The sequence below is a fragment of the Plecotus auritus genome (genome assembly GCF_963455305.1).
Source record: "Plecotus auritus genome assembly, chromosome: 2".
NCBI classification, from domain to species: domain Eukaryota; kingdom Metazoa; phylum Chordata; class Mammalia; order Chiroptera; family Vespertilionidae; genus Plecotus; species Plecotus auritus.
Genome location: NC_137771.1, coordinates 175841044 through 175913132, shown reverse-complemented (window position 1 = coordinate 175913132; position 72089 = coordinate 175841044).

Below are 72089 nucleotides of genomic sequence, written 5' to 3'. Positions count from 1 at the left end.
ATTATTTAAGACTCACCTCACATGCCATGTCCTACAAGAAGCCCTTCCTGATCCATCCTCCAGATGGGACATGCTTCCTCCCCTCAGTACAGGGTGCCTCTTTATGACACTTTCATTTAATCCTGCATTGTGATAACTTGTCTGCTTGTCTGAGGTCCAACCTCCACCCCTCCTTAGAGAAAGTCAAGGGCAGTGACCCGATCGATCGCTTTCATCTATATATTCAAAGCACCAGGAGCAGGAATTGGTGTGCCACAAATGTTCCATTACAGCCAGTGCAAACCTGTGACAAAGCTTCTGTGATCCTTTAGAGGTTGTATCAGACAGCTCAGGAGACCCATGGCAACTTACTTCATCTCTGGGCCTCAGTTTTCACATATGAAAAATGAGCATAATAGGACCTACCTCAAAGGGACTTCATGGTGGTCTACATAAAGTCCCTAGAATACAGTCTGAATACACTGAATGCTCAATGAGTTTAGGGAATTATTAGAAATATGGACTAGTAGGGATATAATCTTCTTTTGATTTCCAAGAGTGCTCTAACTCATTTGTGCTACATTTGCACCTAGAAGGCTTTGTCTTCTTTAAAGCATGTATTTGCACATAGCAGATGTCCAACATTTCAGTGCTGTTAGATATCTGGCTGCATATGCACAGGAATGCTAGTAGGCAATTAACAAAGATTCAGAATAACCAAGTCCAAGAGATTTTCCTCAAAGCAATTTACCAATTCATCCATCCATTATAGCCACTGTGGAAGTCCTGCAAGGCCTACAAAAATGAAAATGAAAATGGGCAAGATGAAATCTTACTGTCATGTTATCACAATCTCCCAGGGCAAACCTAGTCATTGCCCAGACAGAGCTGCCAAGAAGGGCTGAGGGTCCAGAGTGAAAGTGACTGCCGCTGTGCATAGTGAGCAGAGTGAGGGATCAGGAACTGTGGCAGACTCACAGAGGAGGTGACAATCGAGCTGGACCCGACCAGGTCAGTAAGAAGAAATTTATCAGAAGGAGGAGATAGGAGCTACTCCAGGTACAGCGAGCAGCATGTGCAAAGGAACACAGTCCTAACAGTCCACATTCAGAAAATGATGAGGTCAGAGAGTCCAAAGGGCCCTGAAAGTCAACCCACTTTATTCTAATACTCATGTGGATTTTACTTAAAATGGACATATTTCCACCAAATTAGTGATGCATACCAGAAAAGCTCATTTTACTGCCAAAATAAATGTGCTTTTCTTATTTCTTCCCAAATAATTTGATGGATATTTTTGCAAAATCTAATACTGATTTCTGTTGGAAAACAAGTACTTTTAGAAAGTCCACATGGGCCTAGGAGATAAAACTTGGACAACATAGGATCAGAACTACTCAGCCCGTCCTAGGAGAAACCTCTTCATATTCTGTGTGCCACCCCAACATATGGACTGATTTCAGCTTTTCAGAGCCAGTAAAAAGAAAACTTAGGGCTTCTAAATGCAAGATGGATGGGCACAGAACTCACTACACCCTGTTTCATTTCTTCCTTGAGTAGTTCTCTGAGAATAATGGAAGGTGAATGCAGCTAGGGGCTTCTTGGATAAGTGCATTAGTGGGGAGGAAATTTTGTTCATAACTTTGGTGGGAGCCTGTTTAACCAAATGCAGTGACCAGAGGTCAGAAAATACTACTTTTTCTTCCTTGTGCAGAGAGGAGGGGAGACAAAGACTTGGGCCCAGAAGAAAGAAACACACACACACACTCACTCACACACACACACACACACACACACACACACACATTTCATGTCAAATTAGTGTTAATTGCCACCTCCTGAGGTGGGATGCAACCTTACTGAAATTGCAGAGGCAAAGCCAAGGTCCCATTACCCTGTGTTGCATCTGTCAACGATGTTTGGCTTCTTGGGAATGAACTGTGTAAGCAGCCTTTGCAATCCAGAATTTATGATCTCAGCAGCTTTCTTCCTCAAGAGGCATGGCCTGCTGGGATTAAGACTGTTGTTTACATTTGAGTGTTTTCCTTTTGGTCTCAGGGTCTGGGTGGAGCTGGGGACCCAGTGTTGCATGCTGACACAGAGAGCCAGCCCTTCCTTCCTATGCTCAGCTACAAGCCAATACATTCTCTGTGATTGATTTTTATGTGTTTTAAAAAAAGAGAGAACCAGACTGTGTCTGAGTGATCTTGAATCAATCACTTCTTTTCTTTCCTACACCTCAACTGTCTCATCTGTTAACAGGAGTTGGGGTCGGGTGGGTGGAAGTGGGGAACCAGGAAAACCCCGAGATTCTTAAAATTTTTCTGATGTAACTGATCTGGAAAGGAGACTCTACCGTTTTGGTTTGGGGATATTTTGTAGGGACCAGGGGAATTGTGGTTCCTTGAGTTCCTTAGTGAGGGACCACAGTGATCACAGGGTGGGGGGTAATCTGGCAGCAATCAAGAACTGCTGTGCAGAGACCGCAGCCTGCTCTCCAGACCAGAGGCTTCCCAGATGCTAAGCTTGCATTACAGAGGCATGCTGCAGTGGACCGAGCACACACGGAATAGAAGTCCTAGATGAGACTCCAGCCACTAAACTAACTCACCGCGACTATGACCAGGGCACACCCTTATTTTAGGGCCTCAGTTCACTTGAGGGTGGAATGAATGTGATAGACAGACGCTAAGGAGACCCCCATGGTTTATATTTCCTGATATCCATACTCTGTGGAATTCCCACCCCTAAAGTGTGGGGAGGACCTGTGATTTGTTTCAAACCAATAGAATATGGCAAAGGTGGTGGCATGCCACTCCCATGATTACATTACCTAAGACTGTAACACTCATCTGACCAGCACACTCTCTCTATTGACAGTCCCCCTAGCTGGCTTTGATGCAGTAAGCTGCCACATAGAGAGGTCCACATGGCAAGGAACCAAGGGTGACCTCTGGCTGATAGCATACCAGGAGCTGAGGCCTTCAATCCAACAGTCTTCAAGGAACTGAATCCTGTCAACAACCACGTGAGCTTGGCAGTAGATCCTTCCCCAGTCAAGCTGCAGATGAGACCCAGCCCTGGCTGACACCTGGATGAGAAGAGCCTGTGAGACCCTGGAACACAGGACCCAGCAACATTGTGTGTAGACTCCTGACCAACAGAAACTGTAAGATAATAAATGTACGTTGGGTGAAGCCACTAAGTTTGTGGAAATTTGTTATGCAGTAATAGATAACTAATACAATGAAGCAGTTGGAACCTTCTATACCTGACATGCTATGAGTATGATAATTATATTCTTACTAAGGACCCAGTGTACAAATTCATGCACCTTAAATGGAACTGTGGGCCGCAAGGCTGTGGTGGGCACAGGGGCAGGTCTCGACCCATCCTCTGTGCCCCCCACTCCCACTGCTGCCGCCACTCCCACACACTGAAGTTGCGGAGCAATTGGGGCTGGCACCAGCAGCAGGTGCAAGTGGGGCCGGCACCAGCAGTGGGTGCAAGCAGCGGCTCCAATGCTGGCAGCGGGTGTGAGCAGGGCTGTCGCGGGCAGCAAGTGTAAGAGGCAGCTGCCAGCCCCAATCAGCCCTCAGGAGCAGGGGGAGGTGGAGAAGCCCTGAGGGGCAATCAGAGCTGGCAGCTGCCACTGGCACCCACTGATAGCGCTGAGTGGTTGTGGCCGGTGCAGGGCGCCAACAGCAGGACCAAGCAGGGCCGGCGCCTGCAGCAGGTGCGAGTGCTGGGTGGGACCAAGGAGCATGGGAGCAAAGAATTTTCCGTAACCACCAAAGGCTCTCCGGGATGACAGCGATTGGCGCCTCGCCTTGGTCTGGTGCCCCGCTCACCTGCTCTACCATGCTGTTGCGGCCAACACCCGCCATGTTCCACGCGCCCCCTGGTGGTCAGCGCACATCATAGTGACTGGTTGTTGGATGGTTCGGTCTATTTTATATTAACCTTGTATTATATAGGATGCTATCAGCATTACTCATGTAAATGAAACCATTCCATTACGACACAAACACATTGCAAGCTGCTGTCACTGTGCTGGGTGGAGAATAAGGTATCTTTTTAAAACTCCTAGGGTACTTGTTCTATATTTAAATTCTCCTTTAATCAGGCCTCATTTCCAGGCTTCTTACTGCTGATTGCAAACACCATACTCACACAGGTCCCCCTTTACACTGAATTTAATTAAGATCAACTTGAAATAAAATGGCTCCAGCAAAAAAGAAAACTCCTGTAAGACAGAGTCTTAAGGACGCTCATCAAGAGACTTCGGTATAATTTGGCAGTATTGGTCCTGAGAGAAACGATTAAGCAGAAGAATCTGACGAAATGAAACAAGTCTGAGGAAGAATTAATCTAGCAGAGGATCCCCATTCCTGCAATAAAAATTATGTCCACTTGTATTTTAAATATTTACCAGCTAAAGATATTGGGCTTCATTTTATGTACAGATTTGCTCAGAATGTGAAAGAGCCTTAGTAAGCTGTATGCTATTCAACACATTTTATTCCTTTTCAAACCTCTTTTCTGGGATCCTGACATTGTCTACAAATAAAATCGACTTTATAGACTGCCTGATTTTGGACATGAAAGAAATGAAACCAAGGTTGGCTAGTGTCCGAGTTGGTGGCTGTCAGAATGTTTCAGGAAGGTGTGGAGGAAACATGGCCCGCACACATCTTCGAGTGTGAGGAGGAGCATGTCTGTGATTCTAAGGCAAGGCCTCTAGACTGCGGGGAGCCTGGCACTGTCCGCTTCAGGTGACCTTCCAAATCCCAGCAAAGGCTGGACTAGGCAAGGAGTTTGTGGACCTTCCTCCCTCCCTCCCTTCCTCCCTTTCTTCCTCCCTCCCTCCCTCCCTCCTTCCTTCCTTCCTTCCTTCCCCCTTCCTTCCTTCCTTCCTCCCTTCCCTCCTTCCTTCCTCCCTCCCTTTCTTCCTTCCTTCCCTCTTTCCTTCCTTCCTTCCCCCTTCCTTCCTTCCTTCCTTCCCCCTTCCTTCCTTCCTTCCTTCCCTTCTTCCTTCCTTCCTTCCTTCCTTCCTTCCTTCCTTCCTCCCTCCCTTCCTTCCTCCCTCCCTTCCTTCCTTCCCCCTTCCTTCCTTCCTCCTTCCCTCCTTCCTTCCTTCCCTCCTTCCTTCCTTCCTCCTTCCCTTCCTTCCCTCCTTCCTTCCCTCCTTCCTTCCCTCCTTCCTTCCTTCCTCCTTCCCTTCCTTCCCTCCTTCCTTCCCTCCTTCCTTCCCTCCCTCCCTTCCTTCCTCCCTTCCTTTCTTCCTTCCTTCCCTCCCTCCCTCCCTCCTTCCTTCCTTCCTTCCTTCCTTCCTTCCTTCCTTCCTTCCTTCCTTTCTTCCTTCCTTCCTCCCTCCCTCCCTCCCTTCCCCCTTCCTTCCTTCCTCCCTCCCTCCCTTCCTTCCTTCCCCCTTCCTTCCTTCCCCCTTCCTCCCTCCCTCCCTCCCTTCCTCCCTTCTTCCTTCCTTCCTTCCTTCCTTCTTTCTTTCTTTCTTTCTTTCTTTCTTTCTTCCTCTCTTTCTAATGTAGCATGACATTTTGAGTTTAATTTAAATTTCTCTACTGTCTAATGATATAGAACAAATTTTCATTTGCTTATTTGCCATCAATATGCTCACTTTGCTGAAATGTTAATAGATGTCTTTAGCCCGTTTTTAAAATTGGCTGGCTTGTTTTCTAATATTTGAGTATTGGGATCGCTCTCTCTCTCTCTAAAATATATATATCCTCACCCAAGGATATGTTCGTTGATTTCAGAGAGAGGAAGAGAGAAAGAGAAACATGGATGTGAGAGAGAAACATCCATTGGTTGCCTCTGGAATGCTCCCCAACTGGGGACCAAACCAGAAACCTAGGTATGTGCCCTGCCTGAGAATCAAACCCACGACCTTGTCATTGCACGGGAAGATGCTTCAACCAACCGAACCACAGCAGCCAGGGCAAGACCTCTACATATGCTTGATATAAGTCCTTTGATGGATACATGACTTTAAAATATTTTGTTCCATACGGACATTTCTTGATGAATTGATTTAAGCTTGAGAAGTCTCCACCTGCTTGTGGGCCCAGCAGAAGGCCCTTGAGTTGGACGTTTAAGATGTGTAAGGTGTCCCTTCTGCTTCCCCAGGTGTCCCTGCGCTCAGCCCCTGCGCAGCCTGGGAGGGCCGCTGACCCAGGTGGGAAGCAGCTGCGGGGCTCACAGGGCCCAGCCTGGGACTCCGCGCAGGGCCGGCTCTGCCCCGCACCGCCCAGGCTGCGGGCCCCTGGACGCGGGGGCGGGGGCGGGGGCGGGGGCGCAGAGCGGCCGGGCCATTGTGGCGCTGGGGACACCGCCTTTGTGTCCGGCCGCGCCCCGCCGGGCGGCCGCCTTCTGCAAAGATCACCCCCGCCGCGGCGCCATACCTGGCCCTTTGTCACCAGCTGCCAAAGAATTCAGAAAATCAAATTTATTTCCCGATTTCGGCGGCGCGCCCTTTGTGCAGCGAGCTCTCTTTAACTGTTGTAACTCCAGCGGACAATGTGAAGGCCTTTATGGCGCAAAGAAAAGCCGGCGCTGGGCCGCCCTGGCCCCCGCCGCCCGCCCGCTCCTCCGACTTCCCAGCCGCTGTGGGAACTCGCCAGGGAAGTTCTTCTCTCAATAAAAATCGCTAACGAACCCCGAGACGTTGGATTCTCAAGTGTCTTGCCTGTTAAAGGGGATAAATCAATAGGCATCTTGAGTTCGGTGGGGGTGTTTCCTTTTCCCGCCTCGGGGATGAATAGATGAATGATAACTCCATTTCTTTCCCGCCCAGCACTGCCCTCAACTCTACCCAGCAAGTCCCATTTCATCCCCAGTTTTCAGCACTAACAGCTCCCCTGGAGCCAGCCTTCCTGGAGCCGCAGGCTGATTGGAAGAGCCTCAGAGGCCGAGTTCTCAAGTCCAAGGCACCTGCAGATAAAGCGAAGTTACCATGATTTTCCTTGATTGGGTTGATATTTCCTGAAGTGAATCCAAAACATTGCCTTGTGAAGTTTTTGTGTGTTTTTTAGTGATTGTTTGGGGCAAAGTGTCCTTTTTATAAAGAAACCAATAAGAGAGAAAAAAACCCACAATCTAGAGGTGGCACAGGCTTACAATGCATCTGGCCTATACTCTTGTGTCCACTCATAAAGTAATGTATAGGAGAGATGAATATGCACGCATCTCCCACACATCACATCAGCCCATACTACTCTCCTGTGCAAACACAAAGACCATCATAATTCGTACTCTCATTATAAAATAGTATATAGCACTATAATTTGAATTATATAGTCACAAAGCAAAGAAATCCATAATAGGAGAATTTGGTCCATTGGTTGTAAATTATGCGTGTTCTAAAGCTTTTGCAAACACCAAAAAAATAATGATATATAGCACTTAGTCAAGGATCTTTTTTCCTCTTTTTTAATATCGTGAGAATTTGGAGATGCCACTCAGTTGTTCTGTGACTAAAGGAAACCAATATAAATCAACGCCACATTTGCTAACAAACGGCATTCCTCTCTTTATGCACATCTGTGTGTCCCCTCACACATACACTCTCGCGCGCACACACTCACACACACACACACACACACACACACACACACACATCACAGCCCACTCAGCTTCCCCATAATTTAACAAAAGAGTAACTCTAATGTTTCCTGCCTTGCAGGGAGCCAATGGGCACGGCAGTGAATTGGATACCTACACAGAGAAGGCCTGAGAGGCGTAATCAAATAAGGGAGCCTCTTGAACTGAACTCCCAGCAGGAGCAGGAGGGAGGCCTGAAGAGGTTACAGGTACTTTTCATCCAGCCTAGCAGGAGAGCACCAACTTCCTGCTGCTAGAAATTTGTCTGCAAATTTTTCCCTCATTCAGCCCGAGAGCTGGGGTCCAGGAGACACTGGGTTGATATGATAACTTGATTAAGGCTGGGACAGATGACATGGAGCACCAAGTCGGCTCAAAGGAATCGGTGCTCTCCTCTTTAACCTCTCCTCAGGAGCCTACAAATTATATCTATTAATGCATCAGCCCCCTGGCATGGCACAAATACGTTGTCTGCTTAAATGCCCGTCAATCATCCGCGGGGGCCTTTGTAGAATACCTACCACATTTTCATTTCTCTTCCCTCTTAAAAAAAAAACTTCAACCTGTTGAGGCATTCAGATGGTGGCTCACAGCCTGCCTCCTCCTGCTGCAACCACTGCGGAGGGAGAAGTGGAGCTCGTCTGCCAAAGTGCTCAGAGAACCATTTGAATGGGCCCTGGGCAGCTGGAATGTATCCAGGGCAGGGACACGAGACGAGGAGGAGGCGTTTGGAAATCACGTTCAGTGAAGCATGCATGGCAGACCTGGGGATTAGCCTGAGGAAGAGAAAGCGCAGAGAACTTGACAGCTGAAGAAGTGCTAAGGGGAAGAAGGGTGAGTGTCTTCCATGAGCCCCAAGAGAGCCCCGGGAGAGACAGGCGTTCACGTGCCAGCAAAGTGCCTGGATGAGAAATGGGCCACGTGCTGGGGCCGCCCCAGGTGGATGTGAGGAAATTGCAGCATGGCCACAGCTGCAGGAATCACAACTGGCACTCCCGGGGTCTGAGCCGAGAGACAACCAGCCATTGTGGGGGTTTAATTGAGGGTTAATTTAGCAAACAGTACGACGCACAGATTTGTAAGTGTACAGTTCAGTGAGTTTGGACACATGTAACCACCACCCCAGTCAATATATAGAACATTTCCATCACCCCAGAAATTCCCTTGTGTCCTCATACCAGTCATACCACCTTCACTCTCCCCCAGGCAATCACTGTTCTGCCGTCTATCACTCTGAATCAGTTTTGCCTGTTTTAGAACTGCATTTACATGGAAGCATTCAGTATGTACTCTTTTGTGTCTGGCTTCTTTCACTTGGCATGCTTTTAAGGTTCATGTATGTAGTTTGCGCCTTTTTTTTTTTTTTTTTTTTTTTTTTTGCCGAGTAGTATTTCCTAGTAAGTTTATAATGCATTTTGTTTGCCCATTCTCCTGCTGACGGATATTGAGTTGTTTCCAGCTTGAGGCTGTTATGAATGCAGCTGCTATGAATGGCCTTGAACAATTTCTTATTGCTGGGTTATAGGGTATATCCAAATGCCATTTCAAACAAGACTGTAAAGCAGTGGTTCTCAACCTTCCTAATGCCGCAACCCTTTAATACAGTTCCTCATATTGTGGTGACCCCCAACCATAAAATTATTTTCATTGCTACTTCATAACTGTAATTTTGTTATGAATCGTTATGTAAATATCTGATATGCAGGATGTCTTAGGCGACCCCTGTGAAAGGGTCATTCGACCCCCAAAGGGGTCGCAACCCACAGGTTGAGAACCGCTGCTGTAAAGCAAGGAAAGACAGGGAAGCGTTTCTGGGATGTGACAGTTTCTGGCTGTCCACATCCTCCCCAGAAAGCAGAAATTACATCTTTATTCCTCTCCCTGGTAGGCAGGAGGCATACACCAGGACTGATCTAGGGCAGCCAAGTCATTTCATGAGCAGGAATATCTATCTCAGAAAAATAGGTGTTTGCCATCATTCAGGTCCACTCAAAACATTTGCTGAGCTCCTACTCATGTGCTAGGCCCCATGGGTGCACTGGGGGCTATGGCAAGAGAGAGATGAATTTGATGAGCCTATGTCTTTGAAGCGTTTGTAGTCTAAAGGGGAAAATATAATGAGTAATAAATTATGAAACCAAAACTCAGTGTTCAACAAATACTTGAGAGTCACCTGCTTTGTTGGTGTGCTGCGGAGATGGCCAGACAAGCTGCAGCGAGAAGGCGGAACCCACTCCTCGGAGCTCTGGGAGAAGAGCCTCCCACCCTGGGAGAATGAGTCCCATCCAGAGAAGAGCAGATCGGGCTGAGGGACAGGTGGGATTTGGACTTGGAACAGATATTCCAGAGTCCAGTTCCCCTGTGTCACCTTGGCACACAGAACCTCTCTCTGCCAAGTGCCCCCATATATACTCGTCGCCTCACTTCAGATGGCCCTGAGAGTGACATTGGCACTAAGACTTTGAAGGTCACATCAAAGCCCTCAAAACAAAGAAAGTTCTTAGTCCTGGATAGCCCAGCCCTTTAGAGCGCATGCTCTACTCCACCTCAAGGACAGATGGCGAAGCTGAGGCCCTTGCCAAGAGAAGTTCCTTTTCCAATGTCACGGGGCAAAAATGTTTTCCTTCCTGGTACTATCATTATTCCACTGTATTAATCTGCCATTTTTTATTTTTAAAAACATGTTTATTGATTTCAGAGAGGAAGCGGGGGGGAGGGAGAGAGAAAGAGAGAGAGAGAGAGAGAGAGAGAGAGAGAGAGAGAGAGAGAGAGAGAGAGAAACATCAATGATGAGAGAGAACCATCCGTTGGCCACCTCCCACACACCCCACACTGGGGATCAAGCCCATAACCCAGGCATGTGCCCTGACCAGGAATCAAACCGTGGCCTCCTGGTTCACAGGTCGACGTTCAACCACTGAGCAATGCAGGCAAGGCAATCTGCCATTTTTACAATAAATTTCCTACTAGATGGCAGAGACCTTTTTCTAATGCTGGTATTGGAGGGATAAGATTAGCACATTCTCTGTAGCCTCAGCAGGTTAATCAATCAGACTTTGCCTGTGAGCAGCTGTTACGTTTAGAGAAACATGTTTTAATCCAGAAGTTATCTAAACTGTATGATAAAAACAGTACACCATGCTATGACAGGGCCAGTGTGATTATGGCTCATCTGTCTTCTCTACCAAGCTGTTTAGTTTTCTAACTGTTAGGCTTTTGGTTTATTTCCTTCTCGTTTTCCTCTACACAGGTTTGACAACTGTGTAATCATAGAATACTCTATAAACTACTTTACATTTTTCTTTTTGGCTTTTTCCGTAGAGTAAAACTTTCTTTCTTTGGCCAAACTACTCTGGCCTTTAAAAACATTATTGTGTATCGTATTACTACAAGAGGGGGAAAAAAGTTGTGAATATACTGAAGTTCCATACTATTTTCCAAATGGTTATTAACATATTTTGTTTAAAAGGAAAAAAAGAGATGAATTTGGATTTATTCAAATTTGATAGGAATTCATTCAAAATTAATTTGCAAGTCAGAGGGAACGAAGACAGCAATGTCCACAATTCCTGTTTGGTGGCTTTTAAATAATACTAAAAATCATAAAGTACTTTATACATATACAACACTTCAACTTTTACAAAACATCTTCATATCCATTCTTGTCTTGGAGCCACTGACAAATGGGCAAAGCCTGTGTTATCTCCACTGTGCAGATTAAGAAAACAGAGGCCTGGAGATAAGGGAGTTAGCCACGTTCACACAGGTTGCACGTCCACGTGGCTTCCACCACACCACCCTTTGCCCACAGAGTGAGGCAGCACCAGGCGCCAGCCCTTCACAACACCCAAGTAGAACACTAGGAAGGCACCTTTGACAGAGCAGTTCTTTTTTAGTTCATTATGAGGTCTGTGATCACAGAAGATTTTTTTAAACGCATACTACTCATTTCTCTCTGTCTTCTGCCAGAAACAGGACTGACTACGTAATCTGCAGGACCCAGTACAAAAGGAGAGTGTGGGACTCCTTGTTCAAAAAGCAGGAAAATGAGTGCCATTGAAGGTTCTAAAACCAAACTTTTTCTTTTTTCTCTGGTTACTCTCTTGACTGGACACAGTGGTTTTCATTTGCTACATAATATCATCCTAAGTTTTAATTTTTTTAAATTTTAATTATTAACATAAATGTTACCATTCATCTTTAGATTGTACAATGCCGGTTTTAAATGCAAATATAAGACCATTTAACTCCTACACAGAATCATCAAAGTTACAGAATTTTGCTTGTGTAGCCGTACATGCATATGTCTTGTTTTTATCAGAATAGTAGAAGGACTGCTCATAACTAATGCAACTGTTTTTATATCACTTTGTAACACACACTCATTCTCCCAGTGCTCCCTACTTTGACAAGGCCCTAGTTGGTTTGGCTCAGTGGATAGAGCATTGGCCCAAGGACTGAAGGGTCCCAGGTTTGATTCCGGTCAAGGGCACCTACCTGTTGCAGGCTCAATCCCCAACCTTGGTGGAGGGGGTTCGGGAGGCAACCAATTGATGTGTTTCTCTCACATAAATGTTTCTCTCTCTCTCTCTCTCTCTCTCTCTCTCTCCACCCCCCCCACCCCCCCCCCCCCGTCCCCCTTCCACTGTCTCTAAAAACCAATGGAAAAATATCCTCAGGTGAGAGGATTAACAAACAAGAAAGATATGATAGGGTTCTTTGGCCAGTCATGTTTCTCAGAACGCCATTGCCTGATTTTTGCATTCTTCCATTCTGGTTTGAACAGAAAGCATGGGCTCCTGGAGCCATCAGCTCCCGCTTACTCTGTTGCAGACACAGCACACTCATCTTGCTTTGAGTCTCACTGAATCCCCATGCTTGGTGGCCCACCGGAACCCTGTGCTCCTGGGGCACGGAGAATGCACTCTGCGAATGGGGGAGCAAGGAATTGCGGCAGAAAGCATATTGCATATAACTCCCTTGCTCCTCTGTCTCATTGGACTTCACTTACATAATGGAAGTTCAGGATGAAATCACTTAGAATGTCAAGACAGTGACAGCATAGTTTCAACCCACACACAGGGCTCTTTCGAGCACAGAGTCCTGGGAAACTGCCTAGATCGCTTGCCCATGAAGCCGGCCCGGGTTAGAAATCAAAGTCAACTTTCATTATGACTAGTTTGGAGGCTTTGAGGGTGTTAACATGCCTCTCAGGCCTGTAGCCAAACTTCTAGATGAATTCTAGGGTGGACCCCCTTCCTCTCAATACACCTGGAACTGATAAATCTCAGAGAAATGCCATCTTGTAGGGAGAAGGAATACCCAGTACTGCTCCACTCAATAGCCATGGGCCTGTAGCTGAGTGATTTGAGGGCAGGGAATGACTCACCCAGTGGGCACAGCTAGTGTACATTGAAAGGAGAAGTCTTGTCAAGGAAATGTATCATGACCAGAAATTAAGGGGGAAATCCAAAAAGTCACTATAACCTACTGATGCCCTTCTTTCTCAAAATAATAATAATAATAATAATAATGTTTTCAAGCAACTCATCACGACAATACCTCTCTGCACACACATATACATGACCCACAGTCCCTGGGACAACTGTGATCGAGTGAGAAAAGTCTGGGCCAGCTAAGATCTACTCACAGCTCTGACTCTTATTTGATGTCTGACTTTGGGCAGCTCAGCTAACCCCTCTGCACCTCAGTTCTCTTATCTGTAAAATGAGAATGATGATTCCTAATCCAGAGGCGGGTGCTTGTGAGAATCCCACTGAAGAGCGGGGTGTAAGCTGAAAACGACTGTACATACGTGAAGGCTTGTGTGTTGCAGTGGCATGTTGGTATCCTGTGCATCAATGGTGTATATCACATACAGACCCCATGAGGAAATTTCACTCTGGGCAGAGTGATTTACAAAGCCTGCTCAGAAGTGGAGTCAATTAAGGTCAGCTTTCTATGTTGCTAAACAACAGGGGATTCTGGGTTCAGTAACGTTGAAAGGCAGGCCCAACACACCCCTTGAAACTGGGCTTTTGAGAGGGTTCAAAGGAACGGGAAACAAAAGCCTCTCTTTGTGATGTTTTCACTCTTCCTTCATTGTCCTCTTTCACCCTCCAAGGGCCTTCATGTAAAGAAAAGGGCTGCTAATGTGGCGAGTGGGAGTTTAAAATTGTCCTGGGCCAACAATGTTGGCACATTCTGCAGGGCCTCATTACAGAATCATCTGAAATGCTTGAGAAGTGTTTCCCACTCATTAGCATAAATAGCAGAAAAACTCTTTCACAAACAAAGCAGGTTCCATCTGCCCCCAGTATGTCCTCACCTTGACTTCAAATGGCCAGTCCCTCCCCCAGGACAATACCGGGGGCACCGGCCTCCGAGGCCCCAAGCACCCCACTTCAGAACGGCATTCAGTGAAATATCAACACGGTAACCTGCATGTTTATTCATTGGCCAGCCCCCTCCTTTTAATGGAGTCCCTTCCCCATTGTGGCCACTTGATTCTTTCACAGACCTAAAGGGAGAGGCAGGGAGAGGCTTCCTTTCCAAGCTGTTGGGACCCTTAGCAACCCACACCTTGTGAGTGGGTCGACCAGGCTAATTAGGTTTGTTCTGCCTTTTGGGCCCAAGCATATTTTGTCAGGTATTCTGCTGAGGGATTCAAGAGTCATTAATCACCCAGCCTGCGGCTGACAAGGTAGCTTTTACAATGAAGTCCACTTCCCTGGTGTTGGCTAGAGCCAAGGCCAGGTCTGCTTTGCATTATGTTGCAGAAGAATCCAACAGCTTCTTCTCCCCGGTCAACCTCAGGACATCTAATTGGCGGGAGGGGGGGGAGGAGGTGCAGGTTTAGTAGAAGCCTGGTGCCAGAGGCAGAGATAGCATCTATCTTGCAAGCAAACTGTGCTCACAGCAGCGGGGTGCAGTCTGTTCTGGGAAGGGCATTTCATAGAACAAGATTATAGCCTGACAGAGTTGGGGTGGGGGCAGGCGATCTTAGTCACCATCCATGCAGCCCCACATTTTACGAAAGGAAGCAGTAAGGCTCAGAAATGGGACAGACTTGCCTGAGGAGACACAGCGAATCACTGTGAAAACCAAGAATAGAACTGGCATCTCTCTGCTATCCTTGCCGTGACATCTGAATCCAAACCTAAGTTTATTGTAACTGTTTTAAACCAAATTGATATTGTTGTGTTTGACAATTTAGTGTGCCCTGAATTCTTAAGATAAGTAAGGAGGGGCCATGGCCGGTTTGCTCAGTGGATAGAGCATTACCCTTGTACTAAAGTGTCCTGGGTTCGGTTTCAGTCAAAGGCATGTACCTTGGTTGCAGGGGGCATGTACAGGAGGCAACTAATTGATATGTCTCTCTCACATCGACGTATCTTTCTCTGTCTTACTTCCACTCTCTTTGTAAAAATCAATGGGAAAATATCCTTGGGTAAGGGTTAACAAAGATAGAGATAGAGACAGAGAGAGAGAGAGAGAGAGAGAGAGAGAGAGAGAGAGAGAAGAAAGAAGGAAGAAGGGAAGTCATTTTCAGATACCAAGTGCTACAAAGGGCTAGGCATTGAGCTAAGTATTTTTCATAAAAATGATTAAATTTAATTTAAATGTCAACTTATTGGTTTGACAGGTAAAAGTGCTCAACAACTATTAGTCTCATTCAGTAAAACAGTTTTCCTAGGTAGGCATTATCATCCCTGTTTTTGATGAACAAAGAAACCAAGACACAGAAAGTTTAAGTAACTCATTCATATCCTATATTCTTTCCCAGGTGTCAGACTGCCTTTTGAAAAGATGAGAAGAGTTCCCTAAATCCAGGTGTTCTTGTGAACTTTTATTATTACTTATGTAAATCATAGTTTAAAAGTTTTGGTCATCTAAGCATCAGCTTATCAAGATTTATGATTGCCCTTTTATCTCTTAGGTTTGCGGTAATTTTTTCTCTGCTGATGTTCTTTTGTCTTTTTTCCTAATACTTTTATTAATTTAATAAACATTTATTGAGCACATATGATACAAAGCACTAAGGATGCTGAGATTAAAAATGCATGCCCCTTTCCTCATGAAGTTACTGGAAAATGAGCTTCTCACATATAAGAGAGTAAACTGTTATAAATATAATTTATATTTTTATACTCTTGTTAAGATCAAGACAGCAGATCCAAAATGAAGTCACTTGTGCTAAGCTCCATATTACCAGACCAATACTAGGTTACCATTTCCTGCTACCCCAGAAATGGAATCTTTTAAAATATATATATGTTTTCATTGATTTTTAGACAGACAGGAAGGGAGAGGGATAGAGAGATAGAAACATCAATGAAAGAGGGACATCTTCGATTGACTGCCTCCTGCACAACCCCCACTGGGAAGAAATGGAATCTTAAACCAGTCAATCAGGAATCACCTGGTCAGCCCTAGTGGTCTGGCTGATAGACCCTGCCATCTCGGAAGGTAATCTTCCTACTATAACTTCCTTGTTCTCATTCCCTTCTGCCTAAAAGTTTTCTATTTTGTATCGCTCCTCCCAGATCCTTTCTATCTGCTAGATTGGATACTGCCTGATTCATGAATCATTGCAGAAAGCCCATAAGGTCTTTAAAATTTACCCAGTTGAATTTTGTTTCTTAATAATGTAAACACAGGATTTTAAATAAATACATTAGTATATAACAATATTGGAGCATATGGGATAGGAAAGGAGTGTGTATATAAGGGATGGCAGGGGTTGAAAGAGCTAAACTCATCTCTCATAGTGGGAACTCAAGAGTTAATACTTAAAACTGAAAAATCAGAACAGAAACACAAGCATGTAAAAGACAGCCCTGGTAGAACTACTTGACTCTCCAAATTATGTGCATGTGAAACTTTGATGAATATAAAAATTAAATTTAACTTTAAATATTAAACATTGCTTTGTTGTTAAAGGGTTAACAACACAATTGGGAGACTGTCAGGTAAAGAAATATTCCAAGTATACCAGGGATGCGCTGATGATTCTGGGCTGTTCAGAGGTGGAGGGAGGATGCAGGAAGCTTACAGTGGAGGGTGGGGGAAGGGCAGGCCAATGGCTTGAGTGGATGCAGCTGGGAAAGGGAAAAACCCTGGGGAACCAGTTCCATGAAAGTTTGAAGGCAGGAGGAGGAGGTAGAGCGTTGGAGAGATCATCCTCAGGCCCTGTCTGATAAGGTGGACTGGCCTGGAAAGCAAGCCTCAGTCAGACCCAGTTCGAATCCCAGGTTCTGTACTTAGAGGTCACATGACTAGACAAGCTATTTAAGCTCACTGAGCTTCACTTTCTACATCATTAAAAAAAGAAAAATACCCCTCCCCCCGCCAATACTTTTTGTTTGTCTAAGAACCCCCAATGGGTTTTAATTCTCAGTTAAAAAACAGAATCAGAACCGAAGTGTAATATCCATTCCAAGAAACATTCGTTGAGTACTGCCTATGTTTCAGCGAGGACACTATATTGCTAGAGTTGATTTTGTTTTTCATAACTATACAGTTTTGAAATTATTACTGTTAAACTTCCTTTGACCATCTATTTATCCAAGTCACTTTGAATTTTTTTTTCATTTCAAACATCAATATCTTTTTTCAACTTAATTTTAACTACAAACCAAATAACATTCTTGCCATTTCACTATTTCATTTCAGTTCGAGAGAGAGAGAGAGAGAGAGAGAGAGAGAGAGAGAGAGAGAGAGAGAGAGAAGAGGAGAGGAGAGGAGAGGAGAGGAGAGGAGAGGAGAGGAGAGGAGAGGAGAGGAGAGGAGAGGAGAGGAGAGGAGAGGAGAGGAGTAAAGAAAAAAGGAAAAGAAACAAGAAAAAAAACAACATCTCTCACACAGGATTGTTTTGAGAGTTGATTCAGAAACATTTATAAGCCTCTACCAAATAACATACCAGGCACTAAATGAAATCTTGTCTTCAAAAACATTATCAGCAAAACTCATAAGGTCAGGTTTTTGTTTTATTTTTCTTGTTTCTTGCAAGTGTAGACAATACACACAGAGAGAATCTATTAAAATCTACAGGATGACTCAAAGTCAGAAAGAAATTGCCCTAGCTGGTTTGGCTCAGTGGATAGAACCTGAAAGGTCCCAGAATCGATTCTGATTAAGGGCACATGCCTGGGTTGCAGGCTCGATCCCCAGTAGGGGACGTGCAGAAGGCAGCCAATTAATGATTCTCTCTCATCATTGATGTTTCTATCTCTCTCTCCCTCTCCCTTCCTCTCTGAAATCAATAAAAAATATATTTTTTAAAAAAGAAAGAAATTACTTGTACCCAGTTTATCAGCCCTACTATGTGTTTAATTGCTAAATGAAATTTCCTGGCTCTGGTTTTCAATTTTGAAAGACACAGTCAAATCATTCATTAAAGCCATTTTTCTTACACACACTTTTTTCTCATGTTAAATATTTTCTTAGTTTGAACTCTCCCAAAACTACACAGGCAATCTGCCCTTGTTTTATTTTTTCCCCAGGTCCTCATCCCATGTATCTCTGTCTCTCCCTGTCTCTCTCAGTTTCTCTGCCCCTCAGGCCCAGAGACACCCATTCTCATCCTTTCTTTCCCTCTTTGAGGCTTCACCCTTGGCCTGTGCTCAATAGAAGCCTTGACATTCTCCTGGCTTCGCCCTCCTGTCATCAGCACGTGCACTCAGGTAGAGTCAATACTGATCCCAAAGACTTGAGGCTGTTTTTAAAAAAGATTTAATATTTCCATAACAAATAAAAAATTGACTTACCCTTAGGAAAAATATAATCAAGAGCTGGCCTCCCAGACTTTCAGGGGGGATGGAAATGGGTTCCCCAGAGGGTAGGTTTAAAAGAAACTCAATGTAAATGCTATTTACTTGTAGTATTTTGCAGGGGAAGGAGGGGTAAAGGGAAGAAAAAATCTGTCTGAACAAGAAAGGTATAATTCAAAAGCTGCCACACAGTAAGTGGGAACCTCTGAGGAGGATAGATCATCACTCTTTATGGCTTTGACAAGAAAGTTGATGGAAGAAGTCAGGATCAGACTTGCACCTGCTCTTCAGGGAACATGAAAAACACTGCTGGCCTTGCCCCTTCACAGTCTGGGGAAGGTGGGGAGGGCTCAGCAGCACCAAGAAAACCAACCTCCACAAAACCTTTCTATGTATACATATTCTCTAAGCTGGGAGATACTGCCATGTACCAGACACTGTGCTACCGTAGGTATTGTGCATGCAATCCACATTTAATTCTCATAACAGTTCCACAAAGGAGTCTCTACTATGGTTTCCCTTAATTCACTGATGAGACAAATGAGGTTTGAAAAGGTAGTGATTTGCTCAGGGACCGTGAGGATACCGATAAACGCAGATTTTTTACTAATTGCAGAGCCCCAGCTTTATGGCAGGATCATTTTTAAGTATTAATTTGTTTGCATTTTTCATGAATTTTCACAAGCCTTCCAGATAGTCCTGCCTCAGGGGTTTCTGTAAATGGTAAGCAAAAAAGCCTGAAAATCAAGTCCTCTGCTGTCTTTCGTAGAAGCCAAAATGCAGAGATGTCATGTGTCCCAGAGGGATCTTTCAAAGTAGCCCAGAAGAGAAGAGTGATGAGAAATTCCTTCCAGCCTTGGAGAGGGGACCGTGGCATCCTGCCCAGTCTTGGCCCTTCAGGAGGTGGCAGAACCATGGCTCCACCATGCACCGGGAAGGCCCCTGGGAGGGCCCAGGACTTTTCAGCCTCCCCTGGGGCCTCTTGGGGAGAGTGGAAGAGAGAGCCTCAGTAATGACTGCAGTTGATTTCCTCCCCCTAAAAGGATGGGGCATAGAGAAGGACTTAACTCTAAACAAAAGAAAGTATTATTTCTTGCACAAATGAAGGTAGGTACTAAGATTCACACTCACCACAAAATCACTCACTGAGTAGGAGCTCGACCAGCAGTCTTTCCATCTCAAACTTCCATTTGCTGCCTGTTAGTAGGAGTTTGGCCAGGCAGGGCCAGGGGCTTGGCATACAAAGTTGAAAACACCAAGTTTCACCCTCATCTACTGCACAGAAGAAAGCCATTCTTCAAACTTCAGAGAACCTTCTCCTCCCCATCCCACCCCCAGGCCAGGAATCACCCACTGAGCCCCGCCTCTGGCTCCAGGAGCACCCAACATGTCACGTGCAAGGACCAATGGGATCCATCGCCGTGATGGAGAAGCCAGAAACCCACCTCATCCCCTGCCCCCAAAGCTTGAAACTTTTGTGGGGAGCAGGTTTACCTCAGCTTACACTCCCCGCAAAGGGCTCATTTGTAAACTTTCATTGCACCTTCTACTTCCCCTTCCCAACACAATTTGTAATGACATATTTATTTGTAGAACTCTTTGTCTAATGTCTGTCTTCTATGTTAGATGTTCCATGAGGAAAGGTGTTGTGCCTTGTCCTTTGTTGTATGTTCCACACATAGCACAGTTTTTTGGAACACAGTGAATGAATATGAAACAATCATACTTGGCCCAAACCTTAGTGATCGTCCAACACAATGCCCTGAGGGGCTGAGGCCTAGAGGGGCTGAACAACAAAGCCAAGCACTCCAGGCGGAACTTTGAGTGACTCTCTTCTCCTTGATTCTAACATCTTCGTCTCTAAACTTGTCAGGGATAAACCAAGACCAAATCCTGGACCACCTATCCATGCACCCCTTCTTTGTCCTTCCTTTATGTTCTTAATTCTACCCATCACAATATATTATCTACCTATATTTTTGGTGCCCTCTGTCCCATACAGGTTCTCAGTCTTCCCAACACCTAAAAATAAATGTCATTGCTTTCTTTCTTCTTGCAAAGAGTTTTGTATTTTAATGAGATTCAAAGGCTTTAAAATGTGTCCTTGTTCAGCAGATATTCACTGAGTACTTACATATATGGCCACTCTTCTAGTACAGGGGGTGCAGATATAACCAATATAAGCCCTCCTGGAGCATCTAGAGCATATATTCTTCTGTTAAAGACAGATAATTAAGGCAAACCAATGAACAAAATAAGTTCAGATAGTGACCAGTGCTATGAAAGAAAGAAAACATAGTAATGTGTGGGCTATTTTGGATCAGGAGTTAGAAAAGATTTCTCTGAGAAGGGCATGTATAAGTCAAGGCCAAATAGAGAAAAGAGGCCAGCCTGCAGAATTCTTGGGGAAAGCATGTCAGGTGGAGGAAGTTACTGCTGTGAGAGTCCTGAGGACCTGGCCAGTGGCCAGAGCACAGTGACCAGAGCTTATGAGCAGTCAGAGGGTGGACAAAAGGCAGGTTACATAGAATCCTGTAGGCCTCCTGTAGGCCATGGAGGAAGATTGAATTTCAGTCTACAGGCATCAGGAAGCCACTGGAAGTTTGTTGGGGAGTGATATGATCTTTTCACATTCCAATATGACCAAAAAGGCTTCGCTGCCCAGAGAGCAGCAGCAGGGAGGCAAACTAAGAGGCTACTGCCGTGGTCCAGACAAGAGAGGCGTGTTCTGGGACTAGGCCAAGAGCAGTGGAAACTGTGAGAAGTGACTGGACATGGGGAATATTTTGGAGGTAGAACTGGCATGAATTAGCGATGGATTGTATGTGGGCAATAAGGGAAAGAGATGAATCAAATATGACTCCTAGATTTTGTCTTGAGGGTAGGTGAATGGTGGCACATTTCCTAATATGGAGAAGATTTGGAAAGAAGCAAAGTTGTAAGGTGGGGGACATCCAGTTCAAGAGGTCTATTAGGCCAGTGGAGTTGCCAAGTAAGTAGGTGGATATACAACCCAAGGAATAGACAATAATTGAGGAAACTCTGAAGTCTAACAGGAAGACTTGGGCCAAGGCTGGGGGTAGGGATGGAGAAGGAGAGGTCTCTGGTTCTTCTCAAGTCTCAACACACAGCCACTGGGTAAGTGACACTCCGTAGTGGTTTCAACATAGGGACCTCTTTAGCCTTCCAAGAAAAAGGCCCTGGTCTAATTTCTCAGCTGCATGGACATGAGGCTAATTCCATAGCAGATGTCTAATGAATTACAGCATTCTGAACTGTGAAGGGTACCATTACATCAATGAATCAAAAAACAATTACAACCCAAACTTTTTTTTTAATTAGTAAAAAGGTATATTCTTTCTTAATCCTACTGTCTACAAGTCCAGCCTCCAACTGTGGGCCTCCAGGGGCTACACTAGGAAGTGCCGTGGACACAGCTGTTTCCCAACCTCCCGCCTGTCCTCACCCCGCCCCCAATTTCTTGTTTGCTGGTAAAGCCCACTGATGAAATTAGGGAGTCCTTGTGCCATTCTTGGAAGTGCCACTGTGAGGCTCCTTGTTAGGTGCTACAATAAATGTCCTTATTTTTAAAGCTGCTTAGAATTGGGTCTTCTCTTCTTTCCATGTGCTTAGATTTCCCATGGAAATTTCCTCACCACTTCGAGCACAAAAACGCCTTTACTCTAATCACTCTTACTTGCCCATCCATCCTGCCATGTGCTAGGCATTCAGTAAAATGTGGTCAAGATACAGACCCATCTTGGTGGTGCCCATCTTCGTGGGTCTAATGATCTGATGTGGCAACAGATGCTACACAAGGAAATGACTAACTGTGTCATCACACACTGTGATTAGCGTACTCTGCAGGGGAAGGGTGGTGTGCTGTGAGAGCAGACTCTGGATCTGATCGTCTGCGGGGGCATCTCTGAGGAGGTGGCATTTAAACTAAGACCTAAAAGATGAGAAAGTTCCAGATGAGGAAGAGAGGGCAGAGGAGCATTTCAACAAGAGGGAACAACCCAAACTTTGATATGTGCTTCCATCTCCTTTTTAAACAGAAGCTCTGGGCATCGTGTAGCCTTTTATATGTGACATAGTGTTCTTACTCTGAATCCGAATTATCTTAGGACCTGGGAGATGGAGAAAACATTTCTGCCCCTTCACTAAGCACCTCTGTGTCAGTACCAGCTCTGGCCACACAGACACCATTACTGTGGTCATTAAAAGCTTGTGAGCAACCCTGTCCTTGCCCTCAGGCAAATAAAACCAAGAACAGTAAAGCCCCTTCCCTTCTGAGTTTGTCCAAAGAAGCATTTTTTTCTCTGTCTTTTTTATTTTTTAGAGACACCTTTAGATTCCCTTTGCTGGAGATGGGGTTGGGGAGGCTGGGAATTAATACTGGGAAATAGTACTCAAGGTTTCTCTCACAGTTTCTACTTCCCTCCCTGGTGGTTGATCCTAGTCGGCCTTAAGAAAGCAGTGTCAACCCCAAAGATCCAGAGTGAGTCAGGCCATGACTGCCTTGTCTAAAACTCAACCAGAGAACGATTTCAACTTGTTTTGGGAAGATATAAACATGGCATGATGGAAACCTAAACAGGCAGACAGACCTGGGTTTGAATCCTGATTTAGTTCTCTGACTTGGCATGTTATTTAATCTCTCCGAGCCTCAATTTCCTCATCTCTAAAATAAGAATAGTTTCTACCTTTCCAGAATTAACTGCGATCATCCTGTGAAAAGCACCCATTCTGACAGGTGGTCAATGCTCAGGAAATGTTGGGTCTCCTCCTTTCAAGGTCTGGCTCTTCAATTGGCTAATTATATCTTTTGAGACATTCAAATGTGGTTCTAGCCAGTGCACCTCAGAGCGCATTTCAATTATAGGTGCCTAAGTGCTGCTCTCTCCATTGAAAATCTGTAATTAAAGCAGCAATGGCTGCAGGCTGCTCAGGTGTGTCGGAAGAGCTCCCACCCAGCTCATCTTCCTCTTACCTGCCCCATCAAGCCATGTGGAAAGTCAAGGGGAGCTAAAGGACTAAAAATCCTTTCACAGGCATAGTATTGAGCAGTTTGCAAAGTGCTCTTACCCTCAAGGCAACGTGGGAGCTGGCAGAATTACTGTCCCATTACAATGGGAACAGGGAAGTTGAGGTCCTGAGAGGGGAAATGATGTACTCAGAGTCTTAGGTAAAAGTTGCAATGTGGATCTTTGACTAAAGCTCCAGTGTTCCTGTCACATCAGTACATCCTGACAAGGACAATTTTATCCTTTGGTGGGAAAGTTTACCTCCAGCAACTGTCCTGACTCGTTATCAGTAGTGGAGAATTCACCCCTAAATTGCCCTGCCTGCCTCATGCCCTCCCCTGCTCCTGTTCTGCCTACTTTTCCAGACCAATGTCAGTGGCTTGCTCTCTGGTCTCAGGATAGTGGACTTTATTCTGAGGCTCTGACTGGCATTTCTCACCTCTGGCAATGTGGATTCGCAGGCCATTTTGGAAGCCCCTCACCAAACTTGTGATCTGTCCTCTAAGGCAGGTGTGGGAGGAATCAGTCTGACATGATAGGGGTTTGGTTCTGGCCATGGCTCAACAATAATGGGCCCTGGGTGGCATGGCCCACAGTTTATCCAAGGTTCAAGAAGGTAAATGAAGGACCATTCTGCTCTACCTTAAGAAAAGGACCAGTCAGAAGAGATGGAAAATAGGACTTTCTCCTCAAAAAGTCAGAATGGAATGCAAGCAAAGCTTTAATAATTGCATTAATTTCTCCAAAATAGAAACACAGTGTCAGAGGGTCAGAGATTTTCTGATCCAACAACTTCATTCCTCACCGTGAGAGACTGGGGAGCTGAGAGGAAAAGTAGCGCACTCAAGGCCACAGCTGGTAGAGACAGAGATAGACCCCCAGTTCATTTTTCTTACTAAATCATGCAGTTATCTCAAGAGCCCTACACATGTTTTATTTGGATGATCCAGGTGATCTCTATCCACCACTTTCTCCACTCCACCCACCACTCCCAGAAGGGTTACACTGTAATGACTGGATGTCATGAACGTGGATGATATGGACCTATATCTACCAGATACTGATCCAGGGAGAGCTGCTTCCAACAACGGCTATCCAAACAGGCCTCGCCTGGAAATAATCACCACTAAAGCCTGCCCAGGACTCAGGAGAGAAGGATTTTCACACCCCTGGGTGACACTGGGGATTCCTGGGATAAGCTTTGATTCTTCCCAGCTTGTGGGATCTACAGGACAGAGTGAAGGAAGCACGGAACAGCAGCTTGTTCTTGTTTTTAGTAACTCTGCTCACACTTCATCTCTCCCTCCACCACCGTTACTTCCCCATCTTCTCTACCCCCTTCTTTAGTTCCTCTTCCACATCCTCCTCCACCACCATCACTTCCAACACCACCATCCCCTCCATCTTATCCTCTACTTCCTCCTCCTCTACCATGACTACCCCTCTACCACTTCCACCACCACTACCTCTACCATCACCACCACCACCCACTGCTCCTCCACTTCTTTCACCACCACAATCTCCACTACCACCACGGCCTCATTCTTTACCTCTTCCTCCACCCTCTCTATTGCCTTTACCACCACCACTACCACATTACCTGTCCCCTCTATTACCTCCTCTATTTCTTCCTTTACTACCTCTCCCACTACCACTACTTCTTCCATTGCTTCTACACCATCACCATTACTACCTCTCCCTTTCCTCACCCCCCTCCACCTACTAGTCTACCCTCATCTCCTCTACACCGACACCAACACCCTACCCACCACCCCCACTCCCCAGAGTCATTAAGATTTATCACATATTTGAAATAAACCAGGATTATTAACTCCCTCCCTTCCTGCTCATTTTTGAAACTGCTTATTCTAAACACACACTCACACACAGGTTCACAATCGCTCTCACCGGAAGACCCTAGGTATTCTGAAAAGAAGCAGACAATGGTGGCCTTGTTGCAGCAGCCTGATATTAATAGACTATTCCTTTTGATTTCAGCCTGGAAACATTGGCAGCAAACCAATAGAGAAAAGAGGGACTGTGTAGCAAAAGTTTAAAAGAAAAATGAAGAAAAAGAAGAAACCTAACCCAGCTTTGATCAGAGGGGTCTGAAGATGAATTGTTGTCATTTCACAGGTCTCTGGATGGAGGTTAATGTCATCTTGAGACAAGGAAACTGAGGTTTTGTTTTGTTTTGTTTTTGTTTTGTTTTAAAAAAGAAACTGAGAAGGGATGCACTTCTGATGGAACAGGGCCACCGTGCGCCCAGAGGATCAAAGCTGCTCGCCATGCAGAAAATGAAGGATTATTCACTTTCTATTTTTTCACGCCTGCAGCACACATGGGGATCTAATTGGTCAGGATGCGAAATACAGACAGGCAGCCCCAGCAGCAGGGCAGAGCCCGAAGGGGAGGCAGTGCTTTCTGCAGCTGCAAACCATTAAAGGCAAGCTCACCACCATGCGCCCGCTTTAATTGCTCTTCTGTGTGTTTCCTCAGCTCACGACCACTAATGTCTACTTTCCAGCCTTTCTGATCTCAGAGGTGATGAGCTTGACAGCTGTCAAGCCTGCCGGGGTCAGGGAAAGCAGGAGACAAGTCTCAGAGGATGGGGAGGGCACCCCTATGTCGGGAGGGGCTGCTGGGCTAGGAGAGGCGTGAGTTCTGTGCAGGAACTCTGCAAGCTCTGGTCCAGCCTCCCCATCATTCTTATTCCTTGAGCTTTCAGTTATAAAGCCAAGGGTCTCTCCTGGGAAGGCATTGTCTGAGTTCTAAGCCATTACACCAGGGGAGATAGAGGACAAAATGAAAACCCAAGACACTGTGTAGTGTCTGACCTTAGACACACCACTCAGCTTCTCTGACCCTTGATTTCCTTGCCTTTGAGATGGGGTGCTGTGCCCAACCCACAGCATTGCGCTGAGGATCACATGACGTCATGAAATGCTAAACCGGGAAGGAGAGTTCCTGTTGGTTGCTGTCATGGACCACACACCTCCTTGAACCCTCTCTGCCAGCTTCCTGATCTCCTTGCATCCAAGTGCCCCCAGTCTTCCTCCCAGCCCCTCCCAATGCCCCTTCCCTGGTGAAACGACCCTGACCACGCCGGTCTGCAGGATCACAGAACCCTCATCATGATAAATCCCTCTCTCACTCATTTCAGGCTCCCATCTTCTCTCCTTAGATGTCATCCTTAGCCACATACTCCTGGCTTGCATTGCTGCCTCCAGTCCTCCCACCAACACTCTATCCCCTGGCCTCCATGTCAACCTCCAGTTATCTCCATATGTGAAGCCATAAAATGCAAAGCCAGCCATTCACTTCTCTGATGAAACTCTACAGCATCTCACTGTCCTCTCCCCTTAGTAAGGAATGCTTGGTCTGACTCATCCTTTAAGACAACTGAGACATTTTCTTTTCTAGGAAGCCTCCTCAGGAGGGACGATAGCCTCTGCTAAGCATATTTGTGCTTTCATGTTGCCCTGCATTGACCACATTTGACTAAAATTATTTCTTTTTCCTTCACTTGAAGGTGAGCTTTGGGAGAATAGGACTGCATTTTATTTATTTTTATTTTTTTTAATCCTCACCTGTGGATATTTTTTCCATTGATTTCTAGAGAGAGTGGAAGGGAAGGAGGAGGGGAGAGAGAGAGAGAGAGAGAGAGAGAGAGAGAGAGAGAGAGAGAGAGAGAGAGAAACATGGACATGAGAGAGAACCACAACAATAGGTTGCTTCCTGCAGGTGCCCCAACCATGGCTGAAGAACCTGCAACCAAGGTACATGCCCTTGACTAGGAATCCAATCCATGACCCTTCTGTTCATTGGCTGATGCTCTAACCACCGAACAAACCAGCCAGGGCAGGACTGCATTTTAATTCATCTTTGTACTCCCTGCACTTAGTATGGTTAGCATAGTTCTTAGAATATAGCAGGTATGCAATAAATGCATTTTGAATTATTTTATAGCTATCAATTCTTATTTGTCTCTCTGTCTAAACTACCCTCTTAAGTTGAAAGAAGTTGGCAAGTTGGGCATGTGTCTGACTCATTCTGCATTCTGCACAATGCCCAGCACATAGCAGAGCCTCAGTAAAGAGTTGCTAGTTCTGAAGTCTGGCACTGTTGGCCATAACAGCCCTGCTGTGTCTGAGTTGTTCAGTGCTGTTTCCTCAGCATCTAGAACAGAGCTTTGCACACAGGTGCTCAATAAATATATTTTAAATGGATGAGTAATGTGGTATTGTAGGAAAAACAACTGTCCTGATTAGAAGGCCTGGGTTCTAGTCAGAAGTAGCAAAGTTGATGAGATCAAAAGAGAATTTCTCATTTTCTCCAAAACTCTACTCCTCACCCCAAAGCCCCAGTAAACATTTTCCATCTTGAGAAGAGGTACCACCATCAGTCCAACTGTTCAGGCCAAAATCTCAGACTAATATTTGATTCATCTGTTATCTTCTCATCTCACATTCAGTGCACTAACGAGTTCTACAGGCTCAACTTCCAAAATACTTCCAACCTCTGGCAATCACCTTTACAGCCTCCACCCTAATTCAAGCTGCCATCATCTTGACCTTGCAGCTGGCCTCCTTCCCTCAACACACACACACACACACACACACACACACACACACACACACACCACCTACGCTTTTCATTTCATCATCTTCATCTTTCTGATATCACTCCAATGCCTTCCCACTCTGCTTAGAATAAAATCTCAACTCTTAATCATAGTCTACAAGCCTTACACAATCTGGTCCTTCCCTCATCTCCAGCTTCCTTTCCTCCTGATCATCTCCTTGCTCATCTCCTTGCAACCACACTGGTCTTTTTGCTATTTTTGACATACCTGAGATTGTTCTCTCTCTACCTCAAAAGCTCTTCTTCAAATATTCACACTCTGTCCAAATGTCACTGCCTTAGTGAGGTCTTCATCAGACCTAGGTATGATGGTTAATATTATGTGTCAACTTGACTAGGCCATAGGGTGCCTAGATATTTAGTTAAACATTATTCTGGGTATGTTTGTAAAAGTGTTTTGGGATGAGATTAGCATTTGAACTGGTAGAGCGAGTAAAGCAGATTGCCTACCCTAATGTAAGTGGACCTCATCTGACCAGTTGAAGGTCTGAATAGAACAAAAAGTCTGCCCTACCTCCAGCAAGAGGGAATTTCCTCCTGCCTGACTGAACTAGGATATCAGTCTTTTCCAGCCTCTGGACTCAAACCAAAAGACTGGCTTACCTTGGATTTTGAGCCTGCCAGCTTTCCAGCAGGAACATACATTATCATCTCTCCTAGTTCTAAAGCCTCCAAACACTAATTGGAACTACACCATCAGTTCTGTGGGTCTCCAGTTTGCAGATTGCAGATCTTGGGACTTCTCAGCCTCCATAATCACATGAGCCAATTTCTTATAACATATCATTTCACACTCACTAGTATGGCTATTAAAAAACAAACAACAAAAAATAAGCACACAGAAAATAACAAGTGTTGACATGGATGTAAAGAAATTGGAATCCTCTTACATTGATGAGAAAACTGTAAAATGGTAAAGCCACTTTTGGAAAACAGTTTGGCAATTCCTCAAAACTTAAATATAGAGTTTTTATATAACCCAGCAATTCCGCTCCTAGGTATATCTCCAAGAAAATTGAAAATATACGCCCACGTAAAAATTTGTTCACGAATGTTTATAACAGCATTATTCATAATAGCCAAAAAAGTGAACATAGCTCAAATGTCCACCAACTGAGGGATGGATAAACAAAATATGGTATATCTATACAGTAGAATATGATTTGGTCATAAAAAGGGATGAAGTTCTCATATATGCTACAATGTAAATGAACCTTGAAAAGTATTATGCTAAGTGAAAGAAGGCATGTATTGTATGTTTCTGTTTATGTGAACTGTTCAGAATAAGTAAGCCCATAGATTGAAAATAGATTAGTGGTTTTCCAGGGCTAAAGGGAGGGAGGGTTGGGTATGGATTTCTTTGCGGGGAGACAGGGGGGCAGGTAATAAAGATGTTCTAGAATTAGATAGTGTGATAGTTATACAATGTGAATATGTTAAAAAGAACTCAATTATACACTTTAAAAAGTAAATTTTATGGTACTTGAATTGTATCTCAATAAAGCATTTATTTAATAACCGTTTATTGTAGCATTATTTATACTTGCATAAAAGGAAATATTAAAAAAGTCCTTTTATAAAAGAACTAGAGGCCCAGTGCACAAAATTGCCCACCCTAATGTAAGTGGACCTCATCTGACCAGTTAAAGGTCTGAATAGAACAAAAAGTCTGCCCTATCTCCAGCAAGAGGGAATTTCCTCCTGCCTGACTGAACTAGGATATCAGTCTTTTAGCCCCGGTAGGACCGGGCCTAAACGGGCAGTCAAACATCCCTCTCACAATCCAGGACTGCTGGCTCCCAACTGCTTGCCTGCCTGCCTTCCTGATTGCCCCTAACCGCTTCTGCCTGCCAGCCTGATCACCCCCTAACCACTCCCCTGCCAGCCTGATTGATGCCTAACTGCTCCCCTGCCAGCCTGTTTACCCCTAACTGCCCTCCCCTGCAGGCCTGGGTCCCCCCAACTGCCCTTCTCTGCAGGCCTGGGTCCCCCCCAACTGCCCTTCTCTGCAGGCCTGGTACCCCCCCAACTGCTTTCCCCTGCAGGCCTGGGTCCCCCCACCCAACTGCCCTTCCCTGCAGGCCTGGGTCCCTCCCAACTGCCTTTCCCTGCAGGCCTGGTCGCCCCCAACTTCCCTCCTCTGCCGGCTTGGTCACCTCTAACTGCCCTCCCCTGCAGGCTTGATCGCCCCCAACTGCCCTCCCCTGCTGGCCTGATCACCCACAACTGCCCTCCCTTGCAGGCCTGGTCCCTCCCAACTGCCCTCCTCTGCTGGCCATCTTGTGGTGGCCATCTTGTATCCACATGGGGGCAGTATCTTTGACCACATGGGGGCAGCCATCTTGAGTGTTGGAGTGATGGTCAATCTGCATATTACTCTTTTATTAGATAGGATAAAGGCCTGGTGCATGGGTAAGGGCCAGCTGGTTTGCCCTGAAGTGTGTCCTGGATCAGGGTGGGGGTTCCCTTGGGGCATGGGGCAGCCTGGGTGAGGAGCCATGGTGGTTTGCAGGCCGGCCACGCCCCCTGGCGACCCAAGTGGAGGCCCTGGTATCTGGGATTTATTTATATTCTACAATTGAAACTTTGTAGCCTGGAGCGGAGCCAAGCCTGCTCGCTCTGTGGCGGCAGCCATTTCTGTTGGGATTTATTTATCTTCTATAATTGAAACTTTGTTGCCTGGAGTGGAGGCCTGGGCCGGCAAGGGCAGGCAGAAAGCTTGGCTTCGTCCATTGCTGGGGAAACCCAAGCCTCCCTCCTCCTCTCTGTGGCTGCAGCCATCTTGGTTTGGTTTATTTGTATATTTGCTCCTGATTGGCTGGTGGGCGTGGCTTGTGGGTGTAGTGGAGGTATGGTCAATTTGCATATTACTCTTTTATTAGATAGGGTTTTAATTTATAATAAATCTACTGATAGAATATTATACACCCATTCAATTAGATCTATAAAAATGTATAATTCAAGGAAGAATGATTATGAAATATTAAGTAAGATATAATAACAACTAAATTTTTTAAATCATATCACTCTGACTTTTATTTTTATAGTCTGGAAGAAAACATACCAAACTTTTAACAAAGTTGGCTATAGGTAGTTAGATTTGAAGAATTTACTCTTTAGTTTTCTATTTTCCCTAAGCTTTCTTCAAATGACATGTATTGTTATTTTTTAAATTTCATAACTGTGGTAGATAGTTAAGGTGTCAGAGTTTTAGCTGCATAAAGATGCGTTCACCTCCCTCAGTGAGGAGCCTGGTGCTCTCTTTGCGCAGCTTCCCATGGTGGGGGGGCAGGGGGGGCAGCAGGGGGACGGGAGTGGAGGTGGAGTGAGGGGGAGGGGGAGGGGCAGAGGCCAGGGGACCAGGTGGGCCATGCACAGCTCCAACACTGATGAGTCCAGATCTATGGCCCCAGGGCCAGGACATCATCTTCACAAGCAGGGAGCCTCTTCTTCTCCTGTTCTAAGTTGTGCTAGGCCTTAAAAAAAACAAAACCTATTGTCATTTCAAAAGTGGCATGAAGCGAGTCAGTCCCCAGGCCTGCCGTCTTTCCTTTGTCTGTCCTCCCCCACGACTATTTATTTCCTTTTCCATTGCAGTGGCTGCCCTTCGGGCAGTGACACAACGTTGTTGTTACAGGTGTTGGCTCGCTCTGGTCTCATTTGCTCTGGAAAGAATTCTGGTCGGATCAAATGCCCCCGTGGAAACTCAAGCTGAATTGTCTTCATTTTCTATCATTTCATTTTAACATCCCAGCCGTCCCTGCTGCCAGGGTCTCCACCAGCAATGCAGCCATTCATCAACTTAAAGCATGGCCATCAGCTTCTGGAAAGCGTCCAACTCCACAGAAGAAATCAGTTCTTTGCTTTTCATTTTTCTTTCAAAGCCAGAAAAATCTGCTCATCTGGATCCAAGGGATAGTGACTTTTGAGTCAAAGGGGAAGCAGCTTTTAGGTGGTAATACTCAACATTTCAGTCACAGACCAAAAATTACCCTCACACAAGGTAGCAGTGCCACTGAGAAACCAGTGAGGTGATCTTTTTGGTTTAATAATAATTGTATACATTTACTTAATTAATCATGTTTCTCATTTAATAATAATAAAACTTATCACATGACAAAAGGACTTTTCTTGATATTAACCCATATAATTCTCTCAAAAACCCATAGTATCATCCCCATTTTACAGATGAGAAGATTGAGGCACAGAAAGGTTAAGTGAGATGCTGAAGTTTACACCTCTAATATTGGCAGAGGTAGGATTTGAACTCCAGGAGTTTGGCTGCAGGTTCTATGCTCTCACTCACTGTAATCCTCAACTGTTCATCTACAATCATAGTGAACTACCATGGAGCCAGGGAGAAAAAACCAACAACACCAGACTAGAGAAATAAATGAGCATTAGAACTATAATAAGTAACTTTTCAATTTGACCAAGTTTTGTTTTCTGGAGTTGAAGTGATTTGGCTACAAGTTGGTTTCATCCCCTAATGGAAACTCATTGGGGTGTTGCATGAGGAAGCAGAAAAGATAAAAGAGCACAGCACGTCCTTGTCAGCCTAGGCCTAGCCAGAGCAGGGAAGACAAGACCACCAGTAGGAAAGCCTGTTCTATAGGATGCCCCAGCAAACCCAGAGGAGAAAAAAGCTGACCCGCACTGTACAATCCTGGAGTGTTACTCCTGTTCTAGCTCGTGGCATCCTAGACGGTAATGTGAATGGTGTCCCCAGCCCTGGGAGGGGCAGTGAGGACTCTTCTACGTGTTCTGAAGGGACTGTCCCTAAGATCCCACAGAAGTAGCTGGTAAAGAACCACCTGGTACACACACTCCAGACACTCCTGCCCCCAACTTGGCTGTCATGGCCTGTCCGTACGGTGGCAGCTTCTCCTCTTCTTTGCCAGGAAGTGGAAGAAAGCTGGTGCACCAGAACCTTCCATCGTGCTGGGGTTCTTCTCAAAGAAATCTCACCCCATCTGTCATTTCACATTTCCAGTTCTCTTTCATGTTGATAATCATCAACCAAACATTTCTTCCTGCATTGCTCTTTTTCAAAAAGAGTCAGAGACACTGTCTCTCAACCTTCTCTAACCCATCCTGTGCTATGCTCTCGCCCTACCTTCTCTGCATCTTGCGGAAGCCAAAAGTTTCTGTGGGGCTTTACTTTCTAGGGTTTGTCTTTATGGCTAAATTAATAAGTGCGCTTTTCATGCTCTACTTGCTCCCAACCCCTCACCTGCGGTGAAAATTCCTGTGCTAAGCTAGGCCATTATTGCCATGGTGTGGTCTTTAGACACCCCAAGATTTTCCCCCTTGGACTCTTGCTATTTATTTCTACTGCTAGAGACCCGGTGCACAACATTCATGCACTGGGGGCGAGGGGTGCCTCAGCCGGGCCTGAGCCCTCTCGCAGTCTGGGACCCCTTGAGGGATGTCCAACTGCTGGCTTAGGCCTGCTCCCTGCAGAGTGGGCCTAAGCTGACAGTCAGACATCCCCCAAGGTGTCCTTAGTGCTGCCGTGGAGGCAAGAGAGGCTCCCGCCACTGCTGCTGTGCTCACGAGCTGTGAGCCGGGCTTCTGGCTGAGTGACGCTCCCCCTGTGGCAGCGCACTGACCACCAGGGGGAAGTTCCTGCATTGAGTGTCTGCCCCCTGGTGGTCAGTGTGCATCATAACGACCAGTCATTCCAGCCGGCCGGGTGATTTGCATATTAGCCTTTTATTATATAGGATACCTCTATCTGAACTATTCCACAATTCAGAGCTTGTTGAGCCACAATTAAAAGTAACAGCATACAGCCCTGGCCAGCATGGCTCAGTTGGTTGGAGCATTTCCCATACACTGAAAGGTCATGGGTTTGATTCATGATAGGTTGCTGGTTCTATCCCCGGTTGGGGCATGTGTGAGAGCCATCCAATTGATGTGTCTCACATTGATGTAACATAAAGATTGCCAACAGGTATATCAAAAAGTGTTCAACAGCACCAATCATCAGGGAAATGCAAATCAAACCACAGAGGTGTCACCTCAAACACGGTAGGATTGCTATTATAAAAAAGACAGGAAATCCCTCCCGCATAGGGAAAAACCCAGCTCTCCCTACTGTGTGTCTCATCACTGTGTGTCTTCTTTACTACTCACATAGGACACCTCACTTCTGACACTCTGGTTCCCCAATGTGTGGAGGTTTTTCCCCACATCCAGCAGTTCTCTGTGACACTAGGTGAGTGTCCTACAATTTAACCAGTTGTAAAACTATCTGCCTAGAAACAGTGTCAGATCCCACAGGTTAAGGGCTCAGCACCACAAGACGACTCCCACCTCACTTCAGAGGCCAATTGCAAGTAGTAGTTCCAGGTTATCCACAGCTTCCGTCCGATCTGGCTGCAGATGGGAGGTTCCATCACCCCTTCCTGGGCCTCCATTCATTTCCTAGGGTGGCTCATAGAACTCGGGGAAACACATTTACTAGTTTATTAAAGGATATAATAAAGTACGTAGATGAACAGCCAGATAAAAAGATACATAGGGTGAGATCTGTCCCCGAGGAGTTGGGATGCCTCATACTCCAGGTGTGGATGGATGTGTTCACTCACCTACCTGGATGTTCTCTGAACCCTGCACAATTGGGATTTTATGGAGACTTCCTCACTTAGGCAGGATCAATTATTAACTCTATTTCCAGCCCCTCTCCCTTCTCTTGGGGGTGGGGTGCAGAAAATGAGAAGGCTCTAATCATGGCTTGGTCTTTCGGGTGATCAGCCTCCATCTAGGAGCCCACCCAGAGTAGCCTCATTAGAACAAAAGATGCTCCTAGTGCTCTTACCACTTTGAAATTTAGAAGGGTTTCAGGAGGCCCGTGTCAGGGATGAGGCCAAAGACAAATATTAGAACAAGAGATGCTCGGAGCATTCTTATCACTTAGGAAATTACAAGGGTTTTAGGAGCTCTGTGCCAGGAACTGAGGGCAGAGATCAATATATAGTTTTTCTGTTATCTCATACCAGCAATTCCACTTCTGGTTATTTATCTGAAGGAAACAAAGAACTAACTCAAAAAGATATCTGCACTCCCATATTCACTGCATCATTATTTACAAAAGCCAAGGCATGGAACCAACCTAAGTGTCCATCGTTGGATGAATAGATAAAAAATATAGATGCTATTATTCAGCCATAAAAGAGAAGGAAACCCTGCCATTGGGACAACATGGATGGACCTTGAGGGCTTTATGGTAAGTGAGGTAAGTCAGACAGAGAAAGACAAATGCCGTGTGATCGCATTTATATGTGGAATCTTAATAAAAAATACAGCACCAGCAACTCATAGATACAAAAAACAGATTGGTGGTTACCAGAGGTAGGGGGAGAGGGGAAAAGAATATGTGAATGGGGTCAAAAAGCACAAACTTCCAGTTACAAAATAAAGAAGTTCTGGAGATGTAATGTACAGCATGGTCACTATATATATATGGCTAATTTGCAAAGTGTCCCCTCGGGAGTTCGACCAGGAGACCGGGAGTTCGATCGCTTGCTATGACTGTGCTGACCACCAGAGGGTGGCGTGGAACATGGTGGGTGACCAACGGCAGAGGCAAGGCACTGAGGGAGCAAGGGAAGGAGAAGGCGGGGAATCTCATTGGCCCTGAACACTGGCCAGGCCTAGGGACCCTACTCATGCATGAATTTCGTGCACTGGGCCTCTGGTAGTTAATAATACTGTACTGCATATTTGGAAATTGCTGAGAGAGTAGACTGTAAAAGTTCTCATCACAAGAAAAAAAATGTGTAACATGATGTGTGGATGGATTTTGACTATACTTGTTGTGGTGATCATTTTGCAACATATACATATATCAAATCATTTTGTAAATACCTGAAACTAATATAATGTTATTATGTCTCAATAAAAAAAATAGTAAAAAAAAATATTTTTACATTACACTGCTGAATAAAAAAATAAGAAAAAAGAAAGTAGCATCCTATACAACCCAGCCTAGCTGGTCTCATTTTACAAAGCCACACCATTTATGAAGTGTTTTACAAGTGTCCCAAAGTGCCAGCGAGGGCCCCATTGCCAGGGCCAGCTTAGAACTTAGAAGGGCACCATGTGTTGGTTTAATGCTGTGGTCATTATCTTCAAATTCTTGATAATTTTTGAACAAAGGGCTCCACATTTTCATTTTGCAGTGAGCCCAACAAATGAGGTAGTTGGTCCTGCCACTGCCGGCTGTTGCCACTTTCTAATCCCTCTACCCTTTCACTTGCTCCATGTTCCTGGAACAGGGAGGTTTGGCTCACAGGAGAACTTTGGGGTTGGGCTCTTGAAGCTTTTGCATGAGGTGCTATTAGTTCCCTTTTTCTGATGAAGAGTTTTAGGCAAGTGGCATTCCTGTACGATACAAAGATCAATATCCTTGTTCTGCAGATGAAACAAAGAGAGGTGCATGGTTTTAACCGCAGCCCCAGCGCTAGGTCGGACGAGCCCAACTCTAGGATCTGTGGAAGGGTGACTTGGTTTGTCAGCTGGGATGAGGAGTAGGTATTTTGTAAAGCAGTGGAATTACACAGTGCCTAACAGATGGTCTTTGTAAGAAAGCATTTCTGTGGTTCTATAGCATCAAGAGAAAGGCAAACAGCTGTCATTTTCCAGAAGGCCAAAGGGCTCCAGGCCAGTGGGCCATTTCCTCGACTCTAGCTTGCAAAGCACTGCCTGATTAGAAAGTATAATTCTTGTGGGGACCTCGAGGTGAGGACTCTATATGTGAGTGGCTGTCCCAGCAGGCAAACTCCCTGGGAGATAAAAGAGGAATTTGTAAGTGACATACTATTCTGAGACCATGAAGGGTCCTTCGGAGTGAGAATGCAGTATTTCTAAGTATGGTTTTGATATGGACCTAGGAGTCCCAAGTCAAGGACTCCCAGAGACAGAACCATTCTCTCTGGCAAACACTGTAGTGAGATTTGAGGCAAGTGATTTCATCTTTCTGGGCCCAATTCCCCTTTTCTTAGTGCTGATCCTGTTAGTACTGACTGCATGGACTTGTTGAGAAGAATAAATTAGTTTGGGGTTAGTTAATAAAATAGTTTTAGAGTTAAGAAGAATAAGCTAGTTCTTACATTAAAGGCAATCAAAACTGTGCCCAGCTACAAGTTGGTTCCATCCCCTAATGGAAACTCAGCACACCGACAGTAGCGCTGTCTACACCAGGGGCCTCCTCCTGCCCAACTAGGCCTCCCTCTTGGGCTCAAGGAGCAGGGACAGCTAAACACTGGGTGGGACTGCCAGCAGGGCTGAGGACATACAGGTGGCAAGAGCCACCCCAAGGCCATAACTCAGGAAGGAGGCCTCCTCCAATCCTCAGGACACTGGGGCACCCAATTGTCTCCCCAAACACAAGTAGAGGGTTTCAACTCTCGCTTCTCGCAAAGGCAGAAGTCCCTGGGCAGCAGTATGGCTGTCCTTAGTCATTTCTTCTCAGGAACAGGCCTTGATGAATGTACATTAGTAATAATAACAGAGCCTACCGTTTACTGAGTGTTGGGCACTGCACCAAGCGCCGTGGGCATTTCTCACTCAAACATCCCTTGTTCACGATATACTGTGAAGTAGGCACTTGCTTTTATTCAAACAGTACAGATGCCTCCATGTCACCATCACCATCACCATCCTGCCCTGTGAAGTCGGCATTGCGTTCAGCCCTGTGCATTCTTCCTGACGTCTGTGTCTATTTACTCAATGTGTCAATGTAATACACACACACACACACACACACACACACACACACACACACACACAGAGCGTGTTTGTGTCTATAAAAATAGGATCCGCCCTGATTCAGCAACTTGCTTTTGCTTGCTTTTGTCACATATTCGTCTATCTTTTCCAATTCTTGGGTGTCTCTAAGAGAAAGTGTGTCTTGTGTGGAGCGCAGCCTTCCAGTTACCTGACTTGAGCCCGGGAGCTTGGTTTGCAGGTCTGTGCGTTGTAGGGGACAAAGGACACGCAGGGAGTTCTGATTGTGGACACACAAATGAGCTCGGTACCCCCTTCCCCTGGGCAAAAGCCAGTCCATTCGAAAATGCATTTTGAGATTTCAGATCTATAGATGAGATTGTTGCTTGGCTTCTCCTTTGAACCAATTGTAACATCTCCCTAGCTCACTTATTAATACTAAGCTCAATAAAATCTTTCACATGTGCTCATTTGTCATCTGTTTGAGAGTCATGGTTTTGCCTTTTTGGAAAATCCTCTTAACAACAGGCATTGCTTTCTTTATTGTAGAGATGGGAAAATAGAAACTGAGAAAGACTAAGCAAATTTCTCAAGGTCAAGTCACACTGTCGGTGAATAACAGAGTTTGGGTTCAAACACAGGTCTGCCTGCCCCTAAAATGACCATACAGTCCTGCCTGTTTCATTTAGGAATGCTAATTCATGGAACCCTTCCCTCCCCTCTAAAGCTCGTGTGAGCCTTGTTATCCCCACTCACGGAACAGCAAGCCGTGCACAGAGAGGTCAAGCAGCCCAAGTCCCAAGGGAGACACAGAGCCAGGCACCGACGAGCAAGCTCTCAGCTGCTGCGCGTCCCTCCCGGCTCTCTCTCGCTCCATCTGTGCTTTGGGAAACTGAGGCCACCTCAGTTTGTCATTTGAATGACTATTACGTCGCCAAGAGATTTTGGTCTTAAAAGCAGCCAGAGAGGCCCTCTATTCATATCACTGAGTGGCTTAAAACAACAGAAATGTGTTCTCTTTGTTTTGGGGCTAGGAGCCTGAGATCAAGGTGTTGGCCCGCCACGCGCCTCTGCTCTGAGAGAGTCCTTGCTGGCCTCTGCCGGCTCCTGGTGTTGGCCCGCACTCCTTGCCATTCCCTGGCTTATCGGTGCATCTTTCAGTCTCATCCTCACATGGCATTCTCCTTGTGCGCTTCTGTGTCTTCACATCCTCTTCTCCCTGGGCCTGTTTGTGTCCAAATTTCCCTTTGTGTGAGAACCCTGAGTTAGGGCCCACCCAAAGACCTCGCCTTCATTTGGTTAAATCTGCCAAGACCCTATTTCCAAATAAGGTCACGTTCTGAGGGACTGGGGCTAAGACTTCAATGTGTCTTTCCAGGAAGTGGGGGGGAGAGGGAGACACAATTCAACCCCTAACAGGCAGAGGAGTTCAGTTTCTCCCCCGCGTATTCCAAGCGCGCTGCTCTCACAAGAAGCTCTGTAGCAGAAAGGCTCCTGGGGTCTCACGGACTTGGAAACCCCGCACCCTGCATGCCAGACGCCCTGGAGCTGATTCTCAGTGGTCGTTAGCGTGCTGACATCTTGAGAAGAGCTGCAGGAAAAAACTCGTTGACTCTTTAAATCGGCATTTCTCAAACTTAGTTGAGCATGGAAGTTTTGGGAAGTTGTTGTTTTAACAGTGTTCTGTGGGACACACTTGGAAAAACTTACTAGGGCATGACCTTGAAACTAGGGAGGCCCAGACTTGTATGTGCCCCTGCTCTTACGGAATATGTGACCTTGGGCAATTTACTAGTATTTTCCTCCCAGAGACTCCGTTTCCTCATCGGTAAAATGGGAGTGAAAATTCCTAGTTAATTATTTAGGAGAGAGTCACTGTTATAAGGAACTCCAGGAAGCAGAATGGCTTGGACACAATAGGATATAAGTTTATTTCTCACTCAGGACTGGGCAGGGAACACACTGGCTGAGCAGTCTTTCTCTGCATAGGCATTGGCGGATGCACTGCCATTTTAAATCTGCAGCTTCCAAGGTTGTCCTGTCCCTATTTCAAACAGGCAGGAGGGACTAGGCAGGCATCCTCAAACTACAGCCCGCCGGCCACATGCGGCCCGCCGGGTGCCGCTGCCTGTCCTGCTTAGCAGCCGACTCGTCCCCGGGCCCGCAGTGCGCATAGGAATTTGTTCATAGTTTTTTTTTTAAACTATAGTCCGGCCCTCCAACGGTCTGAGGGACAGCGAACTGGCCCCCTGTTTAAAAAGTTTGAGGACCCCTGGACTAGAGCTTTGGGAGTGCTTCCTGGGGGCTGGACATGGCCAAGCTCTGTCATAGAGCAACTCACTCCCTCTCACACTGCATTAGTCAGAACCCAGCCTCTGGCTGCAACTCACGATTAAGGGGGCTGGAAAATGTGGTCCCTGGATGAGCAGTTATAAACCCTAAAGAAAGGGAAGGATGGGCTTGTGGTTGGAAGTTAGCCATCTCTGCCACACTTACCTTGCAGGTGTGTTCTGAAGATTAAATGAGGCTTTTGACATATGCCAATCCTTAGCATCACGCACAACTAAATAAATGTCAGCAATTTAAACATGAAAAAGATATGACAGGGAAGTGCCTTGAAGGATGAAACAGGAAAGAGACCCTCAGGCACGACAGAAGTGTGGGCCCCTCCTCCCCTTTCTTCTGAAGGCATCCTGGTGGCTGCTCCTGGTGTGTTGTTGGGAAAAGGGAGCAGAAGTCCTTGGGGTGTCGTTCAACCCAGAGCAGCTTCTCCCAGACTGCCCCCCCACCTCCCCCACCCCGGCTTCCTTTCCAGACAGATGGAGAAGCGTGAGCGCTGTAGTATTGACAGCCTCGTGGCTTCTAAGTGGTGGCCCCCAGGACTTGAAGCCCCACCTTCCTGCGGCTACACAGCCAGTTGAGGGACAGGAAGCCCGCCAGGCCCCCGCGGCAGCCCCTGGAACACACACCGGTTGCAGAGGCTCAGGATGCTCCAGGGACGGCCCGAGGTTCCCACCATGACCTTGGCCTCCCTGCAAAGGCCTCCAGACACTGAAAACCCACCTTCTTGTCCTGCTCCTTGAGTCCCAACTACCTGGCCACACAGCACAGGGGAGAGCCACCTTTAGACTGCCTACCTCTGGACTCCATTGCTCTGCAAGGGACCATAAGTGGTTGGTAGAACAAGTCCCAGGCCTTCAAAGCATGCATGTTTTCTTTCTAAGTTCACATTAATTATCCTATCTAATAAAAGAGTAATATGCAAATTAACCATCACTCCTCTATACCCACAAGCCACGCCCACCAGCCAATCAGGAGCTAATATGCAAATAAACCCAACCAAGATGGCTACGGCTAAAGAGAGCAAGAGGGAGGCTTGGGTTTCCCCGGCAATGGAGGAAGCCAAGCTTTCCACCTGCCCTTGCCAGCCTAGGCCTCCACTCAAGGCTACAAAGTTTCAATGATAGAAGATACATAAATCCAAACAGAAATGGTGGCAGTCACGTAGCTGGAAAGAGCAGGAGGCTAGGGTTGCCTGCGGCAATGGAGGAAGCCAAGCTTCTGCAGCCCTGGCTGGCCCAGGCCTCCGCTTAAGGCTACAAAGTTTCAATTATAGAAGATACATAAATCCCAACAGAAATGGCTGCCGCCAAGGAGCAAGCAGAAGGCTTGACTCTGCTCCAGGCTACAAAGTTTCAATTGTAGAAGATAAATAAACCCCAGATACCAGGGCCTCCACTTGGGTCGCCAGGGGCCGTGGCCGGCCTGCAAACCACCACGGCTCCTCACCCAGGCTGCCCCATGCCCCAAGGGAACCCCCACCCTGATCCAGGACACTCTTCAGGGCAAACCAGCTGGCCCCCACCCATGCACCAGGCCTTTATCCTATCTAATAAAAGAGTAATATGCAGATTGACGATCACTCCAACACACAAGATGGCTGCCCCCATGTGGTCAAAGATACTGCCCCCATGTGGACACAAGATGGCCACCACAAGATGGCCAGCAGAGGAGGGCAGTTGGGAGGGACCAGGCCTGCAAGGGAGGGCAGTTGTGGGTGATCAGGCCAGCAGGGGAGGGCAGTTGGGGGCGATCAAGCCTGCAGGGGAGGGAAGTTAGAGGTGACCAAGCCGGCAGAGGAGGGAAGTTGGGGGCGACCAGGCCTGCAGGGAAAGGCAGTTGGGAGGGACCCAGGCCTGCAGGGGAGAGCAGTTGGGGGGGGGGGCCAGGCTGGCAGGGGAGGGCAGTTAGGGGTGACCAGGCCTGCAGGTGAGGGCAGTTAGGGGCAAACAGGCTGGCAGGGGAGCAGTTAAGCATCAATCAGGCTGGCAGGGGAGTGGTTAGGGGGTGATCAGGCTGGTAGGCAGAAGCGGTTAGGGGCAATCAGGAAGGCAGGCAGGTGAGCAGTTGGGAGCAAGCAGTCCTGGATTGTGAGAGGGATGTCCGACTGCCCGTTTAGGCCCAAACCCGGTGGGTTTAAACGGGCAGTTGGACATCCCTCGAGGGGTCCAAGATTGGAGAGGGTGCAGGCTGGGCTGAGGGACACACACATCCCCCCCCCCCCCCGTGCACGAATTTCGTGCACCGGGCCTCTAGTTAATTATTAAAACATTTGTATCTCAAGTCATACTCCCAACCCCTCCACATGAGCGCAGTTCCAACAGCTGGCTCCCAGCAGCCCCTCCCCCTTTCTTGCATGTAAATAAACTGTGCAGAGCAGCCATCAATGTGTACACACAACTCTGCTTTCAACTCTTCGCACTTTGCTTTGTATACACTTTCCCATGGGGCTGGGTCACCCTGGTGTTGAGTATTTCACAGGACCATAAAATATATGGAAGACATATTTTGTTAGAGTCTTAATACGCGGCACATCTGGGTAATACTCAGACCACTGGAGAGATTCTTGCTGATGCTGCAAGTCTGCACAAAGGCAAGTCCCCTCACAGACAGAGAAGCCGTGTGCTGCATCTGTACACACGCATGGGTCTTCTCAGGCACAGTGGGCTGTGGGTGTGATGGTTAGTGATTTCTTCCCTGGAAGTGGCATGACCTGCAGGAGTTACCATTGGCTGGAGTTGAGAGTGCCACCCGAATTTATTGATTTTGATTCCTGCACTGTTCCCTGCGTAAATTAAAATGTGACATTATTACACCCTCCGACAGCCCACTGGCAACCTTTAGCACTCTCCCCTCCTCCGCAGCCATTATTCAGCATAATTTTCTGGTTTGAGGCAAGTTGGGAGAGCGGGGAGGGTGGGTAGGGGCAGGGGAAGGCAGAGTCCAAATTAGAAACAGATTTAAAGAGCATTTGCAGGGAATTAGGCAGCGGGCCAGGAGCGCTTGCTGGCAGCATGTGTAACCCCTCTTTAGGGACTGTCAGCTCCTCCTAGGTTTCCACAGCGGATGTTTCCCGGCCAGAGCGCAGCTGGGTTTCAGTTGTCAAACCCACAGCCAAGACATCTGAGCAGGAGGCGGAGTGCCTGCGTGCAGGCGTGTGTCCGCGCCCAGGCCACATTCACACACGCGCCCGACTCTGAGGACACTCCCAGCACAGTTTCATACATCCACACTTACATAGGCACACACGAAACTAACTGTCCACTCACCCCTGACACGCAAGCCCCAGACACGGGTGCACATGGAGAGAATGGGCCGCACACACTTACACGGGCACACGCACAGACGTGGGCTCTGCCCCGCCAGCACTAAGAGCAGTTCCAGAGCAAGTTTCTCAATCCACACCCTTTCTCCCCAGAATGGCTGTGTGACCTTGGGTCAGTCCTTCAACCTCGCTGAACTCCTGTGTCCTCAACTACAAAGTGTAAAGGACAGCAGCTGTGATGATCTAAATGAGATAATAAAGGTGAACACCCAGGTAAACTATGCAGCTGCTCTCAGACGCGACAAGTGGCAGGAGGATGGTGGTGGCAACATGAGAAAGATGACTAACCTTTGGTTCACATCCTCTCTAGCGGGGGACATAAACCACTTTGACTTGATTTTTACCTTGATAAAAAGGGTAGCAGTCCTTCACACCACGCGGGGGATAGCGGGCGGGGGCGGGGGGAGGGCGGGTCCTTGTCTAATAGGACACTGAGGCCAGCAACTCCGCTCACCCAGCTCCCTCCCTCTTACACCCTTGTTCCCCTGCTATTCCTGCCACAGCCTTTACATCATCTCCTCTTTCACCCACACTCATGGTGAGGAACAGCTCTCCTTCTCCCTTTCCTCCTCCCTCCCTCACCTTTAGGACTTACTCCCAATCAACCTAATTCCCAGAGCCCCACCCCTCCTTGAGTCCCTCCAGTTCTGGTCAACCCAACATCTGCCTTCCCTGGGAACCTATTATGTACAAACAGGCCCTTATTCTGGGTGCTGTGGGGTTGGGCAAGGGTGTCACCCCCACCCGGGGGAGAGGGGGCTTCACAGCCCAGCGAAGGGATCAGCCTGGTAAAAAATACCACAAAAGGCCAGTCAGGAAACGTCAGAAGAGGGTGCCAGCACTGGGTTGTCTCTGAGAGGTCAGAAAACAGCAAAGTACGTCCTACTGAGCAGGCCAGGACACTCTGTACCAAGTGACCCAGGTGTGGCCAGACCCAGAATGGGTGCCTCCCATGCCCGGAAACAAACTCCATGTGAAACTGGTTTCGAGGCTTGGGAACCGCACTGCACATTAAAGTGACCACTGCCAAAACCCAGATGGATGGTGGGGGGTCTGTAGGAGACGTGAAAGTGGCGAGTGGTTAGGCACAGAAGCAGGCACTTACAGACCTTCATTTAGTCAACAGATACTTAAGGAGCACCTACTATGTGCTGAGTGCTGGGGATACAGTGATTAGTGAAATTCAGGCCCTGCTGCAGGGAACTTAGCGTCCAGTGAGAACAGGTGCTATACAAACAGGCAATGTCAATGACATGGGGTATGTGCTCTACAGGAACGGGCTGGGCATGGGTGCTCTGGGGCACGGAGGAGCCATCTCACTCACACAGAGGATAAGAGAAGGCATGCAGAGAAGGTGGATGTACAGAGAGCCGAAAGGAGCTCAGGGTGGGTGCCAGGTAGAGTCAGTTGGAGGGAGGGGAGCGATGAGACTGGAGAGATAGATCATCATGGAAGGGCCACAGTGGTCACTCAGTCTCTCAGTCACTGATCCAACAAATACTATGAGCAACCGATGGACGGGTCCTAGGCTGGGTGCTGAGACCGTGATGGTGAGCAGGGCAGATACATGTGGGTTGAACTACAGTTGCAACCATGGAAATGGGGAGAAATCGATAGATTTTGAGAGACAATGAAGTTTAATTGGATGATGGTGGTGAGGGAGAGGGAATGATCTAAGATGATTCTTAGGTTTCTGGCCGAGTGCTGATTTGAGGAGGTGCCCTTGTCTGTAGGGGAGAAGGCATCCAAAAGGAATGGGGAAGATGGGGAAGTGTGAATCTGCACTGGTATTGCCTGTGTGCAGGGCCAATGGGACAGTAGCAACTCCCAACATCTAAGTCAGGCTGTGAGGTGAGAGTTGGTGGCCATCCAGACTGGAGCAGAACCCCAGCTGGAGGTATGGGGAGCATCTGAGAAGGTGGCAAGAGATTAGCCAGGTGCCTGGGCCCCAGCTCAGAGAGTCCAGTTTCACACAGAGTTCTAGTCCTAGGGGGGCACTGGAGTGCTAAAGGCTAAAAGTCAGCTCATTCCAGGAGCTTCAGGGACTGAGACTGTGGCAGTGAAACCAATGCCAGTGCCCTCCTGCTGGTGACGGGCCAGGCTGGGCTGCGGGAACCCTCTGGATGGAGCTTGCATGGCTGAGGAAGCCGGGGAAGGAGCCAGCACTCACGTAGTGCAGTCTTTCATGGTAGGTCTTACTGCCTGACCAGTTCTGCGCACTCAGCCACTCAGCGCAGAACTGGTCAGGCAGTAAGTGCTCAATAACGCTCTCCTAAGAGCAAGCAGACATTCCAAGGGAAGCGGGAGAGTCCAGAGGTGAAAGCAGCAGGGAGTTCTCTCTGCACTGAATTGGAGCTGTTGGGTCTTTTGGCTGCTTTAGCAGAAGCCCATTTGCTTAAAATCCCCCATAAACATGGCAGCTTTTAATGCCAACCCTTACCCTTCTGGAGCGTAGGTCAGAGGCTTCAAGCTTACATTCTTTGAAACCTCAGATATTAGCCCTACAACTGAATTGCCTAAAAGACTGCCATTTTGATGAAGTCCAGGCTGACTGCTTAAAATAAATACTCAGACATCACAAATAGGGTTGAAATTTAGGGCCTGGAATAAATGAGAACAAACAGCCAATCCAAGATGGAAGGAGCATTTTCAGTGCTAAAGCTCGTCCTTGTAGGATGAGCCTCATATGAATACGTAAGTTTCAAAAGTTTTCACCAAAAAAATCCTGTGAGGTCATAGGATAGGACAATATGGAAGGCATACCTAGCATGATTGAAGCTGACTTTCTTTCCTGCTAGAAAGCAACTAGAAGCTCATAACTTGGAGGGAGATCTCACCCAACTTAAAGCCAGGACAGAAGGTGTGGGAGGTTAGCTGTGGGAGGGCCCTGTTCAAAAGCACACACCCGACCCCCACACCATTGAGCTTCCCTGACAGCTCACCACTGCACAGGGCACTAGGGCCAGTGCCTTCCCTTTAATCCCAGGGCCATCCCTAGTGACAAGGCTCAGCTGGGACCACCAAGGCTGGAGAAGAGGTAGATAAGAGGGAGATCTCTACTTCAGTGGTGGAAAAGCTAAGATCAGAACTCAAGTCTCACCCTGGCCGGTGAGCATCGGTTGGGCGTCGCCCCGTGCAAGGAAAGGTTTCTGGTTCGATTCCCAATCAGGGCATAAGCCCAGGTTGCAGACTGGATCCCCAATGTGGGGTGTGCAGAAGGCAACCATCAATGTTTTGCTCTCACGTGGATGTCTCTCTCCCTCTCTCTCTAAAAATCAATTAGAAATCTTAAAAGAAACGAAAAGGAAGAACTCAGGTCTCTGGCTGCAGCTCTGAAACTGCTCTGCATTGGTACTGTGAGCAAACTTAACCTCATCTGCCTACATTTCTCTTCAAATAAAAAGTCTTGTTTCTTATCCTATCAGTCTCCAAGGAGTAGACTTACCTACAGCAAATTATTACCCACTTTGTGGATACGAAAAGGATATTAGAGAAATGCCAATACACAGAGGCAAGGATTCAACCGAATAAATATATCACACTTCTGGTTAGCAGCTAGTGAAACTTTGACTCAATTACACTCATTTTAAGATAAAAAGTTTTTTTTGTAATATATGCTTTTTCGAATGCATCACAGATTGTTTTTCAAAGTATTTTAAGAAAAATAAATTCCTTTATGATCAAATATTTGGAGTTTGAAGTAGATTTGCATTAAAATATTAAGCTTAATAATTTTCACTTAAGGAATAAAAAAATAAATGGGGAAAAAATGAAGAAAAAAAAAAGAATCACAAAAAGATCTTCTTAACTCCTCCAGATGCTGGGGCAGGAATATCCCCACTGGAACCTGAGATGACCTGAGGCTGTCACAGAGATAAAATACGAGGCAAGTATAAACAACTAAGGAAGAGACTGAGTGTGGCCAGTCCCAGCACTGAAGTGAGCAGTGGAGCTTGTATTACATGTGTGGTCCCTGAGGGCCTGAGAATAGAACCCAGCCGCCACCAGGATGGGAGTGGGCCCGGGCGGACTTCCTGCCTTTTGGTCAGACAGACTGCCTTCCTGAATTACTAGGTCTAGGAAGCAGTGGTGACAAGGGTGGGGAGAGGGGGGCAGAGCTTACACGTGTCACCTACCACCCTCGCTCGGCCCTCTTCCTGGCTGCAGCCCCACTTCCCCTCTCACAGACCAGTTACCTAATCTGCCACACGCTGAGATGGTATCTGGGAACTCTAACGGCTCTGACATCCCATAATTCTATACCTCAGATACCAGAGCAGTTGGTGTGAGACAGGAAAGAGCCCAGCCCTGACTCCCAGTTTGCACGATGCTGTATTTATTACACCAAGTGTTGTGGTCAAGGACTCAAAGAGCTGCTCTGTGTTGAGCACTTGGCAGGCGCTCAGCAAGGTGCTGTGCTCTTCTATGCGTAGTCACATCTCGTGCCCACGTGGGCATTACCAGCACTGGTGGGCAGACGGAGCTGATCCAGGTTGAGTAGCTTGCTCAGAGGCCCGCCAGGTGTCCAACCCCCTAACCCCCATCTCTCCATCTCCCACGCTGTGTGCTGGACACATTCTGGAGGCTTAAGCCTGGGCAAACGTAGCTCTTTATTCTTCTCCTACACAGCTCCTTACACTGGGAGCCTTGGAAGAAATACCACCCACTGCCCATGCCCTTGGGGGAGGTTGACTTGCCTGATTGGAGAGTTTGGGAGAAGAAACTGTGCCTGAAGGACCCAGCTCTTCCACCGCTCGGAGCACAGAGTGGCCTTCAACTGGGCCAATATAGCAAAAAGACCATCATTTCAATATGTGCCCCAAAGCCACATGCAGCAAGTGGCTACTGTAATGGACAGGGCAACCTTAAAGGCTGCCAACTGCCCTCCTGCGTCCCAGCTTGGAGACCTCCAGGGTGGAGAGTCCCCACCTCTGAATCGCTCTAGTTACTTGGTGGGCACTTCTCATTACTAGAAACATCTTCTCATCATCCTGAAGTCTGCCTCCTCCTAATTTCCCATTTCTCAATGCTAGCCATGCCCTCTGGACCACCTCTCCCCATGACAGCTCTTCCAGTGTTGCAGACAGGGAGTGAACGCACTCTCTGAGTTCCCCGGCGCCTGTCTCTTCTTGGGTTAAATGGCCTGTTATTTCTGCTGCTCCTCATGTGACCTAGTTTCTTGGTTCTTCATGGACTCATCCCCCATTGGACCCAGAAGTCAAAATGGAACCTATTCCCTCAGGGAAGTTCTCAGTTGTTTGCTGTTTTTTAAATACCTATCTGCTGCCTCCCCGAGTCACTGGCCAACCTTGGTACTGCTTGGTGGGACAGGGCTCTGGTGTTCTCTCACTTGAGAACACTGCATTTACTAGTATAACTATTATGGGCACCTTCTCCCCCGTCCCCCCCCCCCCCCCGAATCCAAACAGTCTTATTTTAGAAGAATCCCAAAATAGGTGAAAGATAGGGCCCTGCCTCCCCTGACGGAGGCCGAAGGAGAGTGACATTCGCTCTCCACACCTCAGACTCATGCCCAAGCTTTTGAATCTGAGAGGGAAGCACAAAGTCAGAGATTGTCAGCACTTATCTAAGATGACAGCAGTCAGTCAAGAGTCCCCAGGAGAAGGAGAGTATCCTGGGGTGGTGGCACCATGGGCGAGAACTGGCTTCTGTCGTTTGCAAGCAAGGCCCCAGCGAGTAGGAACACCACCGGCTGCTCCTTGGGCGGGTCCTCTTCCCTCCCTGGGCCTCGGTTTGAGTGGACAGCGTGAGGTCAATCTCAGCTGTGATGCACTCGATTCCTGGGTTTTTAACACATTCTCACTGATGATTAAGAGATGTAGCTACGAGTGAAATGGAGAGAGACCTAGAATATCAAGCAAACTTCTCACTACTGGTTCTTCAAAAAGTACTCCAGAAGGACTAGGAGCTCCATATCTGCTTGGGGGCTCTGAACTCCCAATGGTTTCCTAAAGTTGAGACCAAGACTGAGATGAGAAGATGTGTGCCTCTCCCAGTTGTCACCAGGGACTACTGTTTCCATTGCTACCTTGGAGCGAAGCCCTGAAGCCCCAGATGTGTGTGATGCAGGAACAGCATAGGACTTGGGTCCTCATCTCAGCTTGACCCCATACTATTGAGGTTTTCCACAGGGAAAGCCAGGCACTGAGTGATTTCTAAGGTTCTTTTCAATTCTGATTCTATGACTCAAAACCCTGTAGGAGCTGTTATTACTTTGAGTTCCTACTTACTGCTTTCCCCTTCTTTCTGACTTCTATATATTAAAACTTTACAAGTTTATAAATGGATAAATAAAATGTGCTATATTCATCCTTTGGAATATTATTCAGTCATAAAAGGAAGCACTGACATGCTACAATGTGAATGAACCTTGAAAACATTAGGCTAAGTAAAAGAAGCCAGTCTCCAAAGACTACATATGGTATGCTTTCATTTATATGAAATGTTCAAAATAGGCAGATCTATAGTGATATAAAGTGGACTAGAGGTTGCCTAGGGCTAGTAGGGATAGTCACTGCCAATAGGTACAGGATTTATTTTTTGGGATGATGTTCTAAAATGTACTATGGTGATGGTTGCACAACCGTGAATATACACAAAACTTTGAAATGTGCAATTGAAATCAATGAATTGTATGGTATGTGGATTGTATTTTAATAAAACTGTTGAAAAATCAGGCAACAAGTTTAAGACAAACCCAATGTACTTCAAAGCTATGTTCATGGCATTGGAGGATAGCCTTGAAAATTACATCCACTCATACTCCAACAATTTTATGTTGTTTGGTTTTTTAAGTCTCTCCCTTGGTCAATTAACTAAACTTAATATATTTGTTTGAATGTAATTTCTTCACAATTGCCCTTTCTCTGAAGGTCTCATTAGTAATCTAATGGGGTTCACAAAAAAGATGGGCTCTGATAAATTTTCACACTTGATTCCAGAGAGTTCCCTGGGAGTAGCTTCTCTTTTCTTTAGACTCATCTAAAGAAGAATTATAAAACAGTGCATGTTATACTTTAACTAGAGGCCAAGTGCATGAATTCGTGTGTGCATGGGTGGGGTCCAGCTGGGGGGAGGGGCCATGGGTGGTTGGCCGGCTGGCCCCACCCCCTGGTCAAACTCCTAGTGGAACTCCAGGTTGAGGGGACAATTTGCATATTAGCCTTTTATTTTATAGGATGTGCATACCAAGCACTTGGGGATCTCATTAAATTGAAGATTATAATTTAGTAAGTCTGGAGTGGGGTCTAAGAATCTTCATTTCCAATAAGCTCCCAGTGTTATCAATGGTGTTGGCCCAAGGACCATACGTCAAGTTGCCAGTTCCAGGGCTGCACAGCCCAATGTGGCTACTGAGCACTTGCAGTGGGACTGATCTGAACTGAGATGAAATGTGAGTGAATGAGTGAGAGAATGTAAGTGATGTAAGTGTAAAACAGACACTGGGTTTCAAAGATTTAGTAACAAAACAAAAGAATCTGAAATAATTTTTACATTGGTTGCTTGTTTGAATAATAATATTTATATGAATTAAGTGCATTATCTTTTCAATTACAAGTTTTATTTGTGAAAGATACTGGTAGATCCCTGCCCCTCACTATTACTCATCTTCCCTTCTTCCTTGATAATAGATTTTAACTGGGTGTGTGGTGGAACCATGGAATGAAGACTACATTCCCCAGCTTCCCTTGCAGCTAGGTGGAACCATGTGACTAATCACTGCGTGGAATGTAGGGGAAAGAGTCATGTGGCTTCCAATAACCTTTTTTAAGAGATTACATAGGTGTACTCTTGCCTTTTCTTCTTCAGTCTTCCCTCCATCCTGCTAGAAGGCAGAGATGTTGCCATATAAGACCATGAGGTCAAGGCCATGTACAGTGAATCAAAAAAAGGTAAACGCCATGATATGGCAAGGAATTTTGTCTATTTTTCCCCACTTCTGTAATGTCACTGTCTAGTTGGTGCTGACTAAATATTTGCTGACTGACTGATTAAATGAATGAATAAATGAACAAGTCTGGGTGTTTGTTACTAGGGAGGTGATGTCAACCCCAGACCACCCACTGGACTTTTATATGAGAGAGAAACAAACGTCTACCTTGTTTAAACCCAAACCTAATCCTAATCAATACAAGATTAAAAAGTCCTATAACTGCTTTATACCATAGAAAGTTTACTTAAAATGTTCAGCTAAAACTCAGTAAATCTAATCACATTTAAATGCATTGTGATATTCATCTTTTCAATGCTGTGGATTACTTCACCATGCCAAAATCCATCCATTTGTTAAATAAGTTAAGGTTTCAATATTTCAAGTTTCTAAAACCAAGATATGTTTCTAACAGTATTTCCTTACTAAAAATTCAAAGCACTATACAAATTCAACCCAGCAATGTTTTTCCTGACAGCCCTAGGGTAGAGGTGAGTTAGCATCAAGAAGTACCTTTTATAAGACAGAGATGAGCTCATTTCCCTTCCTGATTGAGGGAAAATTTTTCATTTCATTCTCTCTCCATTACACTTCACTGCTTCTAAACCGAACAGGAATTTTACATCAGAGAGGTTAGTAATAACAGATTTTAATCAAAAACAAATGTCTTTTTCTTACTTTTAAGAAAAATATTTCATTGCATTTGCCCAAGTTTTCAGCTCTGAGAAGAATTATGTCTTTATCCGTTACTCCTTAAAAGAAAAAAACAATCTTTGTGTATTCAGAAAGGACACCACTACTTAACTCCGATATACAAACAGGTGGGGATGAAAGTCCCGTCAACAATGAGCGGGACACCATGTCCTGGTTTCCTATTCTCAGGGAAGCAAGAGAGGCCGGGGGGATTTCCATAAGCCTGAGTGGGCAGCAGGTGACTGGCTTGGGGGTGGAGTAAGGAGGAACAAACAGAGAGGACCCATGGGCTGGCCCTGGGTATTTGCACTTGACGCCCTGTCCAAGGACAAGGAGAGTGGCTGTTACCCATCAGCAGGAGTGAAGGAGAACACCGTGTGATTTCTCACCCTTCCTGGAGGCCTCATTCTTCATTCCAAACTCAGCAGCCTTTGAAGTTGCAGGAGGCCAAGTCTCAGCTTCCTGTCATGTTGGATTCACGCGTGGTCACAGGTTCCCCGGGAGGCTCCTGCTGTGGGAAGGAGCCCTGTGCTCTGGGACACAAGAGGAATTCCAAAAGAGCAATTTATTCACAAGGCATTGGTACTGGCCACATCATTATTTGTGTGCACTAGAAGCCTCATGTCTACTCATAACAAATTGATCCATACGCCCCTTGCCTGGATATTTCTGATATGCCAGGGAAGCTCCACACAGAAAGCCTCTGGTCTGTAAGTTCCCTTTTAATTGAAAACAAACAAACAAAAAAATATATTGTTAACATGCCATTGGTACAGATTTTCCCAGAGCTAAGTTCCAAACTGGAACTGAGTGAAATACCTTTAAGAGCTGTGTTTAAAAACTCCGGGACCAGGGGATACTATTGAATGACTGATCTGTGATATCTTAGAGAGGTTGGGAATTATGGGGTGTGAGAAAGAGGGAGCAGGTAACAGCACAAAAATAGACAAGAGAGGAGATTGCATACAGTGAGATTGACCTGTGAGGCTAGAACATATGGCAGGCAGAGTGCCAAGGGATGACGCTGGAAAGACCATCACAGACCAATGGAGAAGAGTTCTGGCTAAGGAGTTGGAAGCCAGCCTGCTGTGAATGGGGAGCCATTGAAGACTTTAGAAGCTGAGCAGGACAGTGCCAGATTTGTATTTTGAAATGTAAAGCTAACAGCAAAGTGGTTAAATGGATGGAGTTGGGAGCCACTGGAAGCAGCTAGTGCAATAGCACAGGTGAGAGACACTGACCCGGCAGGGCATGGAGGGTAGGGGGTGGTGGCTGCTTTGGTGACTACTCATTGTGGGTTAGGAGTGACCTAGGCTTTGCAGATGGCCTTCAGATTCCTGACTTGGGATCTGGGAAGATGAAGGAAGAGCAGCAAGACAGAGAGTAGAGACGTGGAGGTCTATTTTGGACAGTGAGTTGGGGATGCCTATAGGAGAGTCTCATGCAGACACTTCTGCAAAATGGCCTGGATTTCATGAGCCTGCTTGTTCCAGGCTAAGGGATATCCTTCCATTTATTCGCACAATATCCTGTCCATGTGTCAGAGGGTAGAAGGTAGCTGAGGCCCACTCTAGACCCTGACCCTGAGCACTACCTCCTTCCAGCAGCAATGTCTCCATCAGTTCAGTACTTACTCTGTGCCCAGCCCTGGGCCCAGGCTTTCCATACATTCTCTCTTTATCCCACAACTCTCTGAGGTAGTAGCACCCTATATCTCATATGGGCAAGCTAAGAAAGAGGAGTTATGTGCCCAAATTTTCACATCTAGAACACAGCAGAATTGGTGTTTAAACCAGGCCTACAAATCCCCCTCAATCAGATTATACTCAGTCATAGATTATTGCTTCCAGACGAGCATCAAAATCGAAGCCCAATAGTTCTATAATATTTTCGTTTGTAAACTCACTCATTAGCTCATAGATTCATTCATTAAATTAATACTGAACTCTTCTTTAGCACAAAGTATAATTATGGTAGATGCACCCTGGATGCTGGATGCTGGTTGTATGGAAACAAATAAGTCTTTGTCTTCAAGGAGTGCTAAAGCAGAGGTCAGCAAACCACAGCCAGGGGCCCAATCTAACCCACTGCCTGTGTGTGTGAATAAAGTTTTATTGGGACACAGCCACACCTATTTGTGTACATGTTGTCTATGGCTGATTGTGCACTGCAATGGCAAAGTTGAGCAGTCACAACAGAGACCAAATGGACCACAAAGCTTAAATGTTCACTATCTAGCCCTTTACAGAGAAAGTGGCTGATCCGTGGTCTAGAGTCAGAACCATAGATCCCATAGACTATGAGAAAATCTAGATTATTGAAATGGCACAAATAAAAAGCTTAGGGGATGCTGAGAAAACCACAGGCAGGGTTCATCCAGGTGGAGGTTTTCAACATGGGTTTTTACAGAGCAATGGGATATTCTCAGCAGACTCCGACCCAGAGCAGGTCCCCTGAAGGCACAGGCAAAGGCTGCTCAGGCATTTGGAAGGTAACCATCGAAGTTCTCTCTTCAGAGCAGCAGAACTCATGGCAGTGGCCCTGGTTCTGCCATTGCTGAGCTTCATGACCTTGAGTCAATCTACTTACCGCTCTGTCCCCGGATGCCAGCCATCTCTTACTGGGCTCTCAGGCTACCTGAGTGACTTGTGCAAAATGCAAGTGCTCCAACTCCTGGGGGTCCTCCGGGCGGCTGTGTGCACACAGAGTCTGCCTTGAGGATAATCACACAGAGCACTTAAAAGCAAAACTGTCAGCCCCGAATGCAAAATTGCCTTTGTCTCCAGCTGAGCTCACTATTTTTTATTAATTCCCGCATGATGCAGCTTGGTAGGTTATGAAAGAGTCCTCCCCTGAGAGAAGTCATTCGTCAAGCTGGAAATGTGTGGACATCTCGCCCCGCGAGACTGTGGGGTGTTTTCCCGGAGGTGCAGGCACCTGGAGGTTGGTCTGGGTTTGTGCTGGAGGTCTGGGCCCAAGGACACATTGTGTCTGGAACTGTCGCAAAGGAGTCTCTGCACATCTCAGCCAGCTGGCCCAACTCTGCTAGACGCTGTGTTCCCTGCTCCCTCGACCTTCCTCCAGGAAGCACCTCTTCTGGCCCAGTTTGATGATGCTTTTCCGCTCACACCCTGGATCCCACATCCCCAGCCCAAGGGGGAGCCCAACCGCCGGCCCTGTCAGTGTGGCCACAGCACCTGGCTCGCCTTCCTCCAGCCTGGGCCAAAGCCTCAGACGCAGGAGAAACCAGATCTGGCTCAGCTGGCCAGCGCCTGGGCTTCCTGTCCAAGTGTTTGTGGCTGGGCTTCCTGCTGACGGAAGGGCGGCTGCAGCTCTCCTCTGACATCCCGAGAGGTGGCTCCCAGGCCCCCGCCGCCAAGCACGTCCAGCTGGCACCCGGCACAGGAGCCCGGCTGCACTCCATGCAGCTGTCAGACAATGTTCACAGGGACGCTGGGGTCAGGCCTCGAGAGCTATAAAGGGGATCCCTTTGGGGAGAGAGGAAGCTATGAATCAGACCAGAAACCTGGAGCTCGAGCTTGTCCTGGGCAGACAGCCAAGCATGCCTCACATACACCCCATCCAGACTGGCGGACCCCTGAGCTCCACTCGGGCCCACCTCCCTGGCCACCTGCAAACCTTCGCCTTGCGTCCCTTCACGAGTCTCCCCGACACAGCTTCCCTCAGCCCAGGCAGGACAGGAACAGGGCCCAAGCACCCAGATTATAGCCTACCCTGGCTCTGACCTCAGGACCTTGAGGAATTTAATTTCACAGAGAATCAGCTTCCCTTTCATGAGTGGAAACTGGAGAGTGAGACTATTTTCTGAACATAGCCTGTTTATTTTCCCATGTTTCAAGGGTGGTAACAGAGGAAATGGGGTTAGATGTATTCTATATAGCTCCAGAGGTCAGAACAAGCAAGCTATGTAGGCAGGATTCTGTTTAAACAAGGAAAAACTAACCCCAAAAGTAGGCTGTCCCAAGGTAGTGAGCATCCTGTTACTGGAAGTATTCAACAGAAATTGTTTGCCAAGACTTTCAAGTGCTGGACTGTAAGTTCTGCGAGGGTCCATATCTGACTCTGTTACTCCTGCTGGGCCAGCAACCAGCAAGCGCCTGACAAAGAGTAAGTGCTCCAGATATTGTGGAAGGGAGGGAGGGAGGGAGGGAGAATGAAAAAGGTCATCTTGAGAGCTTTGGAGAATAGGTTCCTCCTTCAAAAGAGAGTATGGACCAGCCAATTGGAACCCAGTTGTCTCTGACTCCATGGTTATAAGACAAGGATCATAGGACTCCAATGGCAAATGTCAACTCCAAAACAAGGCTGAGCAACTCTCCTGTGAGGATGTGTTCACAGGCACAAACGTTTGCATAGCCTACATTCTGTCACTTTGACAGGACCCCAAGAAACACGGAGTTCCCATTGGAAAGATGTGGAGCCTGGGGCTCAAAGATGGTAAGTGACTTGTCTGAGCTGAGGCTGATCCTGAGGTCTCCGGACCCTGCGTCCAGTAGGCCCTTCAGGTGCATGTCAGTCCATCTTGCTGCCTGCCATAGATCTTTCTGCCCCCAAAGACTGATATTATGTTCTAACATGAAACTTGATGCTTCATTAAAAGCACCAGAGAGGTACCTCTATCCTTTGAAAAATGCACAGGAAACAGACCTTCCTCAAAAAAATTAAAATAAAATAAAAAGATCCTCCCAGCAGGATAAGGTTTGGGAACTCCTATTGCAGTGATCAACAGAGGATCTGAGACTATTTCCAGAAGCAAGTTTCCATTTCAGGGCCAAACCCCTAGATCACCATGTTGGAAGGACACAGTCTTTTCCAAAGGTCTGACTTGCAGATTAGGCGCGGCATTGGTTTGCCCTCAGATCCATGCCCCACCCCCCTCCCCCCCCCCTCCCCCAGCTCTCTCTCACAGGGGCTGGCCCCTGCATGCTGCCTCTGCCAGGTCCCAACCAGCCAGAAGCCTGGGGGGTGGAGGAGGGTGGAGAAACCACTCTTTCTCTCCCTTTCCCCCTTTACCTGGAGGATCACTTCTGGGGTCCCCATCCCTGCCAGGGAGCTCCCAACAGGGTTCCGGCTCTTGCAGGATTCTGCAAACACCACCTCCTCTCTCTGACCATGCAGTCCAGGAATGGTGCCATTTTCCTGTGGTGGTTATGGCTCACCCCAGTCTGCCCTGCCATCCCTTCCAGCGCCTTCATCGTTAGTTTTCCCTCTGTTGAGGTTTCTGGAATGAGTTCTGTTTTCTTCATGGACTCTTGACTGATTCCAAGTCAATGTTGAGACCCAGCCTAGAGAGGGTTAAAGGGTTGGAAATATGGGACAGCTCTACCTTGACCGCCCGTGGGCCATCCAGGCCAGTGTGTACCTGTAGCCTCTGGCTGCACCGCAGGAATTGTTATGGAGCACCAAAGAGGCAGGCAGGCAGGCGGCCCCTGAGGGAGGGCCAGGTCTGCAGTGGCCGGGAATGAGGAGGCAGCACCTGTGACTTTGCATGGGAACCAGAGGACCTGGAGCCAGCACAGCTGTCCCGACAAAGGCCGCTTCCCCCTCACAAGGTCCCAGCAGCCCCGGCGTCCCTCGGTGCTATGACACAGGCTGTGCTCCCCACACGCATTGACCATTCAGCAAGACTCAGCCTCTCTGAGCTCAGAGCAGGCCATGCTTCCAGGCCCACGTCATCTCCACCAAGGCCGGAGAGGAGGGCTCCCTCAGCGACATTAGCAAAGAAAGCAGGTGTCTTTTCTCCCCACTCCCAAACCTGCAGCATCTGGGACTCAAAGAGAGTCACAGACTCTTCCTTTTCCTCTCTCATCTCACCCCCATGGATGGCTGTGTTCTCTAAAAATATTATTCATGCCCAGCCGACATGGTTGAGCTATGACCTATGAACCAGGAGTTCACGGGCTCAATTCCTGGTCAGGGCACATGCCCGGGTTGTGGGATTGATCCCCAGTGTAGGGTGTGCAGGAGGCAACCAATCAGTGATTCTCTCTCATCATTGATGTTTCTATCTCTCTCTCTCTCTCTCTCACCTCTTCCTTCCTCTCTGAAATAAATAAATATATATATATATATATATATATATATATATATATATATATATATTGAAAAAGGAACCCTATTAATAAAAAATAAATAAAAATATATTATTCATGATGTAGAAAGGAGGAAAGCTGGGTCTCACCTGCAGATTTACGTGGCGCTACTCCATGCTCACCACTGAACTCAGTACATTCCTATATTTTATGTCATTTCATCAGTCTATAATGGGAGAGAATAAGACCACAGAATATGCATCCTGCTTCATTCACCTTATCCTCATTCACCTTCCAGGGACTAGGCATTTTGCAAAGATGAGTGTACTGTGGTTCCTGCCTTCCAAGAAAATTAAGAACCCAAGGTCTGGACTCAACCAGACCTGCCTGAGTTTGAATACAGATTCTAGCAATTAGTACAATATGCGACCTTGGGCAAGCGAACCTCCGTTTCCCCATTTAAAAAATGAGCCTAACAACCATCTTGTCTAATTGAGTTGTTGAAGGATTCATTTAGGTAGCAAGCTTAACAAGTACGCAGCACATGGTGAACACTCTTCAACAAGTGTTGACTTATTATTTTTAAAAATTAATAAATCTAGGGTATGCACATGGCCCCATGGTAGCATCCGGGAGATAAAGCATTTCTGAGGGCTGCGCCTCTATTTCTGCTAACACTGTGAGCACATGGCAAAGCCCTCTGACTCCAGAACAGATCAAACATGGCTCTTCCTTTCTCCTACTAGAAGTCTCCAACAACTGACCTCAGAGGCATCCCACATGCAGCTCTCTGTCCCCCTGACAGGCCAACACCCTTTGAGTTGCTGAGTTGCCGGATGTCCTGCTGAGGTCCAAGGTTTGGAGAGTTTCCGGGACTGGTGGGGTCACTCTGCGGTTGGGCCTGCCTGGCAGCCCCACCCTTCCTGGCAGCCAGGCCTCCTCCTCAATCTGTGAAAGCCTGCCAGCGGTGGGAGGGCTGGCAGAGGGCAACGGCTGGCAGAGGGAGATGGAAGAACCTGCTCCATGTTTGCCCTAAGGGTAGCCTGGAGGGAGGGGTTGAGGGAAGGAGTGGGGGGGAGATGGAGGGCCCGGAGCAGGGCAGACTGGGCTCCACTCCACCCTCTCTCCTCCTCCCAGGCAGAGAATCCAGTTTCTGGAAGTGCCAAGTGCTCCTCCTAGTGGGGAAGGAATGATTCAAGATCCTACTTGGCCCTTCCTCCTCCCTACACCGGGGAAAGGTGGCGGGGCGGCGGGGGGGGGGGGGGGGGGGGGGGAGGGGGGTGCCTTTTGTAAGCCTATTAGATGATGGAAATATCGGTCCCATTCTACAGCACATCACTGTTGGTCCATGGCAGAGCTGGGACTAGAAAGCAGGTCTTTTCATTCATTCTATTTCCCATGGGTTTTTTCAGTGCACCACCCTCAAAACCAGCAGAGAGGAGTAATGGCCTCTTTCCTGTCCACTGTCCATCCCTCCACCCCCACCCTTCACACAAGCATGCCATCTTAAGAACAGGATTGGTTTCTTTCTTTGCCCCTTGATCACAAGAACCTGTGTCAGTGCCTGTTCACACCCACCTCTTGGCTGCAAGATCGTCCTGCTTTTTCAAACCCCACACCCTCAGGGTAGGTCTTGCCTCCCCCAGCAGGCCTCTTCCACTGTCTTCAGGAAACAAAAGCTTCTGCTCACTGTGGCCAGGTCTGGGCTTCAGAAAGTCTCCTCCTGAGCTACCTCAACCACACACAAACCGTGCTGAGCCCGGGCACTTCAAACACTGAGGGGAGGGGGCAAGGGCAGTGACTCTGGCCCCATCCACCCGTGCCCCCTGCCCTGGCAGAGATAGGTTGGAGAAGGGCCATTCTGGGGCCCTTCACTCATCCAGGACAGGGAGGTGACCTTTGCCCTGTCTTCTTCCCTAAAAACAAAGTGCTTCCTTTGAGTTCTCCAGAGACTGACCTCCCACTCTGAATGATGCCACTTGCGGCCCTGGGATCCCCAGTTTCCAGGAATGGGTGCCTGGCTTGGGAACCCAGCTGCCATTGGGGCCTCTCTTACAGACCAGGGCAGGAGAGGTGGGCCCGGGGCCCTACCCCACGGGGAGACTCTCCCTACCCCTGGGATCCTGCTCTACTCCTTGGGCCCTGCATGCTGTTGGACCCTGACATGGGACAGAGCTGGGTGGGGACTCAAGGACGGCCAGGCAGACAGGGAACTGTATTTTCTGGGAAGGCAGCCAGTCCTTGTGCCCTCAGGCTTCCGGGCATTGAGGACTGTGGCAGAGCTGTCACCCTCTGTTGGCCCACCCCAGGCCCCAGCTGGAGGGGCAGACCCTGGTTCTGGTCTCAGGGCCAGAGCATGGCAACAGGAGGGGCCACAAGAACCAGCTCCTCCCTTTGGCCGCTGATCCCGAGCAGTGGGAGGTGCAGTGCGGGGAGGGGACCAGGACCTGAGGCCCAGGCCACGCCCTTGTGCCTTGTTTCCTTATGAACTTGTCTTATCTCCCCTGCTAGGCTGAGCTGTTCCAGAGCATGGAAAAGGCATTTGATTGGCCTCAAAACCCATGGGTTCCGTCCCTGGTGTGTTGCCATCTACCCGAGACCACGGTCACGTCATTTCACCCCCGAGCCTCAGTTTCCTCAGCTGTACCACCAGGTGGTAACCCTTGCTGTGCCCAGTCCCTGGTTGCCCAAAGCCTTAGTGTGAGTATGCCCCTGACAACAGCGAAGGCACGATGCTCTCGTGCTGTTATTAAAATCATATTAGCCTGGGTTAGTACTCCCACCTGCCACATGAGGGGAAGATGAAGACCCTGGGGGATAAACTTGTGGCCCAGGGCAGGGCAGGCAGAGGGGGCCTGAGAGGAACCCAGCAGGTGATTGGCCGGCCCATCTCCCTCTGGAGGACACCAGGACTCTCCTGCCCCCTCTCCAGCTCTTTGATGCGCACCTGGGAGCCACATTTCTAGGGAAGTAATGGAGCTTGGCCAGCCGGGAGGGGGGTCTAAACCAGGTCATAGGAGAAGAGGTTGAAGGGTCTCAGGCAGGTCCCCCCAGATCAGAACTGGCTTCCAGCAGCGCAGGGCAGTCGGGGGCGAGGCCTTTGCTGGCCCCACAGCGCCCTGGAACAGACACTTAGAGGCAGATTTTGGCTGCTCTAAGGAATAGTCTTCCGAAAGCTGAGCGATCTATCGCTCGAGTAGACGACTCCTGGGCGGTGAACTCCTGGACAGACCCGATGGTGGGAGGAAGTTCTACAAAGGGGATCATGAGCCAAGGACATTAGGGATCCACCCCCCCTCTTCCTGGGTATTCCAGGATCCTCTGTTTGCCTCCGGATTTGAGCTTCTCCCTGGTATTAATTAGCTGACACCACCACAGAGGGTTATTCAGAACAGAAGGGCTTGGCCACAGCGCGGTGCTGGTACCGCCTGCAGCGCCGCACACACTGGACGTGTTAGGCACGTGTGGGAGGGGCGGCATCCATCGGGACAGGCAGTTTAAAGGGTTATAAACAGTCTGTTCCTATGTAACCTTTTGTTTACACACACACACAAAAGTATGTTTCTCTCCCCTCGCGGTGTGAACAGAGCCCACAGAGGCTCCTCCCGGCCACGAAGCCTGTGGCCTGCCCAGTGCCAGGAAAAACAAGCCTGCGCTTGAAAACAACCCACCCTGAGACGCGGCGGGTTGATTGCTCGGGGCTGGGTGGTCCTCTGGTTGCCACACACGAGTCTGGTGCAAGGTGTTCACTGGCCAAAACCCACACTCCAGTCACCCCGAGTCGGGAGGGACGAAGGTGCTGGGAGGTGGCCTATTTCTAGAGGCTGCCGCCGGTGATTCCTGAGGCTGGAACCTCGTGGCTGCCATGTAGCTTCCTGACAATCCAGCCACCCCATCAGGCCAGAACCCAGGCCAACAGCCGGCCAGCTGTAGGCCAGCTGTCGGCATGAGGAAAGCCAGCAACCCAGAGTCAGGACGGTTGAAGAGCGGTCTTCATCTTAAAAGGGGGCCCAACCCAGACCCCCAGGAACGTGCAGGTCTTAATGGCAGGGTGCTGGGTTTCTTCAGGCAGATTAACATGGATGGAGCGGATGGCGTTTTATCTTGTTTTCATCTGCGTTGCAGCAGACACCTATAGGAGTGGCCTGGCTCTGCAGAGCGAGGGGTGGTCAGATGTCACCCAGAAAAAGTGAAGTGGAGTTCCCAAGAGGAGCTGGGGTCCAAGAGATAGAAAGCACCCTGCCTGACCCACAACCAATCAGTGACTGAGCCAGATCCAGAGCCCCATCACCGGAGCCACTGTTCTCTTCCCACCAAGCCCCACTCCGTGTTAATTGCAGAGGTCAGGAGGAAAGAGGAAAGACCATCTGACACCTGCTGCCTCATGTGATCCCCTCCCTTTTCCTCCTAGACGTTGGACCACGCAAGCTTGCTCCTACTACACCCTTGCTGGGCCCTCAGCCTGGAGTGCCCTTCCCCAGTTTCTGTGTCTGCCTTAGGTCGAAAGCTGTCTCCTCCAAGAAGCCTTCCTTGACTGTGAGCTCCAGCACTGCTTGGCATTAACTCTCTACAAGGGACTATCTGCTATTTTCTTGTTCAGATACATGTGTGTATGTATGTGTATGTCTGTGTTTAGTCTGTCTCCCCCATACAATTTAAATACTAGTAGAGTAGGTACCAGGAGGGTGCTTAACAAATATGGTTGAATGACCAAAGTGAAAATTTCATTTTTAATTAGCAGCCTGGAATGGCGGAGATTTGACTATGTGTGGAGACATTGTTAAATCTAATGTTTTAGGGGTCCAGTAGGCATGGCTCAGTGGTTGAGCATCAACCTATGAACCAGGAGGTCACAGTTCAATTCCCGGTGGGGGCACATGCCCAGGTTGTGAGCTGGATTCCCAGTGTGGGGCGTGCAGGAGGCAGCCGATCAATGATTCTCTATCGTCATTGATGTTTCCATCGCTCTCTAACTCTCCTTTCCTCTCTGAGATCAATTAAAATATATTTTTAAAAATCTTATGTTTGGGTACTGTGGAAGTCTCTGTCGGGTGACTCACAGGGTCCCTGCGCCCTTGGCCAGCACCTCGAATGTAAACCAGGTACTTCATGCTGTAGACCCTGATTCCTAACAGAGAAAGAAGCACAGAGCATTTTCTTAGTCTCTCGAATTGCTAGTGCGATTTCCTGACAATAACCCTCCTTTGTCTTCCTTGTCACTGGCAGAAGGAAAGCTCAGGAGGTGGGGTTGACAGGCTCCCCCCTCCCTCTCCCCCTCCCATAATTGCTTCCCTCCCTTCTTCCTCTCCCATCCTGAGTATTTGTCACTCTCTGCTTGTGGCAAATTGCTTTTCACCTTTGAAAACCAAGAATGGTTGCTCACCAAGACAGCCTGAAAGTGTTTGCAAGCAGGGGGTGTTTAGAGGTAGAAAACACTATTGATTACCGCGCCCCCCACCCCCAATAACAGCATCACTGAAATTCAATTTATTAAGCATTTGTGAACAGTCTGGGAGGCCAATACTGCTCTGGACACCCTGGTGATGCGGAGGCGGGTGGCCTTTGAGGAGCTCTCAGGCCAGTAAGAAAGAGATTATTTTGACTCAATGAATGTTTTCTTAAGCGCTTACTAAATGCTAAACACTGGGCGGCCTACAGTGAATGAGGAGCAGGCCTGCCCTTGAGCAGTTCATCCTCACTTGGAGAAGGAGGCATTCCTGACAGGTTCAGTGCTGTTTGAAGTTCTGTGGAGAGAGAAAGGGGCTGAGGGTGCCGAGGAGAGATGTGGAAGTTAAGCTTTAAGAGAGAGGTGGAAGTTCCCCAGGACAAAGCGGGGCCAGGCGGGGGCAGAGGGACTGCAGGTGCAGAGGTGGGCATGGGCTACTGGACCCATGGACTGAAAGGAGGCTTGCATGGCTGGGGGAGGGTGGGATGGAGCAAACAGCACCGAGTGGGTTGCAAAGGTGGGCAGGGAAAGCATGGAGGACAGAGGCGGGAGAGAGTTTGCAGAAAGTGAGGGGTCTATTGCACCAAAAGCTAGGGAAGCCGGCGGGGTTGGGGGCAGTGAAAGAGTGTAGACTTTATCACGTAAGCCAGTGGTCGGCAAACTGCGGCTCGCGAGCTACATACGGCTCGCGAGCCGCGGTTTGCCATTCTGTTGACTAATGAGTTTGCCGACCACTGACCTAGACTCTCGATTCCAATAATTACAGGCTGTTGTTGTTCCTTGTGATTAAGCCCCAAGCAGTGGGGAGCTCCAGGATTTCTTGGAGCAGAATTGAAGACCTCAGTCAGGCATCAGTCTGATGACAGGGCCAGAGCAGAGTGGCAGGGAGTGGGGAGAAGGGACAGCCACAATAATAATAACATGGTTTTCCACTCCACCCCACCACCACCACAGGAAACCCCCACTTCAATTGCCCTCTCAGACCTCATCCCCAGATCCTCTGCATCCATGTGCCCTCCTCACTGCCCCCCACTGGAGATGGTGTCAGAAAAAAAGAGCTTCTGAAGAACCTATACATCCAGAGAGGGAAATGGGCCTGCAAATCTGGAGCAGCTCATCCTAAAAGCAGAATCCCATGAGGTGCCTCCCTGACCCAAAAGATCCCCACCCCTCCCATGTCCAGGAACCTGCATGGATAATTGCTCCCGCTGACATTCCAGCAACTGGAAATGAGCTGGAGGAGGAAGTCCTCGACCAGAAAGTCCATCCTGACTTACACCTGGGAAAAAGCGGTTAGCAGAGGAGGGGATTCTTGGGCACCGGATCAGGAAACCTTTTCTCTGTGCGAAAGTGCACCCCTTGCTCCATTAGTGGATTTACAACCCTTTGCTCTCTTGGCCCATTAGGGTGCCTCTATTTGCTTAGTCAATAGGGGTGGCAGTGGATAGAAGGAGCACAGGGCTGAGCAGCCAGAGACTGGGTTCCTGTCCAGGCTCTGCCATCGTGTGAGTCCCTTCCCCTCTCTGGGCCTCAGTTTCCCAATCGTTAAAATCAGCGGACAGTAAGGCTCCTACGGTTTCTGATCTCTTCTCTCTAGATGTCTGTGGGCCGGATACCCCACCAGGACCCAGGAAGGGACAGGAACCCCTGCCTGCCTCCTGCCCTGGAGCCAGGCCTTCCCCAAACTCCCTTTGTCTTTTAACACTGGTGACAAGGAGGGAATGTCAGGCACAGCCATCAGCCAGTGGGTAGGGTAGGCAAGGCACAGCTGATGGGAGAAAACCCCTTCCCAGCCCGGCCTCCCCCTCCCATCCATGCCCCCAGGGCCCCAGGTGAGGTTTCAGTGGCTGCTGGTGGCAGCTGCCCTGACATGGGTCTGGCCAATTCCATCCTCTCATCCCTTTCTAACCGGGCCTTGGATGGTTTTCAGGACTTCCCAACTCTCGGCATGCTCACTGCCAAGGCCTCCATCCAGCCTGCAACTGGAGGAAGGTGCCAAACACCTGTGCCAGGGAGGCCAGTGCCCTGGGACTACAGGCAGCCTGGGGAGCACAGCCCAGGAGCACAGCCCAGGCAGGACAGGATGCTGGGGAGGGGGAAGAGCAGCAAGGACCCTGCCTCAAGGGCTTTGCCTGCATTTCCAAGGAGAGAGGTTGGGATTTGGGCTGCAACCTAGCTAAGAGAGGCAGGAAACAGTGATGGGAAAAACAAGTCACCTGGTCTGAGAAATAGGACGGTTCATGTCAAAGAAATTGAGCCAGGCAGGGAGTGCAAGAGAAGGAGCACCTTCTGAGTCCACCCCCACCATTCCCCACAACCTCCTCCTACCGTCCTCCTACTAGCCTCTCTCCTCCCCATCCCACCTCCCACCCAGCCCAGATTAAGAGATGGTGGAGGTGAGGGGTCACTGGACAGTCTCTCTGCTTAAGCCTCAGGATCATACACCCAGCCAGGGGTTTGACTTTCCTTCTTCCTTCCCTCCCTTGAGGTTCTGGAGCTGAGTGGGAGAAGCAGATCCAGCCCAGAGAGCCAGACCCTAAAGGCCTCCTGGCACCCTCAGCACCCCAGCATCAAAGAACCCCATCTAACACACAGTGGGAGAAATGGGGCTGGGAGGGAGGCAGGATGCTGGCCCCCTGAGGAGGCCTTGGCCCCAGGCCCCTGCTGGGTTGGCAACAGCCCTTCTTGGCTTAGCAAACAGCCTTGGAAGCCAATCTCTGCTACTCACTTCTTTCCTCTATTTGGCTGACAACCGAGTCAGAGCTGTTGGCTGGAATCCCTTTTTTCTTCCAAGCTTCTCTCCCTCCTTTTTTCTGCTGCTTAAAAAAAAAAAAAAAAAGTTTTGAACCAAGACACCGTGCAAGGCTCTTTAACTTCTTAAAGTTTCTTTAAGAAAACAGTGGTGCTCGCAGTAAAACCGATGACCCTGGTGTTGGCAATGATACTGTGGTGGGGAGGGGTGCGGGGTGACGGCGGGGGGGGGGGGGTGAGGGGGGGAGGGGAACCTTTGCAACAGCCCAGGCTGCACCGGAGGCAGGTGTCATCCTCTCAGCCGCCTGGGTTGCAGGGCTGGGCTGGTAAGGAACCAGGTCTGGGATTCTGTCAGGGAGGAGCTGGAGCAAGTCTCCCTGTGGCCCCTCTAGGCCACAGTAGCACCAAAGGGAAGGAAACCCTCTCCCCACAAGTCACATTTTGCAGCCTCATGTACTTGGCACACAGATGTAATCAGAGGCAAGGAACTGCCCGGTTAGTCCCCACGGGGACAAATCCTATATCCCTCCTCCCGTCAAAGGGAAGGGTAGTGGTGGAGCTACGTTTCTTGAGCACCTACTGTGTGCTCCCACACTCTGCCAACATTATCTCATTTTACACAGGACAGCAGCCTTGGGGGGTGAATATTACCTTCACTTTTCTAAATAATAAAAGTGAAGCCAGAAAGATGAAGTCATTGCCAAGGCAACACAAAGGAAGGTGTGGAGGCAGGAGTTGAACTCAGGTCTTCTCAACTCCAAAGCCCAAGCTCTTCCTACCACCCCTGTGCCACCGCCTCCTGAAAGACCTGGCCCCCTGCAGGGTTCCCCCCATGGAGGGAGAAGCCACAGTGCACAGAGAGAGAGAGCGGACTGCCTGGAGCCGTGCTTGAAATGGTGGGGGGCTCACTCGCTATGGGAGCTGTGAGGTCCTTCAACAGTCCTGGGACAAACAGGAATAACAGACTCTACTCCATTCTAAAATTCCTGCATTGGGCCCGGCCAGCATGGCTAGTGGTTGTGTGTTGACCTATGAACCAAGAGGTCACAGTTCGATTCCGTGGTCAGGGCACATGCCCAGGTTGTGGGCTGGATTCGCAGCCAACCAATGATTCTCTCTCATCATTGATGTTTCTATCTCTCTCTCCCTCTCCCTTCCTCTCTATAATTAATAAAAAAAATATTTTTTAAACATTAAAAATCCTGCCTTGGGTCCCTCCCGTGTGCCTCACACAGAACTAGGTGCCAGGGCAAACCTAGACCAGACTTGAATCCTGTCCTCAATGAGCTCCTGACAGGAAGTGGAAGCATCCTGAGAATGACACTGGCTGCTACTGACCTCCTGCTGCCTTAGGTGAAACAGGACACGAGAGATGGGGAGGGGCTGCCGTCACAACAACTCAGAGGGCGGAGTCCTCCGTGGGCTCAGCAATCTCCTCTCCACAGGCCAGCACAGGGCGCACCATACCCATTCTCCTGCCTGGTCGAGGGCCCGCCAGGGGAGGGGCCCCTTTAAACAGTAACTGACAGCATGGTTCCCTCTCAGCCCCCCATATCGGGGCCTGTGCTTCCCTACACAGGAATAGATGCTTCAGGGCTGATTGGTTTCACCTCTGAGGCCTGGGGGAGGGGGTGGCAGAGCTGGGGAGCTCACGTGTTGAGGCAGAAGGACGCTCTGAGTACCTTCAGTTGCACACTCGTGGAGCCCATGTGCTGGGCTGGGAAGGAAAGACGATGTGTTGAAGCCCCACCTTCCAGGGGCTCCCAGGCCAATGGGCAGGCAGACTGTCTCTGGTCTAAGAAGCAAGGGGGCAGGAGAAGGGTAGACTGGGTGCCATGGGAGTTCTGGTGGATTCTGCTTGGAGGCCTCAGGGAGGGCCACAGGGAGGAGATGACACTGAGAAGGGGTTAGAGGGGGTAGGCTTCTGACAAGCGGAATTGGAAGGGAAAGGGCAGGGGTGCTTCTATAGAAAGAGCAAAGCATAGTCCAAGCCCTGGCCCAGCCACGCTCCAGCAGGTGGACTCGCTTAGCTGCTCTGAGGCGATTTCCTCATCTGTGGGGCAGAGCGAACAACACTCTGATCCTGGGACCCTTCCTGTGCACATTGCCCTCTCAAACCCGCAACAAGACCCCTCTTCTTTTTGTCTAAATATATTTTTATTGACTTCAGAGAGGAAGGGAGAGGGAGAGAGCGATGGAAACATCAATGATGAGGGAGAATCATTAATCAGTTGCCTCCTGCACTCCCACACTAGGGATTGAGCCTGCAACCTGGGCATGTGCCCTGACAGGGAATCCGAACCATGACCTCCTCGTTCATAGATCGATGCTCAACCACTGAGCCATGCCGGCCAGACAAGATCTCTCTTCTTGTCACCCAAACATATCCTTTTGGAAACTGGACACTCACAGAACAGAAGTAAAACATAAAACATAAATGTTAGGACAGCCCTTAACTGTCAATCAGGGTATTCTGACATTTTGTAATTAGGGAAACTGAGTCAGCACTGATGGGATCAGTCTCAGCTGTGGAAGTCGGTATCAAGTTAATGGAACCGTTTCAGCCCCAGGACCGAAGGCCCTAGAATCCGAGGAACCTGCAGCCGGCCTCACTCATGGGGCCCTGTCGGTCCTCACTGTGGGCCTGAGGGCAGAAGGGGAAGCAGCTCTCCTCCACGGGGGCTTCCGTCCTTGGGGCCTGCATGGAAGCCTGGACAGGCAAGGGTTTGCCAAGGGCAGCCAGGAGCCTGGGCGACTGCAGAGGGAGGGGTTGTGTATGCGATGGGGGCACCAGCGGTAGGTTATCGGGGGCTGTGCACAGTAATTACTCTCCAGACTGACATCTCACAAGATCCCAAATATACTGACATGGCGTGGAAGCCATCATGCCTGCGGCTTCAGGGAAGGAGGGTGGGCGGGAGGGATGGTGGTAGGCGACACAGATGACACCCAGGGTGGTATTTCCAGGCTGCAGCTGAGTCTCTCTGTCACATGGGGAGAGCAGCTGTTAGGGCTGGTGGTTTACGCCAGCGGCTGTGTCAAACTTCCGGTCCTCCCTGCAGGCTTTGTTTAGATTCCGATCACATCTCCCACTGTGCATCCGCCCTGGGTTCCGTAACTGGTGAGGCTCTTCCTCAGGGGGGCTGGAGTGAGAAGACATGTTTGGGGGAGAATTCAGACATTCCAGGCCTCAAAGCAGGAGCTGGCCACTGCCCAGTGGCCACAGCCTTCCTTGGAGGGCAGTTAGGGTGTGAAAGTAAACAGATATCTGCAGACAGGCCTGCAGTCCACCACACTTCTGAGCCCCTTCCAGCTTTTGGCTCCCCTCTGACTGACTGATATGCTTAAGTCTGGTTGCATTTCCCAGTACTCAGTGTCAGGACCTTGCTTTGTTCTCTACTTACAGGGGAATGGACCAAGCCGTGAACACCATGGGTCCAGGCCTCCTCTGGGGGAGGTCATTTAAGGGGAGGACCCAGATGGTCCTGAGAGACACCTGTCAGCAGCAAATATCATAGAACCTCAGAGCTGTAAAGGCTTTCCCAAGCCCTCATGCTGCAGCTGGGGCCACTGAGGCCCAGGGGGAGACCTGGCCACCCTCACCAGGCAGGTTGGGGATAGTTTTCTCTTTTTTTGGGGGGGGGGGGGAGGGGGGAGCAGTGAATCGAAAGCCCTGGGGAACTGGCTCCATAGAAGAGGGGGGGGGGGCGTGCAACAAGGGAGGGTGCTTGGGAAGCTCAGCCCTGCAGCATCACCCTGAGCCCTCTCAGGGCCCATTCTGCAGACTTCCCAGTGCATTAGTGTCCCGAAAAACCAGCTCGCAGAGGCCATTATGAACCAAAGAACTCGACAACCAAAGAACCTGGGACATTTAGTTGCCATTAGCAATGACGTCTCAGGGCCCTCACCGGCAGCGAGGCCGTGCAGCCTTCAGGAGTACTATTTCCAGCCTCTGCAGTCTGAGGAGCCAGGACACCAGTTCACGGTGGAAGCAGAGAGTACCAGGGCTCCAGGCCCTGCCACACAGTGTGTTCCAATGCATGAGACAGGGTAGTCGAGGGCTTGGGTCGGGGAGGGTCTGTGAGCAAGGAGCAGAAGGCAAGGGGGTGAGCTGGGCAATCGGGAGGGTGGTCTGGGAGAGAACCATGCATAGCAGGCTCAGAGTTCCCAGCCGCATAGGGCCTGGGGTACAAGGGACACTTGCTGAGTGAGGAAGGCAAAACTCTAAAAAGTCTACACAGGCCATTACAGCTGTACAAAGAACACTAACAAAGAGAATTTGGAGAGATGTAAATAGCAAAGTTGCATGAGCATCAGATTCCTTTTTTCCATAAACTTTGCTTAAGTTCATAATAAAAAATAAACACAGGCAAATTACACTTACTTCACACAGTCATTTCTGGGTGGTAAGTTCTGTATTAAATTTGAAATTCATATGCATGGGTTTAACTTCCCACATCAACCAAAACATGAGTCTTAGGAAGAGGGGCAGCTCTGGGAGGTGTGACCCTCTCACACAGCCCCTAAGGGATCGGCTGTCCCCACCAAACCCTAAGCCACCACTGATCTGAGCTCGCACAGAGGCAGACGTTTGTCAGATTAAATTCTTCGCATCCATTAGTGGGAAACGGAAATGATGAAGTCTGATCAAGTGGAAAGAACACTAGACAAGAAGTCAAAATATTTGAGTTCATCTCAAGTACTGACTTGTCATTTGTGAAAATGGGTAACTTTCCCCAACAGAGCCTCGTTCTCCCAACTGCACAACGAGGAAGGGCTGCGAAACAAATTACCCCCAAGTGTGGCAACCAAGAGCAACAACACTTATTATCTCTGGTCGCTGTGGGTCAGGAATCTGGCTGTGGGTTGGCTGGTGGTTCCGGCTCAAGGTCTCCCCTGAGGTTCCTGAGGTTGCGCCGTCAGTACGTCCACCAGAGGTGCAGTCAGCCGAGGCTCAGCTGAGGGAGGATCCACGTCCAGGATCAGTCATGTGGCTGTGGACAGGCTCAGAGGACTGTTCTCAAGTTCATTCATGCAGTCACTGACAGCCCCCAGTATCTCAGAAGGGCTGCCTCACAGTATGACAGCTGGTTTTCCCAGAATAAGTGAATCAAGAGGGAGAGGGTCAGAGACAGAGAACCCAAGACAGAAGCTACCCTCTTTTATAACCTAATCTTGGAAGTGACATCCCGTCAGCTCTGCCATAGTCTGCTCTCTAGTGGACTAGTTACTAAGTCCAGTCCACACTGAGGAAGAGAGTAATTGAGCTCTACCTCTTGAGGGGAGCCATCTCAAAGAATCTGTGGACTCATCTTAAGAACCATAGGGAGCTAGACCCAATGACCCCTAAAGGTTCCAGGTCTGTGACTATGGCTCCCTGACCCCTTGGCACATTAGGCATTGTGGACTTAAACAATTAAAGTGTTGCCCTGGCTGGTGTGGCTCAATTGGTTGAGTGTTGTCCCGGGCACCAAGAGGTCGCTGGTTCGATGCCCCGTCAGGGCACATGCCTGCACTGCCTCTCTCATCTTTTCAATCTAAAATCAATTTTTTTTTTAAATTTGTAATTGAAGTGTCTGCTCACCATTTTCTGGGTGGGCCACAGGCTCATCTCAGCAGAAAGGACCTGGAGAATGAGAAGGTATGCTTCTCAGAGGGTACACAGATTCTCTTCAGCAGCTACTCTCCTGTAAGACCCAGGGCCTTAGAGTAGCTGCTGAAAGAGATTGTACACTAGTAGATGGGACGCCTGACTT